The sequence below is a fragment of the Apium graveolens genome, chromosome 5 (assembly GCF_009905375.1).
Source record: "Apium graveolens cultivar Ventura chromosome 5, ASM990537v1, whole genome shotgun sequence".
Taxonomy (NCBI): domain Eukaryota; kingdom Viridiplantae; phylum Streptophyta; class Magnoliopsida; order Apiales; family Apiaceae; genus Apium; species Apium graveolens.
Genome location: NC_133651.1, coordinates 22226362 through 22298450, shown reverse-complemented (window position 1 = coordinate 22298450; position 72089 = coordinate 22226362). Strand labels below are relative to the sequence as shown.

The following is a 72089-nucleotide window of genomic DNA, read 5'->3' as shown; positions in this document are numbered from 1 at the left end:
TTGGGATAGGTTAAGGAAACCCAAGTAATAAGATCCCGGGTATGATCCCTCAAACGATAAACGAAAATGAAAGTTAAGCGAACCGTATAGCAGATCAACGGTCATTAGCCAAGTAATTAGAAGCTAATCAAAGAGGTTAGTGATGATGATGTCATCAAACCAATAAGAAGAGGACAAGCATGGGAAGATGACATAAGAATGATGACCTAAGCATGACCAAAAAGGAAGGAAGTGTGGTTGATTTCAAGCCACACAAAAATCACCATGGTTAAAAGGTAATTAATTAAAACAAAAAGAAAAAACAACCAACAAACAAATCATAACACCAAAAACACAAAGTTGACTTCCCATTTTGAAGCAAAAGCTCTCGGCCCCTTCCATTTTGCAAGAAAAGAAAAACCCAAATCCAAGTTCCAAGCTTCATTAATTAGTGAGGTAATTATCTAAGGTTCCTTGTGCATAGATATAGATATCCTATAAGTTTAAACTTCAAATTCCTTCATAATCTCTTCCTAAAATTCATGGAAGAAGAGGGTGAATAGTGTTTTTCAAGAACTTGAAATTTTGTTCTTGAGTTTTTGTTTAGATTAAGCTTTGGTAAGGACTTTCAAGGGTGATTCCAAGCTCCTTAGTTACTTTTACTCACCAAGGAAGGTATAATCTCATACCCTAGCCTTACTTTTGTATATTTAGAGTTTTTGTGTTTGGTATGGTTCATGAGAAGCTTGATTATTGTGTATTTAGAGATGTGTTGGTTTTGTGATGTGTTTGGAGTTGTAAATCTTGTTGATTAGTTAAAGAACTTAAGTAAGCTTTTAGTTCATGTTTGGGAAGTAGTATAAATTGGAAATATTGAGTTGTTGGGGCTGTTGTAGTAGTATATGGAGGAATTTTGGTTGTAACAATGATTGTGGGTTGTTTGTGAATTGAATTGGAGTTGTACGAAATTGGTAATCGCGTAAACATAGCCGTCGTAATGTCCGATTACCCTAGACTGTTTTTGTTCTTAATATTAGGACCCGTGAACTCACTGTTAGGTTTTGACCATTGCCATGATTAGATAGTTCATGTTACGAGCTTCGTTTTGATATGTGGTTCGTTTGAATTCGATGTACGATTTAGGAGAAACGACAGTTTTAAGTAACGGCGCTTCGCGACCGAACCATTACCCCTCCCCTTACTTTGAAACATTGGTTAAAGACCTTAAATGACTAATTGGACTATGAAACATTTATGTAAAGTGGATTAGGCAGTTGGTAAGGTACTCGCGAAAGAATTGCCTTAAAACTCTTAATGGTTAATTTATTAAAAATGGTGGAGTCGAGGATACTCGAGCGACTTAAGAGAATCATTAAGCGCAAAGCGGGCGTTAGAGTCTAATTGGTTAAAGTATAGATTCTTAAGAGACTTTGGTTTAATTCCAACTTATATGTGGTTTATAGGTTACCAGACTCATCCCAGGACTTTTACCACCCCCAGTCACCCAGGCAAGTTTTTTACCCGTTATACTGTTGTTGTGATGTAAATATATGTATATGCATTATCTTGTGATAAGTGCATGATTGTTATTAGCAAATCTTGCGATATATTGGAGCATGTGATATGGTATATATGCATGTCTATTTCGTAATCTTGATATCTAATTGTTGATTCAATTGCTTATAAGTTGCATAATACCTATGCTAGAGATAAGCAGTAGTTGCGTATACCCTTAGTATAGGGGACCCAAAGGTGAACATTTTCTAAACCGGGAGTCGATGTTCCCGAGTATAATATATATATATATTTATATATATATAGATATAGTTTTCAAAACTATTAATCGAATAAGGTTTATTCGATAACTTTATTTTATTTAATGAATATTATTTTGAATATTCATTCGAGGACTTATGACTCCGCTTACTTTATTTAATGAATATTATTTTTAAATATTCATTTGAGGACTTATGACTCCGTTTATTTTATTTAATGAATATTATTTTGAATATTCATTCGAGAACTTATGACTCCGATTATTTACTAAATAATATTCTTTATTTTATTAAAGAATAATGTTTCGATTATTCAAATAAAGATAGTACTTTCGTATAAGTATATCTTTGGTTATTAATATTCATTTCAAGTATGAGTTTTAAAACTTCTATCTCAATTATTTTTATAAAGATTATTCTTTATGGGAATATTATTTAAATAATAATATTCAGATGTTTTCTAATATATTGGGACTGATTTATTTTATTAAATCAGCATTACTCCAAACATTCTTAAAAATGTTTTCGAGTCTTCAAATGATTTTTAAAAGTTAGGGCGGATCCCAAAACTCATTTTTATATTTAAGACCCTCCTTTCGAAGGGGATTTAAATACTCGCTCAAAACCTGAGATATCCGGCTCTGTGGTGTATTTTATATTCACAACGAGGTTGTTGTTTTGACAAATGAATTGATTACTTACCCAACGTTCGGGAAGTAAGCCCATCTAATTGAGTCGGCATAAGCGACAGGCCGGGGTACGGTCTATCAAAGTGTAAGTGGCTGGGTGGCAGTCCATCAACGCGTAAGAGGCCGGGTGGCGGTCCAGCACAAGGTCCTAATGAGGCCAGGGTGATGACCGGTGGGGGATTCATCCATCTACTAGTAGAAAAGGTTACTTATTGGTATCTTTGCCTGATCAGCAAGATATCGGGTTTATGCCAAAATTCTTTTCCTTTCCAAAATTCATTGGATGTTACAAACTCTATTCATACTTTACATAACAGAGGTTTCCAGGAAATTTATAAGAGATATATATGTGGATATATATATCGGGACTAAATAAAGTATCTCGTAACTTCATTTCATTCAATAATATTTCAAAGATTGAATCTATTCAAGTCTTAACTTATGGTCTAATCTATGGGATGACCTTTTGAAACCTATAATACTTTGAACAGTGGTAGTTCAAGTAGTTTTATAAAATGGTATAAGTATAGTGAAGTAATTGGTAACTTTATTATCCTTTAAGCTTATATCCAGTAAGTAATTACCTTACACTTGATAAAGGTTCCCAGTAAGTTATCCATTTAGATACTTGCATTATTGTTTACACTATATATTATCTTGCGAGCTGTAATGCTCACTCTTGCTTCATTTCTTCATCACACAACAACAGTTAGGAAAGATGGCCAGACTCAAGCAGACCCAGCGCAAGCGCGTGGGAAGCGTCCCGCGTTTTCCCGTTGATGTTGTAGCTGCTATAGCTGCAGAGGTAGATTTATTGGTAGATCAGACATTCTACTTTTGGAAACCAATTATGTACAATTATAACTTGTGGCAGATAATGGAAATTAACTGTAAACTTATCAAGTAATCATTTTGGGTTGTAATAACTTTTAAATTGTGGATTCAAGGACTTGTACTTATTTCAATTTCATCTCTGAGACTATAACGGGTTGTGGTGTGTGTTAGTGTGGGGTCACAACATGGGGTTATTTATTATTAATTAAGTTAAGTGATATTGTGGAAAGAAAGACCGTAACGACCCGGATCCCCGACCCCGGATCTGGGGGTGTTACAGTCCTTGCAGATCTTTTGAGAATTAACCTCAACAGTCAGGTGCCATTGGTATACTTACCAATCATGGATGAACCTCGGGTAAGTGAGGTAAATACTTCTTCAACTCCTACTTCTTCCAACCCCATCACTTCTTTGCCTTCAAGTGTGGCCATGGGATCTGTGTCAATGCCCCAACAGATTCCTACCAAGGCCACCAAACCTAAAGTTTCAAAACCCAAGTCAAAGATAGCCACCTCTGTTGTCTCTCAAAAGACAACAATTGTAACACCTATCATGAACCTTGAGGGGAGTGAACAAGGTGTTAGTGGTGAGGGGAGGGGTGAACATCAAGAAAATCCCCAGAATAAGGTAGGAGAGGTGAGTGGTACCCAAGCTAGCCAAGCCACAGTTTCTCAAAAGACTGTGGTGGTTAAAAAGGATTCAAACTCATCCCTAGTTGCATCCTCCCAAAAGGGTGCAACTATTGAAAATAGTCCCCAACCAGGGACACAGAACAAAAGAGGGAGGGACACTGAAGCCACACACTCACCTGTAAAAGCCTTCACAAGAAGAAAGAGGGTCAAAACCCTAGTTTCCACACAGGGTGCACACACTGCACAGATACAACCACCTGTATCTATGCCTTCTCAAATTCATCTTGATGTGACTCTAACAAATGTGGAGTCACAGCCCCATTCTCTCAAAATTGACACACATCAATCACCAAATTCTCCATCACCATCTCTGGATGTGGACATGATATTCACATCAATTCGTGATTCTCCCTCTTTACAACTCAGGGAGGAGCCCCACTCAAATACTGGTGATCATCATCTTTTAGATGATTTGTTGGATCATCAGCCAATTCTTTCAGACTTAGTTGAAGAATCTGTGTCACCTAAATTAAAATCAATCCACACAGATTCAACACTTCAACGGATAAGCTTAACATCAATTATCCGTCGATACCATCAGTTTCAACTTCAATGGATATTCCCTATCCGTTGATGGTCTCTACACAAATAATTGAATTAATTCCAAGTGTTATAAGACATGGTTACTGTACAATCACTTCTAGGATTGAGGGAAGGGAGTGAAAACTTGAGTGAGAGGCTGGGTTGCTCTCAAGCAAAAGGAGAGCTTGAGAGTCTAAATATGCATGCTATTTCTTCTAGCATGGCAAAAGAAAGTGAGAGGAGTACCACCTTAGTAGGTAAAGGTGAGGAAGTGAGGAGTGTGATCCAGGGGGAGCCCCTGATGCAAGAAAAGAGAGAAATTGAGAGAAAAGCAGGTACATGAGGTATAAGGGTGGATCCAGCCATTGCTAGTGAGTCAATGATTGTGGATGATGCTGAAAAGGAAAGACAATTCCAGCAACATTACAAAGCTGTAACTGATAACATTTCCTTGGATGCTGACACTTTTACTCATCCTGTGTCAGCCTATCAACTGTTGGCTATTCAGGGCAATGAGGAGGCAGAAAAGACTTTAAATCTAGTACATACTTCAGAATCTCTACAAAGGGATAAAGCTGTTGTCAATAGGATGCCTTCTACAGCTGGTGAGCAATATAAAGAATTTGAATTTGGAGTAAATTCTAATGATGATGACTCTGATTCTTTTGATGGAAGCATGAACTTAGGGGGAGCTGAAGGCCCAAGTTCTATTCCAGAATTACCTGAATGGGCATTGACAAAGGAGTCTACACCAGGGCAATTCAATGTATCCTTAGTCAAACAAATCATGTCTATCCAAAAGGCCATTCAGGAAACTTCAAATGCTGGTACCAAGGCTATTCTTCAAGCCCACCTATATTTTCTACATCTCATGAAGCTACAACAATTAAGATATAATCTAAGTGTGGATGAACTCAAGAAGGACATAGCTGACTTAAAGTCCTACAATTCTGAGAAGCTGGATTCAATCATGCCCTTTGGTACCATGAATGAACTATTACTGAGACTGAGAAGAGAATCAGATGCTGAAAAGAAGATGGCCAAATTGGAGGAAAGAGTTCAAGCCATTGAAAACTCTGTGGTCACCATTCTTCAAAATCAACAGTCTCAGACTAGTCTTCTAATGCAACCGGCTAAAGCACAAGGCTTGACCCCTCTCCTTGATGATAAAAAAGGGGGAGAATAAAGGGGAAGGGGAAGGGGAGCCATCTACACATATACAAATATCAAAAGTGCTAGTTCCAGCCATCACTACTTCTCCAACACTTCAAATCAAATGAAAGCTTGATGGAATTGATCTAATCCAGCTAGCAGCAGCTGAGATGAAGGTGAAATAGCAAAGGAGAAAAATTGATGAAAGGATGCAACACGTGTTTGGCTCTTCAACTACAAAATCCTTATATGTGAAACATAGCACAAAAGTTGAGCCAATCACAATGGAGCACAAGCCAGTAAGGAGGAATAAGGTTGGAGAAACTTCTTTCAGGAACCTGAAGCCCATGGTACTCAAGCCAACCACTAGATTCAACAAGGACTCTACAAAGAACCCTCTAAGCTTTGCTCAACTAAAAGAGGTGGATTTTCCTCTTCCAAAGCCTGATGAAGACAAGTTTTGGGTGGTAACATCATAAAACACAGAGAGACCGAGGATGTAGTGGAAAGAATGAATATGGCTATCATTTATAGAGAGGGAAAGAGCATCTGTATGATGCAAGGACATCCCAAATTCTCAATAGCCAAGAGGCAAGAGACCAAGAGGCTAAAGGAAGAAGCTAAAAAGCTGAAGGCTGACAAGAGAGCACAAGCAAAGCTTGAAAAATAGCTAAAGTCAAGACAAATTGAAGAAAAGAATAAGATTGAAGACAAGAGTGAAGAAGACAAGACTGAAAGCATAAATATGGATATCGGGAATATGGTTGGTGAGAGTGTGGAGGAAAGAAGTGAGGAAATAAAGGAATGGCAGAAAGGGAACAGAAAGAAGGTCAAGGCAAAAAGGAAGAGTGAAGATGACACTGAGGAAACCCAATCAAAATCTAAACCACTACCTTCCCTGTTGTGGCTGATCCCAGTATAAATATTCATGGTGAAACAATCATCCCTAAAGAGGAACCTATTGATTGGGACACCATCAAATTTCCTATCTTCCTAACTACCTCTCCACCACCAAAAAAACTGAAAAGAAAATCCAAATCAACACCTCCCTAACCTCAAGTAAATTCACTCAAAAACATAAACCTAAGCCTAAGCCACAAGCCTCAAAGGATGATTATGTTCACATTTGTGACATAAAAGAACATACATATATTGAACTCTTCCTGGATGAACTGGAAGAAGTAAGTGGAATAAGTGCCTATAGGCAACTATCAGAAAGGCTAGTGTTCAAATATAAAGGAAATGTGGAAAGGACTTGGCCTCTTCAAAGAATTCTAAGTGAGGGCTATTCTACCTTGATTAGAGTCTACTCAGCTATCAAAAGGGATACTGGCTTTACCAGGACTGCCAAAACTGAGATTCTCAACAAGATTGCCAGCATAAGGAAGAATTGGTGGGAGTCAAATTCCTTGCCTAGAACATTACTCATCCCTGAGCATGGAATTATAATTCATAAATCACCTCATTGGTTGATGGAGTTTAGAGAAAACAAAGTAGTCAGAAGATTTTTCAGACTTGAAGACCAGCTTAAAATTGCCAGTAATGAAACTCTCAAGGATATGCAATCTAAGTTGGATATCAGTGAAGAAGATGAAGCTGGATTCTACAGACAACTCCAACTTCAAGTAGAGGAAAATGATAGGAGGTTAGGGAAGAAAACAAGGGAACAGAGGAAAATAAAATGATTTGCTCAGACTAAAGGAGCACCCTTGAAAACACTGTAAATCTTCAATTCTATCTCAGTACATACACTTTTATCTTCAATTCTATCTCAGTACATACACTTTTGCAGCACTTTTGAATTTCTACTTGATTTCAACTCATATATTTGTTAAGTGTTTTGTTATCATCAAGTTAACCCTGAATTTATGCCTACAATTCTAGTAGACATAAATAGGGGGAGATTGTTAGGAATATGTGTATTAGTTTGATGATAAGTTAAACAAAACACTTAAGTAGAAATCCAGTGTTTGTAGCCTCAACGGATAAGACCATCTTGGCTATCCGTTGATGCAGTAGCTTTACTTAGAAATAAGTTTAGTATTGTAGCATATTTCAGTCTCTGCATTTAAGTTATAATTCTTAGAAGTTGTGGGAAATTATAAGTCATGTTGACTACTAGTGGATATGCAATTAGGAGGGCTAATTGTAAATATTTCATACCTTGTATTTTTGTATAAATGAAGTAGTATCAACTGATAGATTAAAGGCCTTCAACGGATGAGAAACAAAGCTTCAACGGATGTCTCTAAAGCTTTAACGGATAACATCCATCAACGGATGAGTGCATCAACGGATAAAGCTTCAACTGTTAAAGCATCAACGGATGTCACTAAAGTATCAACGGATAAAGCCATCAACGGATGAAAGCTTCAACGGATGCTTAGTTCCATAGCAGTTGATAGTGACAATTCATAAGCTGACAGAGGCACATGGGTTGACAGAGACAATTGGAATGTGGTAGCCTCTTGGAGGAATCAAGAAAAAACAGCATTTCCATTCTGGTGCAAACAAGGAAGTATTCAAAGATTCTCAGATTATCTTAGATTGCATTGGATAGAGAAATGAAGAAGAAATATGTGAAGAACTATTTTATAATTGTATTTTATCTTTGTCTTCACTTGTAAACTTGGTGATATATAAACCAAGTTGCACCTAGTAATTAGATGTGAATTTTTCAAAGCTGTTTGGAAAAACATAGAGAGAAAATCATCTAGTTTGTACTAGGAAGCAACTGTGATCAATTCTTTGTATCACAGATTTTATGAAATACACATCTCTGGTGGAACAACAAATCCACCAGAAAAGTTTTTAAAGCCTTTGTGTTCTTTACATTTGTGTCTTGAATATACATCTGTCTGCACCAACTCAAAGCAATTCACACACATCTGTTCATCATACACTTAGCTTTTGAAACTGCTCAAAACTTGAAAAAGTTTTGAGATTTACATTCAACCCCCCTTCTGTAAATCTCATTGTTAGTTCCTTGGGAATAACAATAATTAACTGGTTTATTTTAATATTCCAAAATTTATTTTCTTTTATTATTTATTATTTTCAAAAATCCATATTTGTTTTAATTATTTATAATTTATTTTAATTGATTATTTATAGATTTAATTAATCGATTAATTCATTTAATCAATTGATTTTATTTATAAATAGTTAAATAAAATACAATTATTTATAATTAATTTAAATAATTCCTAAAAAAAAATTAAAACTTTTAAAAATTATATTTTGGTATTTAAAAATCAATTAATATTATTATTAATTGATTTATTCCTAATTATTCGTATTTTATTCGTTGAAAATAAACCGTTCGTCCGTTTAATACGAAACGAACGCGTGTAGACTCAGAAAAATATTCAGCTTTCATTAAAAATAATTTCGAGACCTAATTTCTTTTGTATTACAAGGTCATTTGATTTGTGAGTCATTCTGAGTCAGTAGCTGATCAATAAATCATATTTTTGACCCGATTTCAGTTTTAACCGTACCGAGTCGACCCTTTTGACGAACCGAGGCATGTGTTATACGAATTATGTGATACGTGAGTTATGTGTTTATGTGCTATGTGAAATACGTGCGTACGTGGTCATAAGTCTTGTATTTGGCTATCTTCTTTATATGTGGGCTATCGTATGAGTAGACGATAGGGTTTTGACGCGCAATTCGTCGAGTAATTATCGTTTAGACGATTAAAGTTGTATATTTTAATAATAGATAGGAGTCTTTCAAGAATATCAAGACCAGATGGTATGGATGAAGACTAGAGTTGAATAGTATGGAATCTTGGGTTGTAGCACTGCATGAGCAGCAGATCAGAGATTTAGCAAATAAATAGACGTTGATGCGTTGAGATGCCAGACTAAGATAATTGTGTATTGCGAGTGTGACTAACTGCTAAAAACCCAAAGGCAAGTATCCCTATCATCACTTATTGTTCAAGCGATATTTATATTAAATCTTTTCATGCAAGTATTACTTTCCCTATTCTCAGCTCAAAATAGATAAATGTTTTACATATCGCTGAATTAAATAATTCTGTTTATGAAAATACTCATATGCTATTCTACGTTCAGAATAGTCAAGTGTTTTTACTTATCCAATTATCAGATTTATAAATGTTTTGGATTTTGAGAAAAATGATTTGGTTGCGAATACTCCTACCCAAGAAAATTGGGGAAATAAAATTATTTCGGGTGCGATTATTATGGCCCCTTCTCAATAAAAGGTTTTAAGATAGGATCAAATTGCGTAAGTGACCGGGACGGACGGTCCAGCGGAGGGCTATTTCTAAGTGTCATATGAGATATTATGACACAATTTTTGCCACAGGCAGGTATATTGCCTTTTTGTTTGAGTACTCGTGTTTTGGGGACATGTTTCTATGAATCATGACCTTGTGATATCACACGGGCTGATCAGCATGTGATAGTACGTCCGTCGGAGAATGATCCCAATCTAAATTATCATATCATTTTTGATATTCATAGAATAAATGATTTATCAAATGTTTCTATTTTGGACTAATGGTGAAATGCAGTTTTGATTCAATTTTTGATTTATGCTGATACTTACTTTGTTGTTAAATATCAAAGGTTGTATTGGTATAAATGATTGATGTTGACTTCAGTATGGGATGTTGTGAGCATCGAAGTTCGGATTGATATCTAATTTGATATGACAACAAAATAAGTATTAATATCAAGAGTTCGGTTTTGAATAAAGTTTATGATTCAATCCATAATTATTGCTTCTTGTTATTGTTGTTTACGATATTTCCGTAAACACGGTTTTACGAGTTTTATTCTTGTCAAGATTAAAAGTATTCCTGAAGCATTTTGCTCGAAAATATCGAAAAGAGTTTTGAATACAGTGAGAAACAATTATCCGATTCTTTAATAAATTTTCTATTTCAGCAATTATGATTTTAAAATGATCTGCGCTATTGCAGATGTCGGTGTTATATCAAAACAACCCTATATGTGTCATAATGATCTTGCCGAGCATTTCTTCCGCTCATACTTGCCTGTTTTCAAATTTAACCTCCAGTGAGGATTAACTTGCGCTGTTTAGCCGCGTAATTCGAGGAAGCAAAGGAGAAGCTCTTGGAAGGTGGTTGGTCCAGGGTTTGCGGGCTAGTATAAGTTTTCTGATAAAAAGTTGTTTATATTATATTATATTATAGTTGTGTATTTTATAGTTGGGCATAGTATACTTCTTTTCGAAGTTATACTAGGGGGTTTAGCTTTAAGTTTGGAATTTGTTGAAAATAATTTTTAAAAGGAAGTGAAAAATTATTTATGGAATTTGGAATTCTTGTTTCTAGAACTGTAACCTTAAAAGATTTGGATTAGTTTGGGAACATAGATGATAAATATCTTCCGTTGGCATTTATTTATTGATTTAACAGGTTATTTTAGATTGAGGTTTCATAGTGACGACCAAATCCCTTAACCCCGGATTTGGGGGCGTTACAACTGAACTATGTGTTAATTTTCGATTAGGTCACTTATTGAGAAAAAATTGAATATTGAAAATATAACAAATGAATTTTTTCAAATTCATTACTAATATCAATTATAACTATTAGAAAAATTGAATTTAGAAATAAGATTTTTAAATATTTTATCAATTCTAAATTTATTTATATTTTAATTACACAGAAAACGTCAACACTATTAATGGAGGAAACAAAATTATTGGAAAAAAACATGTTATTTAAATATTTGTTCACTTGTATCGATTATAAGTATATGGATTGAAATGATACACACGAATTTAAATATAATTAAAGGGTAACATTTAAGAAAAAACTAAAAAAATTAAAGTATAAATTAAATGGTTATGCAAATTTAAATTTAATTAAATTGTCGTGCAACTATTCAGAGAAAAATTAATTAAATTGAAAATTGTGATACTTTTATAAATTATGTTGTAAATGGGATAAATTTGTAAATGGGTTTTTAAAATGAGACTTAATAATAAAAAACCCATAAATTTAATATATTATAAAACTAAATTTAGTTGATAATCTAATTGGAGATTGAGATAAAGTTAATGATCTAATTGAAAATTGAGATAAAGTTAATGATCTAATTGAAAATTGAGATGAACTTGAGAGTATGCCACGTCATTTTTCTGTTAGGTAATTTAACGGAACTAACTGAAATGATGAATTTGTAAGTTTTAAAATACTTCATGATTTGACTGAAAGCTTTTTTTAACTTGGTATCTCAGTTGCAAGTTACTACTGACTACAGTGACCAAATAGCCATTTTACCCTATTTTTTAGGCATGATTTACGTTTTAAATTGAAATGTTTGTTACTGTGAGTTATTATTTATATGATTTATGCATGCTTTTTATTATAACTAGCATAACCGTGCGAGGCACGAGTTATTTTCTAGAGTTTTTTTATGCATGCAGTTATAATATTTTAGTTATATTCTTATTTGTAAATGTTGTATAATGTCTAACGTACGTATTTATCTGCGTATCTTTTTCATACAAGACATTACCAAATTACACAACGTCTACAATATAGCTTATTAAGAAATATATATATATATATATATTCTTGTTTGTGTTGTATAATTGTATTTAATGATTGAATATAAACAGGGTAGTGAGTGTACGTTTAAAATGAAACAAATAAACTTAATATGTAGAATATCGTTGGTATGTTTATTAAGAAAAAGTTAAAAATTAACATATATGTTGAATACAGAGTTGACCAAAAATTTTGAATTTTATTTAAATAAACTATATAACTGGTCTATATTATTACTGAGTTCTCTGCTAACTTACAATTAATTTACTCAGTTTAAAAAGATAAAAAATGAATAACTAAATTTAGAATTACTTGAAATTATAATATAAAATAATATAAAATTAACACTACTGTTAATATAAAAGTTGATTTTAATGAAATATGTTAGTTTTTGAAATTTAAAGTATATATATTTGGAAAAATGTTAGTTTTTTTACACTACTCTTAACAAAATAAGATTAAATTATATGTGTCTATGTTAGCATGTGAATTATCGTATGTTACATTTCTTAGGAAATTACGATGGTTTCAATTATTTATATGCTAAATATCTGATTTATGTACATGTAAAATCATTATTAATATTTAGTGAGGCAATTGATTATTTAAATAACATGTATTTATAATTATTCAAAAATTAAATTATGTAATAAATAAATTGTAATAATTTATATATGGTATTGACATTATCACTAACAAACAATCCATATTTGTTTTTTACGCGACTGAGTATCAATCATGTAACATAAAAATAAATTATATATCGTAAGACTTATTATTGATGTTGATGATTTTTTTTCAATAATTTGAAGGAAAAGTTGTAATTATATTGTTATTTAAACTATTTTAAATTTTCTTTAATTACAACTCTAATATTTCTTCATATAATAATTTAATAATATTGTAGACTATTCTCCTAAAATTAAATATTTTTCAATTCGATAAAGTTTTATAAATATTAATTGAACTGGTTAATTCCTTCAAATTATTGAACAATATATATATATATATATATATATATATATATATTAAATAATATAAAATGTATTGAATCAAATGCTACAATATAGTATATATATATAACTTTTATTTGAATAATTCAAAATATTAAAATAATTCAAAATATTTGTACAATATTATCTTGATCAATAAATATTGTTTATCTAAAAGAATTCTTTTTAAAATGTTAGTTTTTTTAAAGTGAAAAATGAAAAATAAATCGATTTAATATATCATCGTAGTTTTAACAAATCTCGTGACATCTTATATCAAATTTCAAATATTTTCAAAATAGGGACAAGTCCTAAAACACTAATGCGCTACTAGTGAAGTTAGTAATTTTAATACAAATAATCAATTGACCTGATCATATAAATAACTCAAATACATTAATTTATATTAATATAAGATATCAAAAAAATTCACATTATTGGTAAGATATTCTCGTCGAACTTGTAATTTAAATTTACTAAACGTAGAATGTGACAATATTTTTCGGCTAGTCATGTAGTCAAATTTCGAGTATTTTTTGAACAATGGGCCAAATTCTGATTTCAAATTCAAAATAAACTAAAATTCATTGACTCATTATAATTCGAACTTATCTAAATATTTAATACCAATTTAGATTATTTATATATAGGCGGTTCTATTTTCAATATTTTTCTTTAAAAATTATATATGTACATTTTAATTACTTTTTATAATAAAAAATATGTTAAAAATATATGAGATATATTTCCAAACTAAAAAATAATCATAAATAAGATAATAATCCATTTATATACTACGCCTAACTTTATATCTTGAATTCAGTTCTTTAAAATTAATTGTACAAATATTCAAGTAACTATCATTTTTTTTCGGAATTCAAGTAGCTATCTTTAAAGTTAAATAAAATATTTTTTTAACACACTTACATATCATGTGTTTGATAAAAATCACATGTGTCAATAAATATGGTGTAGTGGTACGAGGTTGTATAAAAGAATGAAGCAACTCGAGTTCGAATCCCACAAAACACAATTTTTATATAAATATTAAAAATAGGGGTAATTTAGTCTTTTTAATGAGACTTTTTAATCTTAAAATATTATACCCTTGTTGTGCTTTTATATATAGAAGAGATTGATTCCGATTAACATTAATAATTTATATCTTTTGACCATATTTGAATCCATGCTGAATCCATGCTTACTTTTGCAAAATTAATGATCATTAAATGTATTAATACTTATGTTAGTATTTTCAGGATAAATTATTGATGTATCAGTTACATTTATAATAATTGATAATGCGTTCCGATCATCTTTTATTAGCTTTTTAAGGCATTATTTTGAATATTTGGATTATTGTTTATGTCTTTAAGACGTGTCTTTCTAATTTTTTCAAACTGCACACAGTTGACTCACTAAGTTCCGTTCCGAGTTAGGAAAGAGAATTGTGGTTTATTTTTCATAATTGTTGATGGAGATTTATTCGTGTATTAATTTTCATTTAATGTGTCATTATTCTGTTAGTTTTGAATTCATCGTTTAGGAATAGTCTAAATGTATATTTCCTTGTTTATAGATTTAATATGATTTTTTTGTTAGTTTTAGGTTTTAATTAGGCTTCTTACGTAATTTGTTTCAAGATTTAAATTTGAATGTGGTTTGGACTTAAAATTAGATCAAGTGAATTTGACTGAGTTGTTTGACATTTATTTAGTAGATTAAGTTGTCATTAATATGCAAAATTAGAGGTATTAATTTAAGCAAGATTTTTTTTTATCTTTTAATTGTTATTATTTAATTTCGGTTACAATTTAAAACTCTCAAATCTAAATTATATTTTTCCGTGTTCAAAGATATTTTTGATTTTCTTTTCCATAAAAATTGTAGTTAATTTGGTATGTGTATTAAATGTGTTCTTTTTTCTCTGGTTGCTGATTTATGTAACCTCTAAAGTGATTATATGTAATTAATGTGTTAATTTAGATAACTTTTGATTTGACTTTGTAGGTAACTTTTGATTTGATGAATTGCTTTAAAATGCTGCAGTTAAATGTTAATGTCATAACTGATGGCATAATTTTGACATTTATTTAAAGAGGGAGTTACAAATTTAGAATCTATTTAATTAATTGATAGATATTTTAATGAGTGTTTTGATTGATTGAAAGTTTTTATGTGTACCTTTTATGGGTGGCCTACTTAAGGACATAATTTTGGCCTTTTAGAGGAAATCTTGTGGCAATTTATTGGCCTTATTTGTGCCAATTTATTGAGCTTGTTTTGTAAGAGATTTAATGGGGTTTTCATATCAGATTTAAAGCTCAATTATCAACCAAAATCTCGGATTACAAGATAATTTTGAAAATATGCGAGATTGCCCGCGCAACTATCAAACACTAACTTATACTTAGTTTTGTATAATATATTTTAGTGATTATTCTTTTTCCCCACTTGAGTTTTTTTTCCATTGAGTTTTACTCTTGAGCGGTTTTAATGAGGATTTTTTGTGGATTATCTGATCGGACATTGAAACGATATTGTCTAAGTTTCTACGAGCACTTGCTTACTTTTCGATTAGATGATATACTTTAATGAACGAAGGAAACCCTGTCCCTCCGGATTGTATTCTTTATACTTATCATTGGAAATATATATATATTTCTGCAAAAAAATAAAATAAAATACAGATAACATAAATGAAGAGTATTCGAAATTATGTGGAATATTACAAATTTTACATGATTAAGAGTTAAAACCTTGTTTTTTGTTGTAAAATTTCATTTAAACTCGGAAAGTAAACTATCTATCATTTTTTCTCGAGGGAAATTACCAAATTGCCATTAACCAGACGACTGTGTTACACGAGTCTACCAGATGGTAATTTCGGAGCAACTACCAAGCCAAAAACAAAAGTGCAACAAGATAAATGTTCATAATTGAGGAAGGATCCCAATTGTCACCTTCCTCGTAATTATTCTACTTGCGGTTATTGTTACCCCAACGTATATTCCAAGCAAACTCATTGTACACACCAATCCTCTTAATCCTTTTTTATTTTTCTAAACATCAATGTCTCGTTTGTCCCTTTCAAGTGTAGGCATGAATGGTCGTATATAATCCTACGTGTATAAAATCTTAAAATTTAGTTAGTTGGTTTTTTAGTCCAGATGAACCTTTCCTTCTTAAAAGAATTAATTCCTTTCTTTTTCCTTAGAAATTTCGCCAAACGCCTAGGACAACAACAACCGTTTACAAATTACATCAGTGGAGTATTCTTCTCCGAAAATTAAAGATGTCATAAAAATATTCAATTATATAATATTCACATAACTCATAGTTTTCACAATTCGAGCACGATTTATAAGTCAAGTTGTTAAGATTTTATTATCAATCATCGATGATTTGGATTCGATCATCGCTCATTTCGGAAATTTTTTAAAATAGTTTCATCTATAAAGTTATATGTAATTTATATTTGTAAAAATAAATTCCATAATTCAGTCTAAAAATAGAAATTATTAAATTGACAAACTCGTCAAACTATATAAAAACATTATACAACAAATACAACTCATAATAATTATTGCAATAGGTAGGTTGTGAAATTCACTATCTTTTTTAGTTACTTCTTATTTGTAAAAATTCAAAAATACGTTTTTTTGAATTTTTTGTAAAAATATAATTTTTTAATTTTAATTTATAAAAATACGATTTTTCAATTTTTTTGCAAAAATACGGCTTTGCAACCTTAATTGTAATAAAAAAATTCAGCACTATTTCAGAATGATTATTTTTTGTTACAAACTGTATTTTAGTATTTTTTTAAAAAAAATTATAAAATTACAAAAAAATTAGAAAAAATAGTATTTTTAATAATTTCTAAAAACAAAAAATCAGTCCTACTAATGAAAGAAATTTAAAACCACAGGCATCGAGTTAGATAATATCTGACTCGGTGTATCCGAATCCGGATTAACTCATCAATTACCATAAAAAAAATGCGCAGCTGTCAAGAGCCCTAGTTGTGCAATAATAATCTCTCTCTCTGTATATAAATAAACACACATCCACTATCTTGATCGCCCAAGAATAAACATCTCCTCTTTTTGTAATTATCTCTTCTCATATCAAAGTGAGTCTCTCTCTCTCTCCCTCTCTCTCTCTCTCCCTCCCTCTCCCTCTCCCTCCCTCTTCTCGCGTGTGTGTTTGTGCGTATCACTTGTTTACATGCTGTAAAATCTTATCTCGGTTGAAAACTGCTTCAATTTGGCTAAATTAGGGTTTATTATACATGAATTGCGGTATAATTTTTTTGTTATGTGACGAATACATGTTTGTGATCTGTTAATTATATATTACGTATGTTGTTTGGTCTTTATGTTAATGACCTGAATTTTGAACCCGAAAGCGTTGACTGAGCTTCGTATTTTGACTTTTTTACTTAGCTTGTAAACATGATGAAATTGTGTGTATAACTTATGTAAGGCGCAGTTGACTTGTTGCAGTCCGTTTGTGTAAGAGGAATTTTATGTTGATATGAAATCGTGTTGTATTTATGTATCTAAACAGAGTAATTGTAGAATTTTAAGGCGAAGTGTGTATGAAATTAGTTGCAGTGAGTTTTATTTGGTTGAAGAATAGCGTTTGGTTCACTAAGAACAACTGTCTACGAGATTAGCTATGTTAAGTTTTGTTGTGGTTAAATACTTGAATTTGAGTTGTGAACACTATTTTAGTATGTGATTGGTACTGTAACACATGCTAGCTTTCTCTCGGATTGCTCTTGTCGACCTTTTATTTTGCAAATATGAGTTGTAAACGGTATTTGTATGTGATTAATACTTGGATTTCTCTCTTGAGTTTTATGTTTTCGAGGTATCCTTAATTTCTTAATTTAGCTTTTATTTGGATGCTTGTTTTACAGAATATGGGTAATCTCTTTTGCTGCATTCAAGTGGATCAGTCCACTGTTGCTATTAAGGAGCACTTTGGGAAGTTTGATGATGTCCTTGATCCGGGATGCCATTGCCTACCATGGGTCTTCGGTTATCAGATTGCAGGTCATCTGTCTCTTAGGGTCCAACAGTTGGATGTCAAGTGTGAAACAAAAACAAAGGTCCGGCTCTTTAACCTACCTGAATTGTTACTTTTCATGTGGTAAACTGTTTATATTGTAATACTAATATTCAGAAGCCAGAAAATTGTTTTTGTAGTTTATAAATTGCAAAATTTTGTCACAGTATTGGTATATTTATACCTTTTTTAGCTTTTAAGTTGTTAATATTTCTATTTTGATCATCCCAAGTCTTTTTCTCTACCTGAAATGTATAAATGCATTGCACGATGTCATTCATGTACAAAATCTGAGAAATATGAGGACTTAGCGTATAAATTATCATAACTGAAATTATTCTTGTTGGTTATAGGACAATGTATTCGTCAATGTTGTAGCATCGATTCAGTACCGCGCCCTGTCAGAAAAGGCCAATGATGCGTTTTACCGACTCTCAAATACAAGGTCTCAGATTCAAGCCTACGTCTTTGATGGTATTAATCTATTCTTAATGTGGAGACACCAAGTTGTTTTACTGTTACTTGAATACATGTTTTGCTAATTTATCTATATGTTAAATCAATTTAGGTGTATATATATTTTGCACACTTTGAGTTTGTTTCCAATGTAGTTATCAGAGGTACGGTTCCTAAGCTCAACCTAGATGCTGCCTTTGAGCAGAAAAATGACATTGCCAAGGCCGTTGAAGATGAACTTGAAAAGGTAATAATCTTACTAGAAATAAGTATGTGTTTGTGTAAACTTTAGCTCTTTTGTGCTTCTGACAATGTTTGATTTGTGATTCTTGCAGGCAATGTCTCATTATGGATATGAGATCGTCCAGACACTGATAGTTGATATCGAACCTGATGAGCATGTCAAGAGAGCAATGAATGAGATCAATGCAGGTAAAGCACTTCTCTAGCTATGTTATGGTGGTTAAATTCTTTATTTGGTACATACCTGGATTTTGGAAATGGTTTTTATGGTAGATACATGATATGTTCTGATATCTACAAACTCCATAAATATAGTAGCTAGGCAGAATATTACTATAATTTTACCCCAACTACTCATGAACCTAGCAGAAGAACTACTCTGAACCATACATTTATTTGGGATTACTGCCTTTTAAACATGAATAACTTGGTGCACCCTTGTTGATTACACATCTACCTTATATTAGTTATACTTCTCATTTCATATGTTCCCAACAAATTTTTTTTAGCTCCTTTTCTCATATGTTCAACCATTTTTGCTAAGTTTTTCAATCTTATTCTGGGTCTAAACAATATTTTGAGTAGGAAGTTGGATTTTTTTTTATTAAAGTCTAAGGGTTCATACTTGTTGCAGCTGCAAGGCTGAGGATGGCAGCTACTGAAAAGGCTGAGGCTGAAAAGATTCTTCAGATCAAGAGAGCTGAAGGCGAGGCCGAGTCAAAGTACCTCTCGGGACTGGGTATAGCACGCCAGCGCCAGGCAATTGTTGATGGTTTAAGAGACAGCGTGTTGGGCTTCTCAGTTAATGTGCCAGGCACAACTGCAAAGGATGTCATGGACATGGTTCTCGTCACTCAATATTTTGACACAATGAAGGAAATTGGTGCTTCATCAAAGTCTTCTGCTGTGTTCATACCACATGGGCCTGGTGCAGTTCGTGACGTTGCTACACAGATTCGTGACGGGCTTCTTCAGGGATCTTATGCCCAGCAATAACTTTCCCGCCCTCACAAATATATATCCAAAAATTCGGTCTTATATGCAGTATATAGCACATGATGTTAACTGTCAAGTTTGTTTTGAAAATTACCATTATGAATTACTTTCTTACTTTCTGGTCAGTATGGTTTGATTTGGGTCAATATGGTTTGATTTGGCGCCGTATCAATGAAGTATTTGGTTGTACATTATAAACATTTTTCCCACAATGAATTGAGCTTGTAAACAAATTCATATCATCTTTTTACCCACTATTATAACTAGTTAATGCTCGTCTCCTCCATTCCTAGGTCTAAATAATCATTTTACAGTTGGCCTTTTTGTACAACTAATTCATAAGCTTCTCTTAAGGTCGTTAATGACAATTGTTTTCCGTAACGCAAATCAAAACCAAACAATACACTTGAGTTCTAATATTATAGTGTCATAAAAAATCTTTGTCCTTTGTTCACAACAATGAGTTCTGGCGTGGTTCGTAGAAACCAGGTCACCGCTGTGGAATGAAGAACATTATTGTTCTCATTTTGAAGAGACTTGGAACAGTCGTTGGATTAATGCTCTACTCTGGATTCTGCTTCATACTATTTTTTTGAATATTTTTCAGTAAGCCCAGCACGCACTCAGCAGAACTGATCGGAGGGGGCGGAAGTCAGAACCGATCATTCATTGTCCGGGAATGTCCGGCAAGAAATTCTATATTTATACTATTTATTTTCGCTATGAGAACAAACTAATTGGATCCCTAACATTCTAAGATAGGTCCCTTCTCGTGTAACAAGAGGATGATAATTTGAGGATCGTTGTATATATAAAATTAGTGAGACATTTTATTAAAATTAAAACAAAATCTTTTTATTGACCAATGCATCATTATATCATTAGGGGTGAGTAAAACCGGATATCTGGTCCTGTTTTAAAATTTGAACTGAATATCCGATTTTTCGGATTTTTATAATTACAATCCGTATCCGGATCCGATTTAACTAGAGATCCAGATATTCGGATATCCCATTATCCTGATCCAATTTAAACTTCCATTTTTAAAAAAGTTACGATTTATGGGATAGTTAATATATATTCGAGTTGTGAAACTAATAATGCAAGAAATTATACTTTTGTCATTATATTATTAGTTAGAAAAAATGGTGACACATAAATCAATATACTAAACACATCAATTTTAAATCTGTAAGCATGATCAATATACAAATATTTGATATTACACAATTGTATCAACTTTGTTTAAATTTAATTATCTAAAATTAAGTGAGTTATGAATATAAAATCAAAACTATTTTGGTAAATGCAGGGGTCATTTATATTAGTACAAAAATATCATTCAACTTTTATATGCAAAATCCTACGTAATTTTTCTAAAGTTAACCTTAAGATCCAATCTCTCAATTTCTTTTTATCCCGTTTGCAGAACTGTCAAACATAATTATTGTTTCTTACTCTCAATTATGTCAAATCTGCGAGTATGATCAATATAAATTTGTTGTTATTACATATTTATATCAAATTTATTGATGATATAAACGAGTGAATGATGAGTCAATTAGATATTAACATGAAACTTTAAAATTTCTAAGAAAAAAAAAGTCATACCATCATTTTTTTTAAAAAAATTCTAAGTAAAATTATTTATTATGTATTTATATATAAAATCTAATTTATATTAAGAAAAATAAAACCGGATCAGATCCAGATGAAAAATTGTGATCCGGATCTAGATCCAAATTTATTTATAAAAAATCGGATAGGGTATCTGGTCCAAATTATTCAGATCGGGCATCCTAGTTATCGGATTTTTAAAATCTGATACCAGATTGGAAATTAGGAAAATCCGGTTTTCGGATTTTTATGCTCACCCATATATACCATTACATCATATTATCCCATGTGTTTTTCAACATACGTAATATATGTGTGGTAAATAATGAACATTTTATTTAATTTAAAGATAATTACTTGAATATTTGTATAGTTAATTATAAAGAATTGAACTTAGATATAAGGTTAAGTATAATACATAAATGGATCGTTAGCTTATTTATTAATGATTTTTTTGGTTTAAAAATACACATAGTATATATTTAATATAAAAGGAAATTAAAAAATGTACACATATATATTTTTAAAAAAATATTGAAAATAACATCACTTATATATTAATAATTTATATATGTATTACATATTTAGATAGGTTAGTATTATAAAAAGTCAATATATTTTAGCTTATTTCGAATTTGAAATAAAAACTTAACTCTTTATTAAAAAAATACTCGAATTTAACTACCCGACCTATTTAAAAATCATCATGACATTCTTGGTTTATCAAATTTAAATTACAAGGTCAGCGCGAATATCTTACTAATAATGCGGATATTTTTAATATCCTATATTAATAAAAATTAACGTGTTTGAGGAGTTTATATCAAGTCAATTAATTATATGTATCAAAAGTACTAAGTTTACCGGTAGCGCATTACTGTTTTAGGGACTTGACCCAATTTTAAATATATCCATAATTTGATATAAGTTGTCGCAAAATTTGTTTAATTTATGACGATATACTAAATTGATTTATTTTTTATTTTTCACTTTTAAAAAAAAAACTAATTTTCTAATAATAATTATTTTAGATAAGCAATATTTATTGACGAATATAATATTAATTACTAGAAAACATCGTCCAAATATTATGAATTATTTTAATATTTATAATTATTTGAAAAAATGTTAAATGTCTATGATACACTATAGCATTTGATTTAATCCATTTTACGTTATTTAAATGAAAAATTATATTGTTCAGTAATTTGAAAGGATTAACAAATTCAACTAATATTTATAAAAACTTTATTTATTAATTTTTTTATTTAAAAAATATAATAACAATGTTATCAAATTATTATAAGAAGAAATATCAAAATCATAAACGATTTTTTTTTTGAATTTTTTTGAATAATGATATTATTACAGTTTGTTCTTCGAATTCTTGAAAATGATCGTGAAAATGAATAATAAGTATTTTTTATATAAATATATTTTATATTACAATCATGATTAATACTCGGTTGAGTAAAAATTATATAAAAATTGTTTTCAAGTACTATTGCGACTACCATATATAAATAATTGTAATTTATCAATTATATAATTATAACTTTTGAATCATTATAGATGCATATCATTTAAATAACCAATTTGGCTTACTAAATGTAAATATTGATAAACACTTAAATTAATAAAATATTGAGCATTTGAGACCAAAATAATTTACTCAGAAATACGATAAATTTCTTACATGCATATACATATATGACTTAATTTCTACTATTTATGACATCTTTAATGTTAATGTTGTACTCAAATTTATTGATACACGAAGAAAGAACAACATAAATCATTTATGTGGTAAAAGTGAAAATGATCAATTGAATTTGCAATTTTTTCAATGTGTTAAAAACTAGGTGAATTACGCCAATTTTAATTGATAAATTATGAAATTAACAAGTATCTGATATCTTATAAAATTAAGACTTTGTTCAATAGATTAAAAAGTAAAAACGTCGGTCAACTTTAGTTAATGAATTATTACATTGACAAAGATATAATATCAACCTAGACGCAGAATTTCAAAAACTAACAATTTTCTGATTACAATCATCTTAAAATAATATTAGTGTAAATATTAGATTGCATGTCTTTACGACTTTAGTTATGTATTTTAAATCTTTTTAAATAGAGGAAGTTAATTGTAAGTCAGTAGTAATTTTAATAATAAAATAGTTCATTACTCATAATTTATTCACCAAAAAATAAAAGTTAGACTGCAAGTGTCGGCTCAGTTAGTTAAAGAGGAGATAATGATAATTATTATTTTGATCATAGATTCGAAAAATATCAGTTGCGGGTTATCTACGATAAAAAATAAATAAATAAAAGTTTTACTCAATTCTGCATTTAACATATATATTAATTTTTAGTTTACTCATTTAGAACTTACTAACGGTATTATACAAATTAATTTTTATCTTTTTGTTTTAAATATATAGTGATCACCTTGTTTGTATTTTATTCAGGGAATACAAATTACCTGACATAAAATATATAAATTATCTAATGAGTTATATTAAAAATGTTGTGTGAGTTGATAATGTCTTATATAAAAATTATATACAATAATAAACAATCAACATGTCCTTGATATACGTTAAATGTTGTAGTACAATATTTACAAATAAATTTATAAATCAGGAATTTTATAATTACACGGTATATAAATTTTTAAAAAAAAATTACCTGCAACTCGCACGTTTAACTCGCACGTTTATTATGCTGGTCGTAAATAACAAGGCTTCGTCAAACTTTGTTCTTCCTTCCAAAAAAAAACCTGTATAAATGGATTTTAATATGATTTTTAAAAAATTGGACTAAATATTGACCTTTGCCCAAGAAGCGGTTCTCCACACTTCCCTCTCAACTTTTCATATACCACTTTGCTTACAAAATTTTTTAGTTTCATTTGTGGTAACTAGACAATATTGCTGCTCTACCGCCCATTAACATATCATAATTTTCTTTGGTTTGATCTGAAGAATTTACATTTGTTCAGGCAAAGCTGCAGGAGCAGAGTTAGGTTACTTCATATATGATTCTACATGTACCCACATGCATAGATTATTTTTGTGTGTATATAACATGTTCATAAATGATCAAATAGGTAGATTAATTTATAGTTTGGTTTATTTGCTTGGCATTAATCTTAGACCAAAGGTTATGTCAGAATCTTTTGTCAGGTTCTTATAGAAGGATTTAGGACAGAAGTGCAAGCAGAATTCAGACATATTAAAAATGAAAATGGAAACTGTAAAGCATGCATTTTGTTTTGTATATGTTGGTATTGCAATGGTTTCGGCTGCTTCGGTGGAGTTAAATGTTACTAAAGAGGACGAGATGGTATGGAAGGCGCGAGCTGCAGATGCTAAAAAACACGCTTTGAGTGCTTTTGATCCTCATCCACATCATGTCACCAATCAATTGAATAGCCATGTCCACAAGTAAGTACTTAATCTACCAGTACTGTGTTATTCATTGCATCATTTGAAAGTATCGTCTTAAATCATTATTAACGCATAAACCCAGAACTACTGTACTCTACGTACCAGATCATTTGCAGCAGATAACTATACAAAAATACACATTGAATTAATATGAACAGAGTCTGGGAGCCTAACTTCGTAGGATCAAGTCAAAGTTAGGAGGGGGCTGTTGGGTTAGGGTAGATGCTAATTATAGTTTCTTTTCGGTTTCATAAAGAGTTAAAAGTTCACGACCAAGGATTTTTTTCAAGTTGGATCGAGGGCACCTCTGGCCATAGTTTTTGAAGTTGCAATACATTACTCAACACTGAACAGTGTAGTTAGCTTATGCATCTTTCTATTTTAAAGGCACTTTTTTAAAAGCCAATCCTCTTAATACATGACTCTAATGTAGGGCAACGGAAGGAAACAGTAACCACACAAGAAGGAGCTTACACGGAAGAAAAAGAAGGGGCCAATGTAGAGCTACAAACCCTATAGACCAGTGTTGGAGATGTGATCCGAATTGGAATAAAAATCGGATGAGGCTAGCGGATTGTGCCCTTGGGTTTGGCCGCGATACCACAGGTGGCAAAGGTGGCAGGATCTATGTAGTTACTGATCCATCTGACTGTGACCTGATTAATCCTAAACCTGGCACCTTACGTCATGCAGTAATTCAGTCCGAGCCTCTTTGGATCATATTTAAACACAGCATGATAATTAAATTAAGTGAAGAACTTATCATGACAAGTAATAAAACAATTGATGGACGTGGAGCTCAAGTTCACATTTGTTCTGGAGCTGGATTAACGATACAATTTGTGCACAATGTAATTGTACACAACCTTCATATTTACGACATTAAGGCTGGCAACGGTGGAATGATTAGAAGTTCGGTAGATCATTACGGTCTTCGATCCAGGAGTGATGGTGATGGAATCTCAATTTTTGGATCTTCTCATATTTGGATTGATCATATTTCTATGTACAATTGCATGGACGGGTTAATTGATGTTGTTGAGGCTTCCACCGCTGTTACCATCTCAAATTGCCACTTTACAAGGCATAATGAGGTGAAATTTCAGTTTCCTCTGTTATTAATTTGTATTTTTACTTTCTTTTGAAATGCAACCATAAGTTTACACTGATGATCACACACACATACACAGTGCCTAGCTCAATGCTAGAGATTGAACTGTTGTACACTACAATGTTATATGAATGAGCATTTTCAGGCGCTTCTGTTTGGTGCAACTGACAGCTATCCGGAGGACAAGATAATGCAAGTGACATTGACATTCAATCATTTCGGAAATGGGCTGGTTCAAAGAATGCCAAGATGTCGATTCGGATTTGTGCATGTAGTCAACAATGACTACACTCACTATCTAATGTACGCAGTTGGTGGAAGCTCTAATCCCACCATTCTTAGTCAGGGGAACCGCTACGTAGCTCCAAAAAATCCCAATGCTAAAGAGGTGAGTTATAATCAACTAACAGTACTTAGGAAAATATGACTTCAGAAATTTACCAGCAAAACATTGAAACACATGACTCAATTTTGTATGTGCAGGTGACGAAGAGGGACTATGCAGAAGAAAGTGAATGGAAACATTGGATATGGAGATCAGAGCGAGACCTAATGGAGAATGGAGCATTCTTCGTTGAATCCGGAGATCCTAAACACGTCTTTCCTACTGGTAATGATATGATACAACCTAAGCCAGGGACTCTTGTAGATAGGCTCACAAAATTTGCCGGTGCTATTGGTTGCAAGAAAAATATGCCATGTTGATACACACCTTACTATTTTTTGTTAAAGGTTGAAAATCATTAGGCATAGAGGAAGAAATAGGTCCATGTTTATCTCCTAGTTTGTAAACCATAGTCTACTCAATGTTCCCCTACTGTTTTTGGCTACTGCAGATATTGATGTACATTTACGTACTAATCCAATTTTACTTCACTTCACTTGAATTATAAATAACTTATTAAAATAATATAAAATCCTGGTAACACTTTCTTTTAAAATTTAAGGCATTAGGAAGTGGGTTTACACACAATGTGTTGGATTTTTCGACCAACTAATATCATTCCCAGTATCATTATTCTTACTTGAACCAACAAAAAGTGAACCAAACCATAGACAAGTCTGAGCCCGAAGACATGATAATCGGAGGAAGAAATAAGAAAATTAAATCAGTAGATTGAGTTTTATAAGTACTTGGATTTCTCTTATTGGTGTGAATACAATCCGCGATTAATACATATAATCAAACAAATGTGTGTGTGAGTAAACGAAATCAAACGGAGGAAGAAAAGATATAAACAGAAGAGAGATCCTCGAGTCCAGTTGAAACTGTCTCCTTAAAGCTATTTCGCCTCTCACCGTATGTGCGAGTCGATAGCCTCCCAGGATAAAACGAGGTAGCGGCGACGTTACGGATAACGAGCACCTTCAGCGAGATTGAACGGGTACGAAACTATCACCGAGAGAGAGAGAGTTTTGTGTTTAAAGGCGAATATGTTTTTGGTGTTTGTAACCCTAACACCTTAGAGGTGTTTATATAGGTGTAGATAGACTTGTGCGCTACTCTTTTCCATAATTAAATATCATTAATTATGGAATCGGTGTAATACTTGCAAGCTACGCTATTCCATAAATAATCTGAAACAGAATCAGATTAAATATATCAAGACATACACCATATCAATTAATCTGAAACAAAATCAAATTAATTTATGTCATAATATTTGAGCCAAATTCTAATGAAAAATAATAATTTCCATTATTAAGAGAATATCATCATATCTCACACATCTTTTAGTCATAATGCTCAAAATATGACTTACCAATATGAGACTTATACCCATATTTTCCAACAATCCCCCACATGGGTGAGATTGGTGATCTTAGTAGCACACACCAGACAGACACGGAGTTTGACTTGGTGATAGTTTCTTCGATCAGATATAGCATACGATAGGTAGAGAATGCTCCTTGAACCTTCGCTCGAGTAAGCATATCGACTTTACTGGTAAACAGTAGACGTGCTTGTCCTTGAACTGTTCGACCGTTTGTGTAAACGATGATATACTTATCACTATATCATTTCTGACTCGTTCAACTCTCATGAGTATGTCCATTTTGGCCATGGAACACCGTCCGGGTTCTGCAGAAGTTTCTAAAGAATTGTGCCTCGCAATTCTCCTTTGAAGCGGCCCCACTTCTCTCCCACATAGGTGATCTTTATCTTATAGAGTAACCCGCGTTTACTCAACTGAATTCCATGCGTTCACTCCTGAGCTCCATGTATTCATCAAAGATCATTAAAAGCTCAAAGCTTAACCTCGTACCTTACGGGTCTCACTGTTTCCTCATCATAGGAACAGGCCAGGGGTTACCCCCACAGTGATTTGGTCATCATGATTTAGTTGTCCCATTGAACCAAGTTCTTGGGATCTCCAGTCAGCAATGGTTGGGTGTCCACCATGATGTCGTTAAGCAATAGGCTTAAGGCCCATCCCTCTCGATGATTTCTCAACCACTTCTCTTGATAACCCTTTGGTTAGTGGATCCGCGATATTATCTTTTGACGGTATATAGTCAATAATTATAATTCCGGTTGAGATCAATTATCTAATGGAACTGTGTCGTCATCGTATATGACGAGACTTTCCATTATACATCGTGCTCTGCGCTCTGCCAATAGCGGATTGACTATCACAATGAATCCCTATTGCAGTTACAGGCTTTGGCCATCTTGGAATATCCTCCAGAAACTGACGTAGATATTCAGCCTCTTCGGCGCATTTATCTAGTGCCACAAACTCAGCTTCCATCGTGGAATGAGTTATCACCGTTTGTTTTGAGGATTTCATGATATTGCCGCTCCAGCTAATGTAAACACATAGCCGCTCGTAGACTTAAGTGCTTTCTTGCTAGATATCCAATTTACGTCAGTATATCCTTCTAATACTGATGGGTATCTGCCATAGTACAGTCCATAGTCTCGAGTTCCCCTCAAGTACCTTAGTACCCTTATGATCGCTTTCCAGTGATCAGCTCCCGGATTACTCGTAAACCTACTCAACTTACTAATTGAGTATGCAATGTCTGGTCTTGTACAACTCATGAGGTACGTCAGACTACCAATTATCCTCGAGTATTCCAATTGGGAAACAGCTACACCTTTGTTCTTGGATAGGTGCAAAGTCATATCCACAGGTGTCCTAGCTTTCTCAAAGTCATCCTTAAGAAACTTCTCAAGGATCTTGTCAACATAATGTGGTTGACTTAATGCGAGACCCTCTGATGTTCTAGAAATTTGAATTCCCAGAATTATATTTGCTAGTCCATGTCTTTCATGTCGAATCTTGATTTCAACATGTCCTTGGTAGATTTGATCACTTTATCATTGCTTCCGGCAATAAGTAGATCATCTACATATAGCGTCATCATGACATAGCCATTGTCATTCTCCTTGACATAGCTGTTCTCGTTATCCTTGTTATAGGCACAACTATCGCATTCATTGATTTTGAAGCCATTGGTCAGCACGACCTCCTCAAATTTTTCATGCCATTTCATAGGCGCTTGTTTCAAACCATACAATGATTTCACCAATCTACAAACTTTCCTTTCTTGTCCTGGGATAACAAACCCTTCGGGTTATTCCATATAGATTTCCTCATCTATGTCCCCATTTAGGAAGGCTGTTTTCACATCCATTTGATGTACAGTTAGATTACGCATTGCAGCAATAGCAAACATCATCCTTATGGATGTTATTCTCGTTACAGGAGAATATGTATCAAAATAATCAAGGCATTTTTGTTGCTTGTATCCTTTAATCACAAGTCTGGCCTTATACTTATCAATAGTGCCATCAGTTTTCAACTTCTTCTTGAAAACCCACTTGCTACCTAATAGTTTGTAACCAGTTGGCAAGTCCACTAATTCCCAAGTATGATTTTGCATAATTGAATCAACTTCATTCTTGATGGCCTCTTTCCACATAGGTCCGTCAGGTGAGGTAACCGCCTTCTTATAGGTTTTTGGGTCACCTTCTTCGAGCAAATAGGTCATAAAATCAGACCCATAGGATTTCTCCGTTCGTTGTCTTTTGCTCCTTCTCACTACCCCCACATTTTCGTCTTCACTTTCGTCACTCTCATTATCGTCATCTACAGACTCATGAGATCGTTTAGACGTCGTAGGTTGTTGGTTTCCTGGATTACAGGGAAACATCGTCTCAAAGAATGAGGCATTCCTTGATTCCATAATGGTATTCTTTTGAATATCAGGAATCTTGGATTCATGAACAAGAAACCGATATGCAGTACTATGTGGAGGATATCCGATAAAAATACAATCCACAGTCTTAGGACCTATCTTCACCTTCTTCGGTGTAGGGATCAGTACCTTTGCAAGGCACCCCCACACTTTCAGGTGTTGGTAACTTGGTTTCTTTTTCTTCCACATTTCATAAGGACTTACATCCTTATTCTTGCGCATCGTAATATTTAAAATATTATTTGCGCTTAAGATGGCTTCTCCCCACATCGATTGTGGAAGCCCAGAGCTTAACAACATCGCATTCATCATTTCTTTCAGAGTGCGATTCTTCCTTTCAGCCACACCATTTGACTGAGGGGAGTATGGTGCAGTGACCTCATGGATTATACCATGTTGTGAACATAATTCTCCAAATGGTTCAACATATTCACCTCCACGATCACTTCGTATCGCTTTGATTTTCTCAGTCTGTTGTGTCTCAACTTCTTCCTTATAGATTTTAAATTTATCTATAGCTTCGTCTTTGCTCTTCAACAAATATACATAGCAGTATTTTGTACAATTATCAATGAATGTAATAAAATACTTGTTTCCTCCTCTTGTTGGAGCGAATTTTAAATCACATATATCGCTATGTATTAGGTCTAGCACTTTGGTGTTCTTTTCCACACGTTTAAATGATGATCTCGTTAATTTTGCCTCAACACAAGTCTCACACTTATGTTTTGAATCGATAGTAAGTTTAGGTATGTATTCTTTTGCACTTAAACGTCGTAAAGTGTCATAATTTACATGTCCTAATCTAGCATGCCATAAATTAGGAGACTCAAGCAAGTAAGCAGAAGAATTCTTCATTTCATTATCGTCCTTAACGGACATTACATTGAGCTTAAAAAGCCCATCAGTTAAATAACCCTTGCCTACAAACATACCACTCTTAGACAAAATTACTTTATCTGACTCTATTACAATGCGAAAGCCATGCTTACTCAACAGAGAACCAGACACAAGGTTCTTGCGAATATCAGGCACATAAAGTACATTCTTCAAAGTCAGATTCTTCCCAGAGGTCATCTTCAGGATCACCGTGCCTTTACCCTCAATGGTAGAAGTTGCTGAATTTCCCATGTAGAGCTTCTCACCAGCATCAGAAGCTTTGAGGCTAGAGAAAATCGCCTTGTCTGAGCAAACATGCCTAGTAGCACCAGTATCAATCCACCATTCACGTGGATTAGAATCGACCAGGTTCACTTCAGAGACCGTAGCACAGAGGTCTATATCACCCATATCATTGGAGATATTCTCTACCATGTTTGCTTCTTTCTTCTTGTTGGGCTTCTTGGGCTTCTTGCAGTCAGAAGACCTATGACCAACTTTATCACAGTTATAGCACTTCCCCTGAAATTTCGACTTCGAAATCCCTCCTTTGGGTGCCAGCTTTGCCCCTTTACTAGAATTAGTCTTCTTGGGCTTGGAGCTTTGAGCATGCTCCACCATGTTTGCCTTCTCAGTGGCAACATTAACTTTCTTCTCGGACCCTCTGTTGTCTTCTTCAATACGAAGTCTAACAATAAGATCCTCCATAGACATCTCCTTTCGCTTGTGCTTAAGGTAGTTCTTGAAATCTTTCCATCCAGGTGGAAGCTTTTCAATAACAGCAGCAACTTGGAAAGACTCACTTATGACCATTCCCTCAGCATGAATGTCATGAATGATCACCTGCAGTTCCTGCACCTGACTAACCACAGTCTTAGAGTCTGCCATCTTATAATCAAGAAAGCGGCCAACAATCCACTTCTTTGCCCCAGCGTCCTCGGTTTTATACTTATGGTCAAGTGACTCCCATAAGACCTTAGCTGTTGGCTTAGCGCTGTATACGTTATACAATGAGTCAGACAAACAATTTAACACATAGTTCCGACAGATGTAGTCGGAGTGCTTCCAAGCATCAGCAGCATACACAGTCTGCATGTTACTCTCAGCAGTGAGCAACGGTGGTTCTTCCTTAAGGAAGCGATCCATATGCAACATGGTCAGATAAAAGTGCATCTTTTGTTGCCAACGTTTGAAGTTCGTTCCGTTGAACTTCTCAGGTTTTTCAGCATGTGCAGCAGACACAGTTTGCATAACAGGTGCAGCAGGCACCACAGGTGGAACAGATGGTACGTGCGCCTGTACTACAGGTGTATGCACACCAGTAGGCACCGCAGGTATGATCGGAGGAGTGAATCCTGCCGATATCTGTCCAAGAGGAACACTAAACTGTCCAATGACAGTGTGTCCCACAGGCACATGTCCCGAAGGCACATGTCCAACAGGCGTTTGACCCCCATCAGATCGTACGATCCGTGCGTTAGGGTTAATCGGCTGCTGGTGAACCCCATCAGATCCAGTGATCTGTGCGTTGGGATCAGCCGTCATGTTCATCGGATCGTTTACAGTTTGGTTCTCCATCGATCTGTTACTCAATCAAAACTAGCAGATACAGATGTATCAGTCACAGATGTATAAAATAAATAGCTTTAAGATTGTGAATACAATCTGCGATTAATACATATAATCAAACAAATATGTGCGTGAGTAAACGAAATCAAACGGAGGAAGAAAAGATATAAACAGAAGAGAGATCCTCGAGTCCAGTTGAAACTGTCTCCTTAAAGCTATTTCGCCTCTCACCGTATGTGCGAGTCGATAGCCTCCCAGGATAAAACGAGGTAGCGGCGGCGTTACGGATAACGAGCACCTTCAGCGAGCTTGAACGGGTACGAAACTATCACCGAGAGAGAGAGAGAGAGAGTTTTGTGTTTAAAGGCGAATATGTTTTTGGTGTTTCTAACCCTAACGCCATAGAGGTGTTTATATAGGTGTAGATAGACTTGTGCGCTACTCTTTTCCATAATTAAATATCATTAATTATGGAATCGGTGTAATACTTGCAAGCTACTCTATTTCATAAATAATCTGAAACAGAATCAGATTAAATATATCAAGACATATACCATATCAATTAATCTGAAACAAAATCAAATTAATTTATGCCATAATATTTGAGCCAAATTCTAATGGAAAATAATAATTTCCATTATTAAGAGAATATCATCATATCTCACACATCTTTTAGTCATAATGCTCAAAATATGACTTACCAATATGGGACTTATACCCATATTTTCCAACAATTGGGTCTTCGTACAGTTGGCTCAGGGATTTAGGTTTAGGTATGTCTTCAGAATTTACAATTTTTGTATTGATGATATATGTCTGAAGATTAAACAACCCGACTCTGTAAAATAATTTTTGAGTTCAAATGAATGTTATAAAAAATATAATAAAAACAAACCAAACGTATTCGGTATATCCTATTTAGAGAGGGAAAGATATACGTGGATCATATCCCAACTTCGAAGAGTAGAGAGTCGTTTTCATGAAAATATCCGATTTAATGTAAGACATACAATGAGTGACATAATACATATATGTGTGATAACTAACAAAAATGAAATTGACATTGACGAAAATATTAAACAAAAATTATAAAATGTGTGAGCACTACAAGAAATTTGCTTTGAGACAACAGTTTTTCACCATTATCTAACGTCAAAATTTTCCGTTGAATACCCAACACTCGTCTGATATAAAGTGAGACAACGGTTTTTTAACCTTTGTTAGAACAAGATAGCACAACAGTTATGCAAAGACTTGTTACGGTGCAAGACAAACAACGGAATGGAATAGAAGAACCGTTGTTCAAAACAAAGTAGAACAACTGTTTTAGTTCTACGCAACGGCAAATTTGTGTCGACTAAGAGTAGTTAATTTTTTTCTTAAAATTTTATATTTATTGCAGACAATGGTAATTTTAATTTCACTATTGTCTGAAAACATAACAACAACAGTTTTGAACAAAAGCCCTTATTCCAGTTTATTTGAGACAATGATTTTTATATAGCACCGTTGTGTGGATTATCTTAAAGCAACAGTTTTGTTCAAATCAACCGTCGTGTACATGCTTTTAAATAATTGTTTTGAATATCGAGCAGGTGTTTACTGTTATCTCAAAACTATTCAGACAATTCTCTGTATAGTAGTCACGTTATTCTTTATATTTTGAGACAACACTTTAAAATTTTTACCAGTTACTTGAATATTATTGACACAATAGTTTACATTTTGTTATATTATTATGACAAATATTCGTTATTACAACAAATTAAACTCTACCAGTACAACCAATATTCATCATAAACCAACTAAAAATCCACCACCTAACATTCATTATATTTACCATTCACCATACTACCAATTCCAAACAAAAACATGACATCCAGTGGACGACTTTTGGAGAATAACACTAGGTCTCAAAACAAGTTGATGAGGTCTTTTGACAATAATACTTCAAGTCCAATGATTTGTGTCCAAGAGTATAGATGCAAAGCGGAACTCTGCAAGATAGGTAAAACCTGTAAGATTAGTTCATATATAGAAGTTTCATAATATTCATAATTAGAAATATATATAAAATAAATATACATAAATTTTTGGTCTGTTATTTGTGTTACAGATTTGCATCTAAAGAGTCACTAATAGACATTGGAAATCATAGAGATCGGGATGTGTTTTTGCATGCTCCTCTTCGGCCTCAAACGACTTAATAACATTCTCTCCAGACCTGAAACATGATAAATCATGCAGCCACGGCTAAACAAATTAGCACTTTAGACAATTATACACAAGTAATTATCACATTCTGGTTTGATATATTATTTCAATTTTAAATGAGAAATTTTATACATAAGTAGTTGTTTGTTCAAACTATGGCTTTTTGCAAGAACAAGCCTTGATGGTGTCACAACACCATGTTCACATTGCACCACTCTATTTGCCCTCTTTAAATTCCTTGCATATACGATTAAAAGAAAGACAATAATGATGGTACTTGCAGGTTACACATCTTTAAGTCTGGCTTGTATATAAGTCCACCGGGAGTATATTTAACACTTGGACTTGATAATCCATAGATTACGCCGCACACAAACTCATCCGCGTAAGAAACAAATGGTTTCCAATCCACCTTGTTGAAAATAGGAACCGTAATGAAATAAACATTCAGAACATGAGGACAATTGTATATGAGATTTGGTTAAGCAGAGGAGAGGGGTATATAAAATTTATAATGTCTATATTAGAGAATACTTGAATAAATATAATGTACTTTAGCAAAATTAAAACATTTATGTCATTGAACATGCATCTGTTTTGTACAGTAGCAACATGTTGAAGATACAATATCATATTGGTGAATGTAAAAAGAACAGACTCTAAACCCCTTGAATAGAGGCCAGCCAAATAGAGAAGGACAAGGGGATCAAACACAGGTTATTAATTTTAGTAGCAGTAACCTGTATAATTCCCAAGTCGCATGTCCATTACTACAAAAATAGTTGGTCATTAAATACTTAAACATTATAAGCTTATTTAACCCACTGATTAAATATATATCAACAGTCACCTACATGGTTGAACCTACAGAATGTTGAATAGTTTCCAATCTTTTCAAACTTATCTATAGTCCCCATGAATATAACCCCTTTTATCAATTATTCTCAACAATCTGCTACCAAACTACAAGCCCATAGTCATATATCATTTTTCTCTAAAACTAATGGTTCGATAATTACAAGTCTAGTACTAACAAATCATAATCTAAAAACTGCAAAACCTTTTCATCATAAAAGCAATGGTACATGAGAAAGCATCTACCTTCACATGTTCTCGAGATAATACCTGAACCCATATTTGTATATATAACCACGTGAGACTTAATATAAGGAGATTAACATCCTCAAGTAATCTTTTTATAAATATATATACACCTTAATATACACAAAATCACGCAGACACACAACCCCACTTATAGAAACTAAAAAACACCTTAATATACACAAAATCACGCCATCACACAACCCCACTTATAGAAACTGAAAAACTCTACAACTATAATTGCTGCAAATTGTAAGAATATTAATATAAGATTTTGTAAATGTTCTTGCTGAACACCTTCAGTTTTTAGGGTGACTGGTGTTATCAATCTTGTCTGATATAAACATTATTATATATATTGAATATATAACTAATTCACAAGAACATTTCTAATTCTTAAATCATATAAGCATATAAGAATTAATAATTAAATTAGGAGAAGGGTTTGAGAAAATAAACAGAGATTTGATTTAATCTCGAGTCCAGAAAACTGTCTCCTTAAAGCAGTTTCGCCCCGCACCATCCGTGTTTAGTGACCTGCTTCCCAGGATAAAACGGGATACTAGTATAATCGATAAATCGAAAATACTCTCAGCGAACTTGAAATGAGCCCAATAACTATCACCGGAATATTTGGAAAATTTAAGACTGAAGAGACCGGAAATTAAAGAGACGACTCTTATTTTCTCCGACTTAATAAAACTGGTACCCTAAAGAGAGGATTAAAAGGACTTCTATTTCTTTTCGATGTGGTGCATGGTATTTATAAGAAAAACCAAGGAATAGGTTTGTGCTACTCTCGATGTGGTACAAAACCTACTTTTCACATTAAAAGGTCACACTTTGGAACATCAGTTCTCATTCGCCTTTTACTCATTTTGAGCGTGTAAATATGTGTTGGAATCCCCTTGAAAAGGAGAATACGTTCCAATAAATACACACCACTAACACATAATGTGTCTCACTCTTATGAAGTCTCAAAATAATTCACAACTTAGTCTAAAATACTAAGTTTGTCTAACAACTGGTTCATTAACATGGTATCAGAGCCCTATTTAGAGAGGGACACGTGTTCGAGTTCTCCCACATCCATTTGTTTAATTTAAATATTTATTGTTGGTTTCAGTAGTTGATATATTTGTTATTATCAATCGTATCAAAAAGTATCGAAAGTATCGTACGATTGAGGGAGATTGTTAAGTTTTATAATATTTATTGTTGGTTTCAGTAGTTGATATATTTGTTATTATCAATCGTATCAAAAAGTATCGAAAGTATCGTACGATTGAGGGGGATTGTTAAGTTTTATAAGATCTTGTTGGGGTCTTTCTCTAACACCTTAAAATTTTAGACTTACTGATTACTTAACATTGTATCAGAGCTCAGGCTAGCAGGAGAGCTCAGTTTTAACTCCTTACAACACCCGATATTTCTACAATTTATCGTGATACGAAAGGTAAATTAATTCCCCAAAGATGGGTGCCTATGATCTACTATTCCACCCATAAATGTGCTCTCGAGTGAGAGGGAGTGTTAGAATATTAATATTAAATCCTGAAAACGGTCTTACTCTAACATGTTTGAGATTTTAGAGTGACTGATTTCTTAACACAAATCATCAAAACCAACCTCAACTACCCGAATCCGTCGTCGCCAAGAAGGCCAATCGAAAGTCATGTTATCTGTAACATCCCGATATTTTATAATTAATTTTAATTGAATTATTTGATTTAATTATTTACTAATGTCAGTGTGTTGTAGTTAATATAGTTTGTGTAAGTTTATTTTTTTTCTTATAATCAGGATAGTGTTTTAAGAGTATTAGTTTTAAAAAAATAGTAAGGCTTTTATTAAAAAAGAGTGAGGATTTTAAAAAAAACAAAGAGAAAGAAGGAATGGAGAGGTAGGTTTTGAAAAAATATAACAGGGAGTGTTAGGGCTAAACACGCGCTAATAATTCACGCAAGTATACGCGTTCGCAAGTAATATATAATTATTTCTAGTTCGTTCCCACAGAGACTGACTTTGGTTAACTAAGTAATTTATGCACTTATGCACCGATGATATGGTTATTATCCAATACTAAGATGATAACAATTTGGGGTTTTGATTATAATTACGATTAACTAACAATTATAACTAAGAGAGTAAAGAGAGTTGTATATTATATGAGACAAACATGGGATTCTAACTTCATTAAATACTTCATTCAATAGCCTTATTGTTCTTAACCTTAGCATGCAATGGTGATGACACTAATCAGATAACACGAAAATGCTAAACGCCAACTTTCGTTGTACAAATAACATACTATCAGACATCCACAAAAGAGATAGAAGCTGGATAAACACCAATTATATTGAGACCCTATATGTCTATAGAATTTGATAACATAAAGGTTTAAAGCACAAGTTATCTATCATGATTACACAGGGCAAGTAAGATGGTTAAAATTACCTACGAATCATGCATAACAGTAACACATAAATGTATGCTAGCATAGCAAGTTCTAAATCCTTAAATTCACTGTCGCTTCTTGATGATAGGCTTCGAGAGAAGCCTCGTATACTCCGCTTCAGCCTCGGGAGTAGAAAACCTCGGCCTCACACCACCCACACTAGAAAAATCGGTGGTGTTGCTGCTTACTTACGTTCTTTGTCTCTTGGGTGTCATTGGAATTGAGTAGAAAGAATAAGAGTTGTGTGTTTGAGAGAGAATTTGTGTTTGAGAATTTGTGAAGTGGTGAAGAAATTTGTGTATTATTGTATATATTTATAGGTGGTGAAAAGAAAATTATATATGTAATAGAAATCGGATTTGATTATGGGAATAATGGGTTTGATTTGGAGAGGGAAATTTGGGATGTGGGAGAGTAAAATTCGGGTAGGAATTAATTTTCTATTAAAAATCCCGATTTTCTCTTCCAGAACTGCCTTTTATTTTTTTTCAGATTCGGGCCCCCAGCGCGGGCGCGCGCTAGGACAGCGCGGGCGCGCACAACTTCTGCCAAATCGGCGCGGGCGCGCGCTAGATCAGCGCGGGCGCGCCTGGTTTCTGGTATTCCAGCGCGGCCGCACGCTAGATCAGCGCGGGCACGCCCGGCTTCTGAAGTTGGCCTTGAATTTTTTCTGTTTTTTCTGATTTTTTTTGTGATTTTCTCTTTTCTTCTTACTTCCTCTACCTACTAATGTACAACAAACTTGGGTTGCCTCCCAAGAAGCGCTTGCTTTACGTCGTTAGCTTGACGTAGAAATTCGAGATCAAACGGACAACAAAACGACACTAACCACCTCACGGTTTGCCGTGTCACCATAGTAATGCTTCAATCTCTGATCATTTTCCTTGAAAGCTTGGCTCAGATCATTCTCAAAAATCTCCACCGCTCCATGTGGAAACACAGCTTTGACAACAAATGGCCCTGACTATCTTGACTTCAACTTTCCAGGAAAAAGACGGAGACGAGAGTTGAATAAAAGAACTTGTTGCCCCAGCACAAATGATTTGAGCACTAGACCTCGATCATGCTACCTCTTGACTTTATCCTTATATATTTTGTTATTCTCATAAGCTTGAAGCCGAAACTCATCGAGCTCATTCAATTGAAGCATCCTCTTCTTTCCAGCTACATCCAAATCCAAATTCAATTTCTTCAAAGCCCAATAAGCTTTATGCTCTAGCTCTACCAGTAAATGACACCCCTTACCATAAATTGACTGATACGATGATATCCCTAGCGGAGTCTTGTATGTTGTTCGATACGCCCAAACAGCTTTATCAAGCTTCAAAGACCAATCTTTTCTCGATGGACACACAACTTTCTCTAAAATGCACTTGATCTCCCTTTCAGATACCTCGGCTTGACCATTTGTCTGAGGATGATAAGACGTAGCAATGCGATAATTCATATAATACCTTTGCATCATAGCAGTGAACTTGCGGTTACAGAAATGCAACCTCTCATCACTGATTATGACTCTTGGAGTTCCAAATCTTGTGAATATCTGTTTGTGAAGAAAATTAAACACTACCTTTGCATCATTCTTTGGCAACGCCTTAACTTCAACCCATTTTGACACATAATTGACCGCCAACAAGATATACTGATTGTTACAAGATGAGACGAATGGCCCCATGAAGTCAATTCCCCAAACATCAAAGACTTCAACCTCGAAAAGCACATTAAGAGGCATCTCATCCCTCTTAGATATATTACCCACACGCTGGCATCGATCACATTTCAAAACGAACTGATGAGCATCTTTAAACAAAGTTGGCCAAAAGAAACCTGCTTGAAGAATACGAGATGCTGTTTTTTCTTTACCATAATATCCTCCATAAGCCATTGAGTGGAAATATCACAAGATCCCCCCGTTTCGCTATAAGGAATACATCTCCTGATGATTTGGTCAGCTCCTTGACGAAAAAGAAACGGCTCATCCCACATATACCACTTCACTTCATGTAGAAACTTCTTCCTTTGAGCGGGAGTCAACTCTGGAGGAATAACGTTACCCACAAGGTAGTTCACTATATCGGCGAACCATGGTTCTTCTGCTTGCACTCCAAATAACTACTCGTCGGGAAAAGATTCATTAATTAAATACTTATCTTATGAAGTAGCAATTGGATCCTCTAAACACGAGAGATGATCGACGACTTGATTTTCAGTCCCTTTTCTGTCCTTGATCTCTAACTCAAACTCCTGAAGTAAAAGAACCCATCGAATCAACCTAGGCTTCGAGTCCTTCTTCGAGACGAGATATCGAATTGCAGCGTGATCAGTGAAGACTGTTACCTTCGTCCCAAGTAGATACGATCGAAATTTCTCAAAACCATAGACGATAGCCAAAGTTCTTTCTCAGTAGTGGTGTAATTCAGTTGAGCACCATTAAGAGTCTTACTATCATAGTAGACTACATGAAATATGTTGTTCTTGCATTGCCCAAGAACTGCTCCAACTGCATAGTCGCTTGCATCGTACATCATTTCAAATGGTTCAGACCAATCAGGTGCAGTTATGACAGGTGCCGTAATCAAACTCTTCTTCAATGTCTCAAACGCAGTAAGACACTCGTCATCAAACTTGAAAGGAACGTCTTTCTCTAGCAAATTGCATAACGGCTTCGAAATCTTTGAGAAGTCCTTGATGAATCACCTATAGAAACCTGCATGGCCAAGAAAACTGCGAATTCCCTTAACAGATATTGGTGGAGGGAGATTTTCGATCACCCCCACCTTGGCTTTGTCCAACTCTAGTCCTTTACTAGAAACCTTGTGACCAAAAAATGATGCCTTGGTGCACCATAAAATGACATTTCTCCCAATTAAGAATCAAATTGGTCTCAACGCACCTTTTCAATACTAACCCAAGATTGTGCAAGCATTCGTCATAAGAAGTTCCAAAGACCGAGAAATCGTCCATGAACACTTCTACGTTATTTCCAATCATATCAGAGAAGATGGCCATCATACATCTCTAAAAAGTGGCTGGCACTCCACATAACCCAAAAGAAACTCTTCGGAAAGTAAAAGTGCCAAAAGGACATGTGAATGTAGTCTTCTCTTGATCTTCTAGAGCCATACAAATCTGATTATATCCCGAATAGCCATCCAGAAGACAATAGTAATCATGTACATCCAATCTATCAAGCATCTGATCAATGAAGGGAATAGGGAAGTGATCTTTCCTTGTAGCCTTTTTCAGTTTCCTATAATCCATACAAACTCTTCACCCCGTGACTGTTCATGTAGGAATAAGCTCATTCTTCTCATTTGTTACCACAGTGATACCATCTTTCTTTGGCACACACTGAACTGGGCTCACCCACGAACTGTCAAAAATAGGATAGATGATCCCTGCATCTAGCCACTTGATGATTTCCTTCTTCACAACCTCTTTCATGATCAGATTTAGCCTTCTCTGTTGGTCAACAGTAGGCTTGCTTCCTTCCTCTAACAGAATTTTGTGCATATAATAAGAAGGGTTGATTCCCTTGATATCTACTATAGTCCAACCAATTTCCGATTTGAAATTTTCTAAGAATTCTCAAAAGCTTCTCCTCATCGATACCTGAAAGGTCAGATGCAATAATAACAGGCAAAGTAGATGCATCACCTAAAAATGCATACCTTAAATGTTCAGGTAAAGGTTTTAGCTCAAGAGTAGGAGCTTCCTCAATAGATGGCTTGAGGCGCTTCGGAGAACTTTTCAGCTCCTCCAATCCAAGAGTTTCAAAAGGAAAATCCATCTTTCGCTTCCAGGGAGAAGCATTCAAATATTGCAAGCACTACAATAAAAAAGTCCATAGACATCGGTTTTTGGCCGATGTCTATGTTGTTTGGCAACCGATATTGATGTCGGTGATGTCTATTTTAGACATCGGCCATAATCCGATGTCTTTACTTACTTAGACATCGTTTCTGGCAAAAAAAATGATGTCTATGCAATGTTTTTTTACAAAAAATGTTAGAAATAAATAATTTAATAAATAATTTATACCTATTACAACAGATTAAACATATTACGAGCTATGTTTTTTTCCACATAGACATCGAGTATTTTCATTTAGGTGATGTAAAATCAGATATTAAACATCGATTTCTTTAATGAAAGGTGATGTCTATATCGACACATAGACATCAGTTTTATCCCAAACAAAGTGTTATCTATGTTTAATTTAGACTTTAACATGTCAGTCTTTGACATCAATTATTCATCTAAAAGCGATGTACATTAACTTTTTTGACATCAGTTTTTCTTCTTTAAAAGTGATGTATATATACATCAGTTTTATCTCAAACAAAGTGATGCCTATTTTCAATTTATACTTGAACATGGCAGTCTTTGACATCAGTATTTTTATCTAAAAGCATGTACATTAACTTTTTTTAACATCAGTTTTTGTTCTTTAGGAGTGATGTACAATTGCTTTTGTAACTAAGATATATCAAATATACGGAACTTGCACTCAAGTAAACTAAAGAAATAATAGATTTGAATACATGCTTAAATACATAGTCTGGTCCTTTATCATCATCAAAATAAACTGCATCTTACATTGAAAAGATACTAGTTTGTTTTCTGCTATGCCCATCAATTCATCATCTATATATTTTGGTGAAACATCTACATTCTCACGAAGACTGGATCCAAGTTCCCGCTGTGTTTTAGAGTTTTGTCCACCAGTTAACTTCTGCAACACGTCTAAATAGATGCATGTTCCAGCTAATTATTGGCGAAAAAGATTTAAATGTGGCCTGTAAAATAGTGAAGTACGATACTCAAGGTTTTTATGGAGTATACCCAAAGTCAAAGAAGGGACAGAGAAAACATATATCAGTGTGCGGAAGTTCTTTATAGTTTATACCTCTCAGCAGAAATGTGGTGCATTCGTGATCTGAGATTAGTATATGAATTATAAGATGCATCAAACTCTAAGATAGAGAACAATATATCCATGACGCTGATCTTTTGTGCGGTCTTTAGCATGGCCCAGTATTTCTTCTGCAAATTTAAGAGCTGATTTAAAAAACTGTACTCTCAGTTTTTCTTTCAATGTTATACTTTTCCCAAGATGAAACTATTAAAACTAGTGCTCTCTCATTGTTCTAGCTTATTAGAGTATAAATATGTAGATAAGAGTAAGTACCTGTAGTTACAGACTCTTCATTTTGTATATTGACCTCCATGGAATCCACAACATCAGAGAGCTAAGAAATAAGATGGTATTAGAAAGTACACAAGAAGCTTTGATGCAGGACAAAAAACAAAGGCAATACAATAAGAAGGATAGCTAGTAAAATTGTTGTGCAACTAATTCTAGAAATATTGTTTGGGTGAATTCATATCAGAGAAAATTTAGACCATACCACCTATTACTCAGCTACAACGAAAAGAACATATATGATGCGACCAAACACAATAAAAATTAAAGTTAAGAATTTACCTTTCTCACAGAGAGAAGCAACTATTAAGCACTGCATATCTATTGAACTCCGTTCATTTACATCCCGTCCATTTTTTATAATTTGGAGAAAGTAGATATATGACATCAAATTGAAAGGATAATATAGGAGAGCTGGGAAACAATTTAATTATTTAAAGTTTGCAACTGGTAAAATATTATCACATTAGTAGTGCGGTGCATAGGACTACTTCATGAGCTGATATATTTATCCAAGTCGAATTGGCCAAAATGTGTAGAATTAGTTTTTCACACTAAACTAGAGTGAAATTATAGGGAATAATTGTGGATATATAGAAGAAAACACTAAACATCAATATGTACTCACGGGGAATATAGTTTTGTGCAACTGCGCTTCATACTCGATAGCAATGATAGGTTCATCATGAAGAAAATGCTGGAAAAGAAAAGGTTGAGTAGGAAGGTCAAACTTGACAACAACAAAGAAAACATTAGACAAAGGCAGAGAAGTAATATACTTGCAAATACTCATCTCGCAAGCTGGTTGACTGCATCTGATCCCGCTCCAAATAGGCAGATTCAATTTCTGACAATAAGAACGCTCGAGCAATAGCTATTTCACGCTCAGAAAACCCATGTAACCGAACCCTTGCAACCGAAAAGATAAGAAATCAGTAGAAGAAATATAAGAAAGACTTAACAATTTTATAAAAATGCACACCTTAGTAAGCATTAATTCCAAGGCCTCTATAGTTCCTTTCTCTTTGCAAGACGAAGTCATTATATAGGCCTTACTTGGTCGAACAAGGACATCAGCGGAAGCCGAGCATGAAAAATATGGTAGATCCTTCTTGCGAGATATCTTAAAGAATCTTTGGTTCAAAGCATGAAAGAACATGCACTCTACAAGTAATTCGCTGTAATCCCTTACAGTCCTCAGCTCCACCACAGGCATCTTACAGCTTACCATCACTGAAGACTATTCAAGGCTAATTAAAGATAGGAACTGTCTGACTTATTGCATGGAAAGGATCATCCAACATGAAAATACATGGTTAAAAAGAAGTGTAGTTAAAAAAGATGCACAACAAACTAACCCCGGCAGCTTCAGATTCTAACAAACATGAATATCGTGGCTCTTCGTGTGATGGAACCAGAAAGTGTGGTATAGGAGGAGGATCAGATGATGAAATTTTATTCCCGAAATACATCTTTATAAGCTCAACAACAATCTGTTATATCGATTATGACGAGCGAGGGAAGAGAGAATTAGATAATTAAAAAATAAAACTCAGCATTATTAGTCGCCGTATTTCAAAGGAATAAACTGTATTATTAAGCTTGCTGACATGATTGGATTTGACACAATTCATTCCAAATACACACACAGATTCTTTCCAGGTTTAATTTGACCAACTGGATATTTTTTTCACTCTGGTGAGAACATATATATTAAATACACGTCTGTTATGAAATATTAAAGTATGCGATAAATAGCGAGATTTGAAATCTAGACCTGTGTATCAGCGAAATCTCCAATTGCTACAATAACCATATTTTTCAGATGATACCATTTCCTGTAGAACTGTTTCACAGTCCCAGGAGACACAGTTCGGATCATCTTTTCCAGTCCAATGGGTAAATGCTCGGCATACTGCAACCATTGATGAGCATATATGATGTATTCATATAGATATAGATGTATTGTTCCCAAAATCATGCTCACAATAAATTACAACTATACCCTAATTCAAACAGGAAACACCAAACTCATATTAAAAGTTAGGGGTGTACACGGTTTGGCCAACCCGACCAATCCAAACCGAACCGACCCTATTTCGGCCGAACCAAACCGATTTTTTTCAACCCGATATATAGTTGGGTTGAAAAAATGTCAACCCGATTTAATTGGGTTGGATATGGTTTTCGATAATTTTAAACCAATCCAACCCAACCCGATTAAAATTTATATGTACATGCTAATAAGTTAATCCAGAATTATGTTTAGGCCATTTACATAGATCCATATATCTCTAACTCTAAATGTAACTTATAACCTCCGTGTTCATAGTTTATTTCGTAATAACAATAGATGTTTGATTAGTGTTATATTTTTTGCATTTATGATTCATTCCGATATATAAAGCATAAGCAATATTATTAGTACTTTTGATGTCGAAAATTAGATGTTTAAGACTATTCAATATGGAGGATTGTAATATTGTTTTCAACTATTTTCAAGTGTTTTAAACTTTAAAACCTTATGTTTTATTATAATTTTTTATATTAATTTTGTATATTTAATAAACCGATCAAACCGATCCAAACCGAACCAAACCGAAGTATACAAATTGGTTTGGGTTACAAATTTAAACGGTTTGGGTTGGGTTGAAATTTTAAAAACCCGAATTAATTGGGTTGGGTTGCTAAATTCTCTCAACCCGCCCAACCCGATCCGTGTACACCCCTATTAAAAGTACTACGATAAAAAGAATTGATCACCTTACTTTCAATTCTTAGGCTAATAGTGAGCATGCCAATGCAAAAGCACAGATAAGGTTCGTTCACAAATAAAAAGGAGCACAGAACGAACTTGTACAATACAATGAGGATCACATACATATAAGCTTAAACTGACATACTAAAAAATCAGGATTACTAAGCACGTCGATCAGGATCTGTTTTCTAATTAAGCTAAGAGAATGTTCGACAAGTGCTAGATAATAGCTAAAAATATTTGGAATTACAAGTGCCAACAACTAGACCTTTGAACCTTCCATCATGAGCGCCCAATGTGCCTCCTGCATCCTTCCATTAGCATTTCTAGTACCTCTATACTCTTCCAGAACTGCTCCTCTTTCTTTCTCCAAATCATCTGATGATACCCGAATCTGTACTAGGCATAAGGTTGAACCTATAAAGATATATGATAAAATCTCAAATTATATAAAAAAACCAAAACGTCACTATTACCTCTGAACTGAATTCAACCAGTATAGATATAGCCTGAGGTAAAACTTCAGGCTTATCAACCGGAACAAACAGTTCATAAACAGTTTTATCAGAAGATGTCACTGCATTTTGACAAGCCCCAAATTCTGCACCATCACTTTCAAGAAACTATATAATATCATGATTCGTGTACTTGTTAGTCGCACTGAAAGCAAGATGCTCAACAATGTGCGCAACTCCGCGCTCTTCCTCCTCTTCCAACACCGATCTGCCATATAAACTTGTCCAATTATAAAAACAACCCAAATAAACTGTGTATGCAGGAACTATAACAAACAAGTAAACACTTTTCACTGCAACTCCCTTGATTATACCCAAGATTTCATCTACAATCAAAGCACCTTAAATATAAACCAAAGATTACCTTAAATAATAGTTGTATCATATAGAAAAACAAAATTAATAAATTAATAAATGAAAGATAAATCCAAGTAAACGAAAATAACATGCTAATTATTACCTAAACCATATTCCTTATAACCAACAAAGAGTATTAAAATTAAAAAACCCCAATTTAAAAAATTAGGGTTTCGATTTTAAAAATCCCCAATTTAAGAAATTAGAATTTTGATTTTAAAAAACTTAACTGTTAAAGCAGAGAAGACCATAATAGTATTCATGTAAAGGAGACACCAAGAGATTGTTAGCAGACCGGTGAAGGTGATTGTGATGGTGAACCCATCAGACCTGGTGGAGATGGTGGTTACTAAAACAGCAGAGCTGGTGGCAGTGGCCATTAGAGTAGCGAAGGTTGTAGTGGTGAGAGACGAGTGAGAGAGAGAGAGAGGGAGAGATTCAGTGGGGGTTGAGAGACGAGAGAGAGATTTGTGAGAGATTTACTTTTTTTTTTGTTTTTAGTTTCTCTGGACAGGGGGAATAATTGGCAATCAAACGAGGGAAAGTTTTGTAAAATTTCACTAAGGGGGGAAACAAATTGAAGTGGCCCGCGCTGATTTATTTTAGAGAACTTTAGACATCGGTTGTTAAATAATCGATGCCTTCAAATAACAAAGACATCTGAAAAACACGGGGTGATGTTATTACCTCTTTTAACATCAGTGGCATCCGCAACCGATGTCTAATGTGTGATGTCTATTCAACTTTTTCTTGTAGTGAAGTGCTCATCACCCTCGTCATCTTCGCTCTCAGAATTCCCCAACAAGGCTTTCTCTAAGGCATCGGACCTTAGGAATCGATCGAGTTCATAATTAACCACATTATCGACCATTTCCACCTTAAAACACTCCTCATTTTCCGTAGGGAATTTCATGGCATTGAATACATTAAAAGTTACATCCTGATCCATCACTCGCATGGTAAGCTCACCTTTCTACACATCTATCAAGGTTCGACCAGTAGCCAAGAAAGGTCTTCCCAAAATTATGGGAATTTTCTTATCCTCCTCAAAATCAAGAATTATAAAATCAACAGGGAAAATGATTTTATCCACCTTGACCAAGACATCCTCCATAATACCTCACGGATATGTAATAGAACGATCGGCCAACTGTAAAGTCATGTATGTAGGCTTTGGATCAGGCAAGTCCAACTTTTTGAAGATTGACAGAGGCATCAGATTGATGCTAGCTCCCAAGTCACATAGACACTTATCAAATGACACCTTTCCAATGGTGCAAGGAATAGTGAAGCTTCTAGGATCTTTAAACTTCGGAGGTAATTTCTGCTGTAGCACCGCACAGCATTCCTCCGTGAGAGCAACGATCTCTAAGTCATCAAGCTTCACCTTCCTAGAGAGAATACCTTTCATGAACTTCACGTAACTAGGCATTTGTTCAAGAGTTTTGAGCGAAAGGTATGTTGATATGAAGTTTCATGAACACCTTCAGAAACTTCACAAACTGCTTATCCAGTTTCTTCTTCTGCAGCCTCTTAGAGAAAGGAGGTGGAGGATAGATCTATTTCTCCCCTGTATTACCCTCAGGAGGAGTGTGATCAACAGTAGTCATTTTTGGTTCCACTTCGGCTTCCTTCTGCACTTCTTCTTCTTCTTCAGCCTCCACTTCAAAATCTGGAGTCTTAGCTTTTTCAAGATTTGCAACCTTACCAGACCTCAATGTGATTGCTTTAACATGCTCCTTAGCTTTCTTCTTGCCTGGCACTTCAGTATCGCTCGGAAGCGTGCCAGGTTGACGATTCAGTAATGCATTAGCAATTTGCCCGATCTTATTCTCCAAGGTCTTGATAGACACAGCTTGGCTCTTGCACATGAGCCTCAACTCCTCCAATTCAGATTTTTCATTAGCTTAAGATAACTGCTGAAGTTGAAGTTGTTGCTTCAGGACATATTACGGTTGCTGAAAACCAGGAGGGTTATACTGCCTTGCTGTGTATGGCTGATAAGATTGTTGTACCGCATTCTGATTATTTCTCCAGCTGAAGTTAGGATGATTGCAGTTGTTAGGATGATAGGTGGTTGGAGCTTATTGCTGTGATCTTTGAAAGTTGCTCACAAATTGAGCTGATTCACTGGAAATAGCGCACTGATCAGTCTCATGGGCACCAACACAAAACTCACAGACACTAGAGATTTGATTAACTCCATAATTAGTCAAGGTGTCCACCTTCATCGTCAAACCCTTAAGTTGGGCAGCTATAGCAGTTGTTGCATCCAACTCCAGAATTCCTGCTACTTTACCCTGAGTTAGCCTCTGAGAAGGATTCTGATATTCATTAGCTACCATTATTCAATTAATTCATAAGCTTCATTATAGCTCTTAGCCCACAAGGCTCCTCCTGATACTGCATCGAGCATGGGTCTAGAAGTAGCACCCAATCTATTATAAAAACAATTTATAATCATCCAATCAGGCATGCCATAGTGTGGGAACTTCCTTAACATCTCCTTATAACGATCCCAAGCCTCACACAGAGATTCTCCAGTTTGCTGAGCAAACTGAGTAAGAGCATTCCTGATTACAACAGTCTTTGCCATAAGGAAGAATTTAGTGAGAAACTTTTGAGAAAGATCTTCCCATGTGGTGATAGACCCTGGTGGTAGAGAATGTAACTAACACTTTGCTTTATCCCTCAGAGAGAATGGGAAGAGCCACAACTTGATGGCATCTTCAGTCACACCATTGAACTTGAAAGTGTCGCAGATCTCGATGAAATCCCTGATGTGCATATTGGGGTCTTCTGTAGGAGAACCCCCAAACTGAACTGAGTTCTGTATCATCTGAATCGTGCTTTACTTGATCTCAAAAGCGTTTGCTGAAATGGCTGGTTAGATGATGCTTGACTGAATATCATTGATCTTAGGCTGAGAATAGTCCATCAAAGCCTTAGGAATTTCTGCTTGATCTCCCATCACTACTAAGACTGGTTCCTCGACTTTCTCTTCTTCTTCTACCTTCTCTTTGTCCTCAAAAACTTCCCTTCGAACGACTACAGCTTCTTCTTCGGATTTATCCAGCGTTCTCTTACGAGACCGAGAATGCGTATGCATACACGCTCGCTAGAGTACCTGGAATAAGGCAAGGAAACAGATAAGTAACAATGTCCGAGTCAATGAACTTTAACGATCACTGATGACAAACGTATAAACTAAAAGTTAACACTGCAGTCCCCGGCAGCGGCGCCAAAAACTTGTTAGGGCTAAACATGCGCTAATAATTCACGCAAGTATACGTGTTCGCAAGTAATATAGAATTATTTCTAGTTCATTCCCACAGAGACTGGCTTTGGTTAACTTAGTAATTTATGCACTTATGCACCGATGATATGGTTATTATCCAATGCTAAGATGCTAACAATTTGGGGTTTTGATTATAACTACGATTAACTAACAATTATAACTAAGAGAGTAAAGAGAGCTGTATATTATATGAGACAAATATGGGATTCTAACTTCATTAAATACTTCATTCAATAGCCTTATTGTTCTTAACCTTAGCATGCAATGGTGATGACACTAATCAGATAACACGAAACTGCTAAACGCCAACTTTCGTTGTACAAATAACATACTAGCAGACATCCACAAAAGAGATAAAAGCTGAATAGACACCAATTATATTAAGACCCTATATGTCTATAGAATTTAATAACATAAAGGTTTAAAGCACAAGTTATCTATCATGATTACACAGGGCAAGTAAGATGGTTAAAATTACCAACGAATCATGCATAATAGTAACACATGAACCTATGCTAACATGGCAAGTTCTAAATCCTTAAATTCACTGTCTCTTCATTAAATATTAACACGCTATCTTATAAGTTCGCGACGTTCATAAGACGAATAAGCACAACCAATACTAGGCCATCATACAATCACCACACACTAAGGTATCGAAACAATTTAACGAAAAAAATCCATAAGTAAATCCGCTAGAACCCCACGATAGCCCATAGTCGGACTCATCATCAAAGTGGGTTCCGATGAAAGCATGGTATAATAAACGTAGTCTTTATACTGAATAAATAATAAAATAAAGTACGAAACAAGAATAAGGTTCATGAGTAAGAAAACTAGCATCCAAGTTATAACTTAGAACAAAGATTCACAAGTAAAAATAAGATCTTCTTCGTCTTCATTGAATCGTGCTAACACGGTCTTCTTACGGCTCTCTTGGGCTCTAGTACGTCCCTCTCTGGAAAATATCCTTTATTTAAGTATATATAGCAACCCATGCAAGTAGAAGTCCTCCCAATTAGAATTTAAATAGAATCAGGATTCAAATCTCCCGACCCGGAGCGGCCGCGCGCTTCATCAGCGCAGGCACGCTGTCCTCCTGTCGTTTGGGCGTGGCCGCGCGCTAGACCAGAGCGGGCGCGCCGTGCTTTTGGAAAAACTTTTTCTTTTCTTTAATTCTTGCTGCAATTGAGTTGGCTTCCCGAGCTTTATTCTTTGGACACCATCCTAACACCATATTAACATCAAAATAATGCTAATTCACCTGATTCTTAGAATAATGCCTGAAATACAAAAACACTAGAAAACACATTAAAATACCAACAACTTGAGTACAATTGCATAAATTTAAAGCTTAATAGAACATTATAAAGTGTCATAAATGCCACTCAACAGGGAGAACAAAAAAAAATTACTTACGTTACTTTTATGGAAAGAGAGGTTACTTTAAAGAAAAGAAGGAGGAGAATAGAAAAAGAAAATAAAGCAGAAAAATAGAAAGAGATAATCAACAAAGTCTAACCGGAGATTATAAATTCGGAGTTTAACGGATTAGGGTTCTTGTTATTGGGGTTTCTGAATTCATTGGTTAAACTTTCGAGATACGAATATTTTTGTTATACTCTTTATTTTCATATTCGAATTCATGTATGTATATTCTGAATCTTGTTAAATTTGTATCTGATTCGTTGTTCATCGTATAATTGTGATAATATTCTCGTTGGAAAGATAATTTGATTATCTTCATTTTTCGTTCCTTAAGTTTTCTGAAATTCTGCTTATAAGTATGTCAAAATCTGTTATTTGTGTAATCTGTTACTTAAATTTCTATTTGTGCGGCCTAATTTCGTAAATTTATTATAAATTGAATATTTGTTCAAATATAATGTACAATACCAATCTGTAAAGCTCTTTTCAATATCTGCACTTTATGTTAATAATCGACTGCTAAATTCTGGATTTTGAGGTCTTAAACATCGAAATACTACTGTAATCAGGGGCTGATTCTGTTTACCAGTCCACAAATCTGTCTTTTCCGAATTCGTCACCTGTTCGTTTTTAATGAGCCTTACCATTCTGAAAAGGTCTCGAAATTTCCCACGACTTTCATGTTTTGTACTTTTCAGTTGAATTAAGCTTTATGCAGTAATTTGGCATTCTTTGTAACTGATCAGATTTGACCTTATCAATAATTAGTGATTTTATGTGATATTTAATTTCGTGATATTTGATTAGAGTGTTTTGAGATTATTTTGATATATTTATATATGATTTTGAAGATATAAGATATTTGAGTGTGTGATCTTTAATTATGTGTTTTGAGTTATTGTAATATTTGTATGACTTGGGAGTTTGTAAGATATCCGTCGTGAGTGGATTATCTCGTGCTTGGCTCCTCCTATGCGGTGTAATTAAATTGTATAGGGCATTGCCAAAGTTGTGGGACACGTATATCCATGGCTAGTGTGTGTATGATTTGGCCTTTTGGGTAGCATGTGCTTATTGTCATGCAAGCCCCTGTAAGATATTGGATAGCATTTGATTTATGTTGTGCAAGCCACGATATGTTTTGATGACTACATATTTCTGAAAATCCGAAAATGTAGGACATCCTGTAAGTTTAATATTATCTCCCATGTTCATATCTAAGCTATTTTATGTATTATTTTGTAAGTATGAAAATATGTGTAAGAGTATGTGTACGAATATCATTACAGTTTATCATTTGTGCTTTCGATTATATTATTTATGATCATTTTTTGTAAGTGGTAAGAATATATTTGGAAGTATAAGTTATTTTGATTAGAGATTATTTGTGTATTAATATTGTGAATTTGTGTATCATGGTATTTTATCCCCCCTGAATTTTGTCATCACTCGTTGTTTCATTATTCGGTTTATGTTCATATGACATCTTTTCTGATCTTTATTCATCTTATATGTTGTTTCATATCCGTATACGAGCCTTTCGCTCACTGCTGATCCTTTGTTTTTTTTTGTTTTCCTTTGGCAGGTAATTTTACTTAGGTGGGCTACTTAGGGGGAATGGTGTGAGTTCTGGACTTTGAGAAGTTTGGTCTTTTCTTAGATTTCTCTGAGAATTTGTTGGAGTGGTTGTAATTTAATTGTAATTTAATATAAGAACTGTAAGTTATGGAGTTTTAGTAATGGAGTTCAAATTTATTTATTATTTCGAGGTACCTTAATTAGATGGATTGTTAGAGCAAGTCCAACAGTATGCTAACTCAATCCTTAAATATAATATAAAAAATTAGCTCCTAGTAAGTTAAGACATGAAAAAGTATATTTGTATCCAACATTACACCTTAAACTTGTTCCTTATAAAATATTTTACTATTAAAAGTACATTGAATCAATTAAAATATAATTTAAAGGAGAGAGAAAAAGATAGGGGTCTCAATAATATATTATAAAATAATGGTTCGAGAATCCTTAAAAAGAAGGTGCTAGTTCTTAAAAATAAAGAGTGAATGGATGATTTTAGTGATTTAAGGAATCACTAAGAGACTGTTGGAACATACTTTTGGTCCTCACTCCTTAAATTTAAGTTTAAGAGCTTGGATAAGTAGTCTGTTGGACTTGATCTTAAAGTTGACATCAAAGTTAGAGTTTTAAGATTCTGTAGACTTGTCTATAGGCTCCCAGTGTGAATTTTAGGTAGCTATAACATAAAATTCATGTTTTAAAGTTGCCTTCAGGCTTGACTTGTGATTATGGGTGGACTTTAGAATCATCAGTTACTTAAAAGTGTGCTTTGTCTCGTGTTCCTTCGAGATTTGTCCGTGTTTGTTATATCCGTTTCTAGCAGAAGTGCGCAAGTTAAATTTTGGGGACGAAATTTTTGTAAGGAGGGAAGAATGCAGCATCCCGATATTTTACAATTATTTTTAGTTTGATTATTTGATTTAATTATTTATAATGTCAGTGTATTGTAGTTAATATAGTTTGTGTAAGTTTATTTTTTTCTTGTAATCAGGATAGTGTTTTAAGAGTATTAGTTTTAAAAAAAATAGTAAGGCTTTTATTAGAAAAGAGTGAGGATTTTAATAAAAAAAAAAGAGGAAGAAGGAAGAAAAGTAGGGTTTTGAAAAAAGATAATAGGGAGAACAAAAATAAATTACTTACAATACTTTTATGAAAATAGGGTTACTTATATGAAAAGGGGGAGAGAATAGAAAAGAAAAGAGAGAAGAAAAGTAGAAAGAGATAATCAACAAAGCCTAGTCAAATATTATGAATTTGGAGTTTAAGGGATTAGGGTTCTAGTTATTGGGATTTCTGAATTCGTTGGTTAAGCTTTCGAAATACGAATATTTTTGTTATACTCTTTATTTTTATATTCGAATTCGTGTATGTATATTCCGAATCTTGTTAAATTTGCATCTGATTCATTGTTCATCTTATGATTGTGATTTTGTTCTTGTTGGAAATATAATTTGATTATCTTAGTTTTTCGTTCTTTATGTTTTCTGAAATTCTGCTTGTAAATATGTCAAAATCTGTTGTTTGTGTAATCTGTTGCTTAAATTTCTTTTTGTGCGGCCGAACTTTGTAAATTCGTTGTAAATTAAATATTTGTTCATATATTATGTGCAATAACATTTTGAAAATCTCTTTTCGATATATGCATTTTTCTTTTATAATTGGCTGGTAAATTCTGTGATTTTGAGGTCTTAAACATCAAAATACTACTGTAATCAGGGTCTGATTCTGTCCAGCAATCCACAAATCTATCTTTTCTGAATTCGTCACTTGTTCTTTTTTAACGAGTCTTACCATTCTGGAAAGGTCTCAGAATTTTCCACGACTTTTATGTTTCGTACTTTTTCAGTTGAATTAATCTTTATGCAGTAATTTGGCATTCTTTGGAACTGATCAGATTTGACCTTATCAGTATTTAGTGATTTTCTGTGATATTTACTTCCGTGATATTTGATTAGGGTGTTTTAAGGTTATTTTGATATATTTATATATGATTTCGAAGATATAAGTTATTTGGGTGTGTGATCTTTAATTATGTATTTTGAGTTATTGTAATATTTGTATGACTTGGAGTTTGTAAGACATCCGTCGCGAGTGGATAATCTTATGCTTGACACCTCCTATGCGGTGTAATTAAATTGTATGGGGTGTCACCGAAGTTGTGGGACACGTATAACTATGGCTTGTCTGTGTATAATTTGGCCTTTTGGGTAGCATGTGCTTATTATCGTGCAAGCCATTATAAGATATTGGATAGCATTTGATTTGTGTTGTGCAATCCCCTAAATGTTTTGATGACTACATATTTCTAGAAATTCGAAAACGTAGGAAATCCCGTAAGTGTAAGATTATTTTCCATATTCGTAAGTAAGCTATTTTGTGTAGTATTTTGTAAGTGTGAAAATATATGTAAGAGTGTGTGTACGAGTATAATTACAGTTTATCATCTGTGCTTTCGATTATATTATGTATTATCATTATTTGTAAGTGGTAAAAATATATTTGGAAGATTAAGTTATTTTGATTAGAAATTATTTGTGTATTCATATTGTGAATTTATGTATCATGGTATTTTATCCCCCTGATTTTTGTCATCACTCGTTGTTTTGTTATTCGGTTTATATTCATATTGACATCTTTTCTGATTTTTATTCATCTTACACGTTGTTTCATATCCGTATATGATGTTTTCGCTCACTACCAGTTTTTTTTTTGTTTTCCTCCGGCAAGTAATTTTACTAGGTGGGCTACTTAAGGGTAAGGGTGTGATTTCTGGACTTTGAGAAGTTTGGTATTTTCTTAGATTTCTCTAAGAGTTTATTGGAGTGGTTGTAATTTAATTGTATTTTAATATAAGAATGGTAAGTTATGGAGTTTTAGTAATGGAGTTCAAATTTATTTATTATTTCGAGGTACCTTAAATAGCTGGGTTATTAAATTACCTGTGAGATTTAAAGCCTCCATATCCGAACTTAATTGACTTGCCCAAGTCCTAGATGGTCTACCTCTCTTTTTTTTGTCCTGCACCGATATGTTTTCAAGCCCTCTGATCGGAGCTAATGCACGTCGTCTCATGACATGTACATACTAACGTAAACGACCCTCCCGTATCTTCTTGGAAATAGACTTAACACGTGATGCTCGTCTAAAGCCATCATCCATATATGATCTTTCATGGTATGACCACACATCCATCGCAACATACACAATTTTGACGTTTCTAACAAATGCTCTTGAACTTTTCTTAATGGCCAACACTCCGAACCATATAATAATATTGATCGAATAACAACTCTATAAAATTTACCCTTTAACTTTAAAGGGACTATCCTATCATAATGTATCAACCCTCTATTTAAGCCATCTAGCTTTAAAACGATGAGTAACATCTGGAGTAATATCCGGAGTAATATCTCTACTACCGTGAATGACGGATCTGATGTATATAAAACAATTTGTCAGCGAAAAAATATGTTTTGTAATAAAATTATGTTTATAGAAATTATGTTTTGTGATAAAGTTGATCAAACCAGATGTTATTGTCGAAATTATTGTGAATGTAAGGAGTTTCTATTATTAATTAATTTGTATCCTATCAGTGCATGATACTGATATTTGGGATCCATTTTGATATCAATTTGGTACATTTAATATTTTTCTTATGAAAAAACGTTAAAAGCTCAAAAAATTATTACAATTTTTTTTATAAATGCTAATTTTCCTTATAATGATATGAATCCGCGTACATATATATATATGTAAATATTTTGGATTTTTTTTTTTGCATAACTAGCGTTACTCCTATCTATACGTGTCTTTCACAAAAGACGAGTTTGAAAGAAAATAGTATTTGTATATTTTAAATATTTTTTTTGAAATTACTAGATCTAGACCCGTTAACATACAATTTTAAAATGAGTAGACCCAGATACTAGCTACTTGCTAATTTAGTATTTATTTTTTATTTTTAAATATGATAATTATCATACTACGTAATTTTCATTTTTAAATCTAACCACCATGTAAACTTTTAAGAATATATTAATGTCGTTATAGAAAGAAAAACTTACAAAAAGTTAAAGATATTTGCCTGAAAATCTCTAATTAGGAAATGAAGTTTACATATTTGAAATACGGACTTGTTCGGTCTAAAAAAATAGAAAAAATTTCGAATAGCATTTGAAGAACTATAGCCCCAAGTTAATTGAAAGTTTGACTTGAGGTTACGGTCTGAAAATGACTAAATTATATATTCATATCTGTCCACAACAACTACATAAACTGACAAGTGGATTTGTTTGAATCTGACGCAAAACGTTGAAACTCAATATTTAAACATAATTGCACCTTTACAACATGTCGCTTTGTTAATTCAATCCATATCTTACATACACACTCACATGTACCGACTAATCCTTATTCTTTTTTTTTTGTTTTGAATTTCTTATTATGTTCAAAGCTTATCTTTTTTGTATATACTCCTAGTTTACATGTCAAGTTTATTTCTATATTTGTTATCTATAACTTATAATTAAATTACTTAAATTTAAGTATTTTAATTTTTTATTGTTTCTTAAAATCAATAATTCAATTATAACGATTAAAGTAACTTGGATACCCAAAAGTTTTAAATTACAAAATATCTTTAGCTTGCTTAAATAATAATAAAGTACATATCATTAATCAAATATTAAACTATCTGATAAATGGTATTCCAAGGGTTGGGTCAGTTGGTTAAAGAGAGAAAAATTGTCCTCTTGGTTACAGGTTCGAATTCCACTGGAGGAGAATTTATCATTATGCCTCCTGAGTCAGAGCCTGTCGCTTAAATGCGGTTTACCTTGATTCACGTGGTTTACAGGCTATTGCGTGAGCCCGTAGGGTTTACCCAGTACGCACCCGAAGGGTAGCGGCTGGGGTTACCTACGATAAAAAAAAAATTAATAAACTACTAAATTATTATAAAAAATAGGATTTTTCTAGTTTATGCCCATGAGCACATGGTAAAAATTAGTGTTTCATGAGATGTTCACAAAATATGAGTGGAGAGCTTATTAATAATGATGAATCTATTATATGTACAAAAATCTCCAATAATAAAATTTTTACAACTCATGAATTACAAATTTGCATGTGCTTATGGGTACACACCGGATAAACCGATAAAAATATAATATAAATTTTTTTAAACACAAATGTTTTTTTTGTTTTGGGTTTGTCAACTTGACCTTAATCCTAAACACAGCCAATTAATACGTGTGTGGATCGTGCATTCGTTACCTGCCGAACTAAAACGTCTTCACACAGCACGGTATTTACTTGTACAAATTTGAGGGTTATAACTTTGCAGATTTTAAATAAAATATCGGGTTTTTTAATGTGTGCCAAGAACACCCAATAAACAATAACTCCCATTAGTTTGGTGTATTTTGATTGGTCCTCTAATTATAAATATTGATGTACCCCTGCATTTACAATAACTCCACCAATAAAAATGTACCAAATTCATAAAATTTAGTGTTTATTATGTGCTCAAGAAAAACCGATAAAATATTTATCCTACCGAAAAGCATTGATTGGTGTTAAAATAATGTTTGATTGCTACTTGTAATTGATGACTAGCATTATTGTTAATTATTTTAAATTTGCTGTAAAATGTATATGTCAATATTGATACATGGTTTATGCAGTTTTGACCGATTCCGAAAGATGGCAATGATTCGTAAGGTTAAGATTAAAATACCCTAGTTGAAAAAAAGAGAGGAGAAGATTAAAATTCCCCAATCACATTTGTTTTGTATATCTTAACCCGTCTTCTCCAAAAGCCTTGAGAATGATTTACGCATATTACTTGAAAATTGACAATCGATTTAGAGTACTCGGATGTTGAATAATCAAATGCTGAAAACAAGTATTTACCGAATTTTCTCAAAAAAAAAGTATTTACCGAATTTGGAAGAAAAAGGTCGAATTAATTTCCGAGCTATATAACTTTAATATACATCAAGTCTTTAAGATCCTGTCTCAATTAAGGACTCTCTATATCAAAATGATAGTGGCTTTTGACATTTAGCATGTACTTTGAGATACATTGTTTTAAAACTTTTTTAATTAAAAATTTAATATTTATTTTTTACTAACTTATATAACTCGTGCAAGAAGTAATATTACTAACTTGTACTATATTATACCATCAATCAACAACATGTGTTATGTGCTTGTGTGTCTTAAAGAAGTAATATTTAATTTTATATATATAGACTAACTAAAAAAATTTAATCATCCTTTCCTTTTTGTATTTGTACTTTGTATTATATAGTTATATAATATAAATTAGTAATCAATAGTATATAGTAAACTTATATATTTTAAAATCATTCAACTTAGTGATACGGTATTAGCAGTAAATATTTTTTATATATAGATAATTGTAATATGTTAACTAGATATTTATTATTATTTAATAAATTTAAACATGATAATCATAAATTTATATAAAAAATAATTAAAATGGATACATATATACAATAAATAATAATTGTTAAAATTATATTATTAAAAAGTAAATATAATTTAATTCATAAAAAATAAAATGTTAAATTTTAGCCATTTGGTCAAACTGACCATAAAAGAGAAGTCATCAATTATGAGGTAGAAGTGATATAAAATGTACCGACAAGTATAACTATTGTTAGTTTTTATTTGGACTAATACTTTTAAACTTATTTTGAACTCATCATCGGAATGTCACTAAAATTTTAAAAAATGCTCAAAATTTGTTCATTTTTCACAAATGGTGTCAAAGTCTTATCCAGATAAAATGTATTTTTTTACTCTCAAATTTAGTACGTTTCTTTATTCGTTTGATGATGACATTATCTTAATGAAATAGATATTTTTAACATTTTACATTCACATAAATTAGCGCGTAAGAGACCTTTATAATTTCAAGCGAATAAATATTATAGATACAAGTTATTAGATTGTCTCGGCTAAGTTGTCAAGGGCTTGACCCGATTATTAAAAAATATTTACGACGTGGTCAAAATTATTACATAATCGGATAAAAGTATGGGTGTAGTACTCGAACAACTTTTTCTCAATATTACATTTCATTAGAAAAATATGCATTATTATCCAATTTTAAAATATGTGTATGTGATATTTTTAATAGTGATAAAAATATAAAATAATGGAGTTTAAAATTATTATTTCATTCGAAACTAGAAGAAGCAAATTAATTTTTTACAATTATAAAAAAATGCTAACAATTAATATAATTTGAAAAAGATATTGACATTTAATGATTTTAGATAATACATTTTTAAAATAATAGGTAAATTAAAATTGTTTCATATAATTGACATTATATGTTTATTCAAAATATTGTGAATGAAATGTTGAACCCCCACAATTGTTTGATTTGATACAAAATTATTTTATGTTGTAAAAACTTAAATCAACTATTTGTCATGAAAAAGTATCAAATTTTACTTAAATCAGAGATCTAGAAAGATTAGGTAACATGAAATGTTTAAAATTACTTATATATATATATATATATATATATATATATATATATATAATATGAGTCCTTACAATAGAACACAACATGTACATACATCTTGCATAAACGATAAACATACATATACTGTCGTCGTGTACTTAACACCATATTATTGACATTTTAACATGAGAACGTCAAGTTGGAATGAAATTTTATCGATTTATACGTGATAAGTTTCAATCACTTTATACTCATATATATCGAAACCACACAAATTACGATTAATATCAACAATCTTTAATTCAAGATCACAGACAACCAAAAATTTTATCATCATCGGAATCATCAAAACCTAGAAAAATAAAACTGTAAATATTGCATTATATACTATCACTCAACAGGCTAGACAATGATTGAGAATAGACAATGATTGAGAATAAATTGCTTTTACTGACATATTTTGTATACTTTATTTAAATTATTAGGGACTATATACTTTATTTTTCAACAACAATAAAGAAAAAGGTTAATAGGCAACGGCTCAGAACTAATATCTAAAATGTTTAAAACCGATGTCTTCGTGGTTGTAGTAAAAACTCCATATTTTTCACCTGTGAAAGACAATATAATTCTTCATTTCTAGATAAATAACTGATGTATTAGACATACCAAGACATCATTTAGTAATAGACGTGAAAAAACAAGAAACGATGTCAATTTGCTGTATAACAACGCTTCTATAAATTGAAAAGATATGTTATACGCACACCAAGGTATTAGTTATTGTCTGATGTAAGAAACTCATATTACTAATAAAGGAAACGATGTAATATTATAAAAAATATATATGCATGTGTTTATATTTTAAGAGTGTTGAGAGAAAAAAAAATGATAAAAGAGATTTGAGAGTAAGGGATAGATGGCGGAAAATTGAGAAAATATCGGGGAGGAGAATAAAAGAAATTTTTAAGGGAAAAATGTTTTTATCAAATTGGGGAAAACTATATCTATCTTTTTTAAGGGGAAAATATTTTTTTTAAAAATAGTTTAGACATTAGTTTTATTTACAACTAATGTATAAAACCTCTTTTAACATTATTTCCTAATTTACGAATGTTAAATTGAGTATTTGTCCATTAAGTATTTTCTTGTATTGCAACACCCGCACAAACTGAAAACTCAAAAATTATACTTAAATTATATACAAATTATACGACCAGTATTCCGAAATATAGCTAGATAATGTCTCGCGTCTTGCACGGGTTATTATCCTAGTTTCGTTATAAAAACACAGTATTATTATCATCTATATAGATTGGTCATAATTTAAAGAAAATCACATATCTTATTAGTGATGATATCTTAATTATAAAAAAAATTAAATGAATTGACTGTTTTAGAAAATGTTATTATAAATTACCCATAAATGATCTCGTTTGAAATTTTACTTAGAATTAAAATAAAACATAAAAATTAATATGTAGCTTGTAGACTATAGGCTAGCCAATTTTATGTCATTATTATGGTCATCCTTCGACTTCATTTTTGAATAACAATAATTATAAGCTATTTCATAAAAGGATGGAAAATTAATTTAATTTCTAAACACTCAAAAATGATTGATTGTGTTTAAAATTGAATTTTTTTCCGCAAGTAGTTGATTTAGTTAATAATGAAAAATTTTATTACTAGGATTTTAAATATTTTTATTTTAAGAGTAAATTATATTCATCGAAAGTAAATATTATATTAATATATCATTTATGATTATCAAACTTTTAATTTAGAGTATTGCTTTAAATTAATTAATTTTTCTTGTTTTACATATACTATACATTATAATATATTTTGTTAATTTATGATTTGAATAAATTGGTCTTATTATTGAATTATGAAAAAAATTTAATATATAGTTTTGAGGTTGATATACCTTTTTATCTTAATGTCGATATAATACATTTTCAACCGTGTCATGTCGTGTTCGTGAGGTCATTGTATTAAGAAGCATGTGTATATTAGGTCATATATGACAGTTAGTGATAACTCCGGTGAGCGGGGCGGCTCCGTTTGACGCCGTTCCTGGACCTTCTGGGTGTTAATGAGTTGTACATGCTGGTTGGGTATCTGCAAAACAACACCGGAAGGGGGTTTGGCTCCCACGGCGCCTCCGGTGTAAGAATGAGAATATGGTTTTGGAGAAGATGAAGATGTATGTATGTAATAGAAAGTTTGCTCTGTGTGTATATGGATGTGTGAGAGTGAGTGTGCAAAAGTGTGAATATTTTTCTAACCCCTAAACCCTTCATCCTTGGGGTATATATAGCCCAAAGGTAGGGTTTAGGGGTTGTTATCTCTAAATCGGGGTCGTTGGATCTTGGGGGCAGATGACGCCTGGCTTGGGTGGATTGCTTACACGTGTCCAGGTGAGGACCACCTTTAGGGTGTCCTAACGGCCTTCTGACACGCGTCGTGTTTGTCTGGTACGTTGTTTGTTGATAGCTGTCATCGTCACGTGCCCACTTACCCTTCCTTGGCGGGTTGTGGAATGTGCGTGTGCTTGCGGGGACCCCCCTGAGGGTGATCTTGGCCTAGATCCGGATCCAGGTAGGTAGACGATCCAGTTCATGGGCTGGATCCTGGTATGCAGGTGATCCAGGTCCCGGGTTAGAACCGTGTTGGCAGATGACCCGGGTCATGGGTTGGCCCGGGCCTGATCTCTCCACTTGGTTGTTCTGTGAGAGGGGGTCTTGGTCCATCGGTTAAGCCTGATATCCTTTAGATTCGGGTTGGATCCTAGCCAGGTCGCTTATACCCTATCATTTGCCCCTCACTCCCTTATGCGGATTTTCTGGATAAGGGAGTAGAGAAGTACTATGTAGCAATTGTTGTCTTGTTGAAAAATTTCTGCTCCTGGTTGCCCCCTAATCCATATCTGGTGTAGTAGGTACCAATCCGGATTAAGGTAGAAGAGTCGATGAATCAGAAAAATTTCTGCTCCCGGTTGACCCCCAATCCGGATCTAGTGTAGTAGATACCATTCCGGATTAAGGTGGAAGAGTCGATGCCTTAGAAAAATTTCTGTTTCCGGTTGCCCTCCAATCCGGATCTGGTATAGTAGATACCAATCCGGATTAAGGTGGAAGAGTCGATGCTTTAGAAAAATTTATGCTCCCGGTTGACCCCCCCAATCCGAATCTGGTGTAGTAGATACCAATCCGGATTAAGGTGGAAGAATTTGGCCACTTGGAAAAATTTCTGATCTTTTTCCTGTTTCCTGATCCAGATCTGTTGAGGTAGAGAGGTATCCAGATTGACTTCGAGAAATTTCTGCTCCGAAACCTGAACCTTGTTTACAATGATCTGGGTAAGAGCCTTTGATCCGGGTAGCTGGGTGAATTTGTAACGTTTTTTGGCCTTTTCCCTCCCATGAATTTAAAATTTTGACAGTTATTTCCTTGAAAATCGGCCACTAATGATGATGGGGTTTAATGCACATTTATATGTGTGTAAATACACATATATATTTGTATATATATGTATATATATATATTTATTTATTTTTGTGTAACCGCTTCTAGACCCAGTAAGACCCTACCACGTGGTAGGGGTGTTCTCATCTTCCCCCTCTATAAAAGCCGAAACCCTCTTTTCATTTCTTCTTTATTCTCACAAAGCATTCCAAGAGTCACCGAACTCCTCTCTTCTTTTTTCAAGAATTTCGAAGTCTCGCTGGTGATTCGAAGCTTTGGACGCCGCCGTTCGTTCGCGATTTGTGAGTTCCTTTCTTCCCTTCTTCATTTCCCTTTTTCGGTTTCTTGCGCTTTTTCTTTAGATTGATGCATGCTCGAGTTTTATCTTCCATTCATGAATTGGAAGTACAAATCGGCCTCTATAGTTATATTTTGTGCTTGGTGGTGTTGTTTTGTGGTTTGTTTTGTTTAGATCTGTAGTTTTTGGGCCTTTTTGCTATGTTTTTTGCACAAAAATTGGGTTTTGTGTTCGATTTTCTGGGTTTCACCATTGTTGTTCTTGGTGTTCTTGGGAAAATGGGTGTAAGTATATGTAAAAAGTGTATAATCTGCTTTTTGATTCTCAAGTTGACTGTTTGTGGGTTTGAGTTTTGGTTTGGATCCGGGTAGGGTGTATAAGGCCTGGATTCGTAGTATCTATTTTGGTAGAATTATATGACTTGGGGTTTTCAAGCTATTTTCGGTTGCTTTGGATCCGGATCTGGGTGTTTGGCACCAGGATCCGGGTCCACGACTTTTTGATTTTTTGGCTTGTAGTTAACATGGTCCGGATCGTTGATGTTTTTCCGGGTTGGACTTGCATTGGTGGTCCGGATCATTAGGTTATGGTAAAACTAACATAACGTACTGATTCCGGAGCGCTTAGCAAAACAAATAAAATCTGTAGGGCCCAGGCTAACTGGCCTTCATTTTATTAGGTATATGGTCCGAACCAAGGAGCGGGCAAGGAGAGTCTTTAACTGCTACCCAACCTATTCTGGAGGCGAGAGTGATCCAGATTCTTTTGGTAGAGAACAGATCCGGGTCGAGATGGTTAAGAAAGCCTCCCCTTCCACCAAGATAATTTTGAAGTTCCGGTATAAGAAGATTCCAGGGGGCTCACTTCCTTTCACGCCTGAGGGGTATTGGATAGACGTCAAGTACCATTTTGTTGAGAAGCCCGCGGAGATTGAAAACGAGGTCTATTATGGCAGGGTCAGGTATGATAGACAGCCTAACGGCCACCCCGGGGTGTACAACTAGGAAGCTCTCGAGAGGATGTTTGCCGAGTTTCCTATACGTCGGGATCATTACCAGCTGAAATATTCGTTCTCTGAAGCGGACCCGGTGAGATGGATGAGGCGGTCTGGGCCGCTTTCCAGTTGACCCCCGATATCGAGTGGAGATGGACGGAACCCCATGAAAGGATCTATCACCGGCCGGAAGACGGCTTCGTTCCGGTATGGATGGAACATCTTAGATCCGGGTAGAGCCCCCGGTGCCACATGTTCATCAAACACCTTTACAAGCATGTGTACAAGATATCCCCGATGCAGATCACTCTGAATGAGATAAAGTCGATGACCTGGTTTATCGCTTGCTGCAATAAATCCGGATTCCTGCCGACTTTGAAGCTCTTCTACCAGATCTTCTATCTCTCTAAATCCAGTCAGAAGCCTTTTTACGAGATTGGGTTCCGGGCCGCGGAGTGTGGTTATGGTCCGGGTAGAGCCAAGCCAATTATGCACCAGTCTTCCTTGAAGTACTGGAATTGGGAGATTATCCTGCTGAAGGGATATGACTTGGCTTATCTCCCCTATTTTATAATTGAGGGGGTTCAGACTAAGTTCAGTCTGGCTGTGCTTGAAGGCCGGGCTTTGTCCCAGATGAGGTGTTTCTGCGACTCCCTTGAGTTCCAGCCGACCCGGGACACATTTATGAACCATAAGCCTTGATCCGGATCCCATCGCTCCGCTTGCTGATCCGGATTAAGGTTCTTTTTGCTTTTTACTTGTAACTCATTTTGATAGGATGTTGGCTTTTGATCCGGATCTCTTGCTTCGCTTGATGATCCGAATTTAGGTCCCGTTTGCATTTTTACTTGTAATAAGTTTACATAAGATGTTTGCCTTTGATCCGGGTCTCTTGCTTCGCTTGATGATCCGGATCAAAGTCTTTTTGCTTGTAGTCTGTTTGCATAAGATGTTTGCCTTTTATCCGGGTCTCTTGCTTCGCTTGATGATCCAGATCAAAGTCCTTTTAGATTTCTTGTAGTCTGTTTGCATAAGATGTTTGCCTTTGATCCGGGTCTCTTGCTTCGCTTGATGATTCAGATGAAAGTCCTTTTTGCTTTCTTGTAGTCTGTTTGCATGAGATGTTTGTCTTTTATCTGGGTCCTCCGTTCCGGGATTTGACCTCCTTTTATTTTACTTCTGCAGGTCTGCCTTATTTCAACCATAACTTCCTCAGAATCCTGTCTTCTTCTGCTTATGCCTCGGCATTCAATACCCTCGGCTTGGCCTTTAAGACAAGTAAGGGGGCCCCGGGCCCCGGATCTGGGTCTGCCGATATTGAGGGGGGAGCCGAATCTTCTGTTCCCCAAAACATCCCGGATCTGGGAAATGAGTCTGAGCCTGAGGTCCAAGAGATCCCGGGTAATGATGATCCTCCACGGAAGAAAAGAAAGTCCGTCCCAACCAAGCCCCCCCGGGGCAAGGCTGTTGTTTCCAACCGGGTCATCTGTGACTCGGAAGGGAAGGACCCGGATAGAGAAGCCGTGAAGATAGGAACCAAATCTCTGGTCGACCTAGCCAGGTTCATGTCCAGTATCCCTTCTGAAGATGACTAGGAGGAGGTTGAGGGATACAGCATGGTTGTTGCCTTGAAGAGGGTAACTGGGCAATGGGGCCAGGTAATTATTGAATTTCCAAGTTTTTAGTTCCAGATTGTATCCCTCAATTTTATTTCTATACTTAGTTTCTACCTTGTCTTTTTCCAGCTTGGGAGCGCCATATCCATCTGCTCGGACGTCGCTTTTACAGAGATCCGGGAGGCCAACAACCGGACTAGTACTGAGAAGTTACGGGCTGACGGTTTAAAGGGTGAGCTGGAGGAGGCCTGGGAGAGCTTCCAGGTTTTTGAATCCGAATTGAAGGAGAAGTTGAAGGAAGAGCAGGATTGGGCTGATGGTCTTGCTAAGGAGGTGGAGAAGCTGAAGGCCAAACTTGCTGCCAAGCAAGATTTGAATAAGGAGGACATAATTGATGAGTTCAAGGCCAGTGATGTATATGACTTTGAGGTCGACCAAGCCGGGGTGCCCGAGGTCCGCAGATCCTGGATCATTGCCGAACGGCACATCAAGACTGATCCTTTGGCAAATTGGGACAGCTTTATCCATGAGTTCCTTGCAGCGAAGTCAGCTGTCGAGTAGGGTCAGGGTAAATCGGAACCATATGACGGGCCCATCCCTAGTTTCCTCTAGACACGAATCAGCTTTGCTAGGCTTCTCGGGCCCGACCCCTATAATTTCCCTTTTTCTAGGATTTCCAATTTTCGTACTTTGATTTCCTGAACTTGAATGTAATATTTGGATTTGTTCCGGGTCAGGCATTGATCTGGATTATGCTTTAAATTTGACTTTATTTTCCTTGTATTTTCCTTTCATTCTAGAAAATATTTTCTGCTTTTATTTTGGGCCATGTAGGGCACTCCAACCGGAATTTTTTGCTCTGACAAGCCGTCTGGATCCTGACTTTTAATCCGGGCTGTGGATATGTCCCCCAACCCGGATTGGCTTTATAGCCGGGTGGTTTCGGGTATGAAGCTTTATGAGGGTTATTTTTTTATTCTTGTATTTCCTTTCAATCCGGGTTCAATACCCTCCCCGGATTGGTGGTTGCTTTTACTTCTTTTTACTTGGATAATAATCCAAGTACATAATGGTTGCTTTTGACCCGGATCTGGAATCTTATCCGAGTTGTTTTTGCTTATCATATTGCTTTTAATCCGGATATTCTACCAATCCGGATTAATGATTGATTATTTTGCTTTTACTCAGAAATCAATCTGATTACGTAATGGTTGTGGCAACCCGGATCTGGATTCATGTCCGGGTTATTTTTTTTGCTTGTAATTTTGCTTTTAATCCGGGTATGTTTCCAATCCGGATTAATGATTGCTTATTCTGCTTTATGTACTTAGGAGTCAATCTGAGTACATAATGGTTGTTTTCAACCCGGATCTGGATGCATGTCCGGCTTGTTTTTCGCTTGTAATGTTGCTTTTAATCCAGGTATGACACCATATCCAGATTGATGATTGCTCTATTTACTTAGAAATTTTTTAAGTAAATAGTGGTTATTTTTATTTGTTGCTCCTAATCCGGGTGCGAGACTATATCCGGATTATTTTTTGCTTTCTTTACTAGTAACTTTAAAGATGTAATAGCTTTCTAGGAAAGGAAAAATTCTTTTCATTGACTTGAAATTTTTCTTCATATAAAATATAGGATCATAGATTGGTTGCTTGCCATAGGCTACAATTTTTTGGTTGCTTTTCCTACTGGTAGAATTTTCTGAGCCTGAGTCCATGCCAAGTATTTGAGATCTCAGATTCATCCATATTCATGAGCTTGTATGTGCATGGCCTTAGAACTTCCTTGACTTTATATGGGCCTTCCCATCTTGGCATTAGCTTCCCAGTGTTGGTAGGATCTGAGGCTTCCGTATCTCGAAGAACTAGGTCTCCAACTTGGAAGTTTTTGACCCGGGACTTCTTGCTGAAGTGCTCTTTAGTTTTTTCCTTGTACTTCTCCATCCTTGCCACCGCCTGGTCTTGGACTTCATCAATTAGCTCAATATTTTTTCTGAGCCCCCCTCATTCGCTATTTCATCAAAATTGATTGCTCGATGGGAGGGGGATCCTACTTCAATTGGTAGTATAGCTTCAGTTCCATAAGCCAGTTTGAAGGGGGTTTCTCCTGTGCTTGTTTATTCGGGTACTTGTTCTGTATGCCCAGAGTACATTAGACAACTCTTCTGGCCATTTGGTTTTGCTTTCCCTGAGCCTCTTCTCGATCCCCCGTAGAAGTATTCAATTGGTTACTTCAACTTGGCCATTCCCTTGAGGGTAGGCTACAGATGATTTCTTGTACCGGATACCCTGCTCTTGAAGGTAGGATTCGAATTCTGATCCAACGAACTGTGGCCCATTATCTGAGACCAGTACTCTCGGGATCCCGAACCGCATCAAAATATTGTCCATGAATTTGATGCAGTCTTGCTGGTTTATCGTTCTCATGGCCTTTGCTTCTACCCATTTGGTCATGTAATTGATGGATACTAGCAAGTACTTGAGGTCTCCTTTGGCCCTGGGGAAGGTTCCCATGATATCAATGCCCCATACAGCAAATAGGATTGGTGACAAGACTGAAGAGGGTAGGATTGGGCTCATCCGGGTGACATTGCTGAAGATTTGGCATTCTTTGCATTTTTTCACAAAATCTATTGCATCCTGGTGAATAGTTGGCCAGTAGTACCCTTGTCTTATGATCTTGTGAGCTAGGGCCTTTTCGGACATATGATCCCCGCATATTCCTTCGTGAACTTCCATCAGACAGTACTGTGCCTCCCCTGGGCCGATGCACTTTAGGATTGGGGATGAGAAGGTCCGACGATAGAGTATTCCCTCTTCAATAAAAAATTTTGTTGCCTTGGCTTTTAACCTTTGAGCCTTCCCTTTATCTTCCGGGAGCTCTCCCTTCTCCAAGTAGTTGATAAATGGAGTCATCCAATTCGGGCTGTTGTCTATTTCCATGACCTCTTCAGACTCTATGCTTGGTCTCTGTAATTCTTCGAAGTAGACGGAGCAATCCAGGTCTGATGAATTTTGAACAAGTTTAGATAGTGTATCGGCTTCTGAATTCTGGTCTCTACAGATTTGAATGACTTGTGTTTTTGGTATCGAGGTAAGGTAGCTTTGGACCAGATCCTGGTATTTGGATAGAACTGGATCCTTGGCTATGTACTCGCCATTTGTTTGCTTTACCACGATCTACGAGTCGCTGTAGATTTTGAGATCCTGAATCCTGAGGGTTTTTGCTAGCTTCAATCCTGCTATCAGGGCCTCATATTCCGCTTGGTTGTTTTTTGCTGAAAAGCCAAAGGAGATTGCTGTTTGGATTGTGAATCCTTTTGGGCTCTTTAGGATGAGCCCGGCTCCTGATCTTTCATTTGTTGAGGAACCATCAACTTTGAGAGCCCAGGCTCCTATGTCTTGATCAGCATTTCTATCAGGGTCAATGCTTATGGGCACAGGCTCTTCTTCTGGGAAGTTGCATTCTAAGATGAAATCAGCTAGAGCCTGGGCTTTGATTGTTGTTCTTGGGATGAAACTCAAATTGAATTGACTTAGGTCAACCGCCCAATTTACCATCCTTCCTGAGATATCTGGCTTGTGTATTATCTTCCTTAAAGGTTGGTTATTTATGACCCGTATCTCCCTTCCCTGGAAGTAGTGCCTGAGCTTCCTTGATGCTGTGACCAAGGCAAAAAAAACTTTTCCATTCTTGGGTATCGGGTCTCTGCATCATTTAGCACTTAGCTCACATAATAAACTGGATTATGTTTGCCTTTCTCTTCCCAGATCAGGGCTGCTCCAACTGCCAGGGCCCCTGCTGATAGGTAAAGAGATAGGGGCTCCCCGGGTTGGGCTTTGGTTAACACAGGGGGTTGAGAGAAGTACCTTTTAATTTCTTCAAATGCGCTTTGGCATTCCGGGCTCCAATTAACTTCTTTCTTGTTGGTTGCTCCTTTTAAGAGGTCAAAGAACGGTAGGCATCTCTCAGCTAGCTTTGAGATAAATCTTCTGAGTGCTGCCAGTGACCCTGCTAGCTTCTGCACATCTTTTTGTGTTGTGGGAGGTTTCATCTCCTGGATCGCCTTTATTTTCTCCGAGTTGGCTTCAATTCCCCGGTTGCTTATCATGAATCCAAGAAATTTTCCTGCCCCTACTCCAAATGTGCACTTTTCTGGATTAAGCCTGAGTGAGTATTTTTTTAAGTTGTCAAAGCATTCTCTTAGGTCTCCTATGTGACCGGGGATGGTTGTGGACTTTGCAATCATGTCGTCAATATAGGATTCCAGGTTCTTTCCAATATGGTCTTTGAAGATTTTATTCGTTGCCCTCTGGTAGGTTGTTCCCGCGTTAGTCAATCCAAAAGGCAGCATTATATAGGCATAGACCGCCTTGTGGGTAATGAAGGCTGTCTTTAGGATATCCTTGGGATTCATCTTGATCTGGTTGTATCCCGAGTAGGTGTCCATGAAACTCAGCATGACGTGCCCGGATGTTGCGTCAATCAG

At 34.5% G+C, this 72089-nt stretch overlaps 2 protein-coding genes, 1 non-coding gene and 1 pseudogene across 3 annotated transcripts; 3 read left to right on the top strand and 1 right to left on the bottom strand.

The window, feature by feature from the left end:
• The first annotated feature begins 17170 nt into the window (after positions 1 to 17170).
• LOC141723634 (hypersensitive-induced response protein 1) lies at positions 17171 to 20207 on the top strand. The gene is made up of 6 exons (XM_074525494.1): positions 17171 to 17329; positions 18122 to 18313; positions 18624 to 18744; positions 18882 to 18973; positions 19062 to 19158; positions 19604 to 20207. Exons 2-6 carry the CDS (start codon positions 18125 to 18127, stop codon positions 19963 to 19965), a joined length of 861 nt encoding a protein of 286 aa, XP_074381595.1. The 5' UTR covers positions 17171 to 17329; positions 18122 to 18124; the 3' UTR covers positions 19966 to 20207.
• Positions 20208 to 24669: 4462 nt separating this feature from the next.
• On the top strand, positions 24670 to 27035 carry LOC141723633 (pectate lyase-like). The gene is made up of 4 exons (XM_074525493.1): positions 24670 to 25034; positions 25471 to 26131; positions 26294 to 26536; positions 26632 to 27035. The coding sequence occupies exons 1-4, from the start codon at positions 24829 to 24831 to the stop codon at positions 26851 to 26853; spliced, it is 1332 nt and encodes a 443-aa protein (XP_074381594.1). The 5' UTR covers positions 24670 to 24828; the 3' UTR covers positions 26854 to 27035.
• A 16509-nt stretch (positions 27036 to 43544) lies between these two features.
• LOC141659912 (zinc protease PQQL-like) lies at positions 43545 to 56787 on the bottom strand (annotated as a pseudogene).
• LOC141663231 (small nucleolar RNA R71) lies at positions 49886 to 49992 on the top strand. The gene has a single exon (XR_012551310.1). It is a non-coding gene; the product is annotated as a small nucleolar RNA R71 (small nucleolar RNA).
• Positions 56788 to 72089: the final 15302 nt, after the last annotated feature.

Bases quoted from the DNA above. Each gene is read 5' to 3' on its own strand.
- LOC141723633 (XM_074525493.1), top strand. From the start codon at position 24,829: ATGAAAATGGAAACTGTAAAGCATGCATTTTGTTTTGTATATGTTGGT. The intron at 25,035-25,470 runs GTAAGTACTTAA...ACTCTAATGTAG, and splicing joins TTGAATAGCCATGTCCACAA to GGCAACGGAAGGAAACAGTA. The intron at 26,537-26,631 runs GTGAGTTATAAT...TTGTATGTGCAG, and splicing joins AAAATCCCAATGCTAAAGAG to GTGACGAAGAGGGACTATGC.
- LOC141723634 (XM_074525494.1), top strand. From the start codon at position 18,125: ATGGGTAATCTCTTTTGCTGCATTCAAGTGGATCAGTCCACTGTTGCT. The intron at 18,314-18,623 runs GTCCGGCTCTTT...TGTTGGTTATAG, and splicing joins AGTGTGAAACAAAAACAAAG to GACAATGTATTCGTCAATGT. The intron at 18,745-18,881 runs GTATTAATCTAT...TTTCCAATGTAG, and splicing joins TCAAGCCTACGTCTTTGATG to TTATCAGAGGTACGGTTCCT.